We start from the raw sequence: 72,089 nt of genomic DNA, 5'->3' as shown, positions 1-72,089 counted from the left end.
TTGAATGTACTAATTGCGTATAACAAAGCCACATATGGATTTATAAATGTTCTTAGCGGTTGGTCAAGAAGAAGTAAACAAATAGCTTCTTCCACCATACTTGGCGAAGTTCGGACATGCCATATTCATCCTCTACATTTGTATCGATTATCATCTTATTTTAATTTTTGTTATAACATGTTATTTCATTTTCCAGTGTATTCTTTGTTAGTACATGCTCTTCATTCCCTAGTAGTTTGTGTGTATGCAACTCAAAAGTTGCAATTAATTTGTGATAGCATAGCAATTACTGCCTTTACAGCTTACGGAAATGAACTTTTGAAACTGTACTCAAAATCTGAGTACATCATTCGTCGTTATAGGTATTCTCTCGTAAGTATATGTTAACGTACACGCTGGGGATTCGCTCCTAGTGAGCAGACATGTTAGTGAAGGTGATTTTTAGGTGAATAAGCGCATAATTGAAGATTTGTTTCAGCATTTGTTAATACGACTGGTTCTCCGTGTCATTGTCCGTGTCTGTATCATAGGTGTCCAAACTCGTAAGTCCGACACTCGTGAGCTCGGCACTCACGCTCAACCGGGCTCGGACTCAATAATTGAGCGCGAGCCCGAGTGAGCGCGAGCCCACTTGAGATTAGTGAGCGCGAGCCCCAGTGAGCGCGAACCCAATCGAAAAAAAATGAAATGAAATTTTGAGTTTTACGTCCCACGGTTATGCCGGTTAGGCTAAAGGAGACGGTGATAATGAGTAATGAAGAACCCAATCGAGAGAAGTAAGTGCGAGCCCGAGTGAGCGCGAGCCCAGTTGAGGGAAGTGATCGCGAGCGCGAGTGAGCGCGAGCCCAATTAAGAGAAATGAACGCGAGTGCGAATGAGCGCGAGCCCAGTTGGGAGAAGTGATCGCGAGCCCGAGTGAGCGCGAGCCCAGTTGGGAGAAGTGATCGCGAGCGCAAGTGAGCGCGAGCCCTGTTAGGAGAAGTGAGCGCGAGCCCGAGTGAGTGCGAGCCCAGTCCAGAGAGATGAGCGCGAGCCCGAGTGAGTGCGAGCCCAGTTAGGAGAAGTGAGCGCGAGCGCGAGTGAGCGCGAGCCCAGTCCAGAGAGATGAGCGCGAGCCCGAGTGAGTGCGAGCCCAGTTAGGAGAAGTGAGCGCGAGCGCGAGTGAGTGCGAGCTCAGTTGAGAGAAGTGAGCGCGAGCGCGAGCGAGCTCAATGGAAAATGGCCATCTATGGTTTTTATTGACCCAGGCAGCCTGACGTTATTTTGTGAATGTGTGTGAAAGTAAGTACAGGGATATGATCGTTGAGTAAGTAGATAAATTGCGATATCCTTTGTCTGTGCGTTTATCGTTCGTAAGTTTTTTATCTTTGGCAAGTAGCTAAAGATGTTTAATGCTTGCCACTAAGAAAAGACGGATCCACATTATAAAAATTTTGATGTTTCATAAAGTTAGGTTTCACTTTATAAATTTGCAGCAAACATGATCTTGCGATCGTAAAAACACTTTCTGCAATGTTGCTGCAAACCTTTTAATGTTTTCAGCAAATTCATCAGCTCATTTTCGGAAATTTTGTCAAAGAAACTTTGCACAAAATATTATCAGCAAAGTCCTGGCAAACTTTCTTGCTGTGCAGTCGCAAACATTTCGTTTGTATTGGCAGATGTTTTCATTTTCTGAGGCAACTTTGCTGCAAACTCAGCCAGCGTCAACTTCGTTATTTGCATTGAACTTTCGGCAAATTTTCTCATTTGAAAAGGCAAGTTTTTTGCAAACTTTTTAGTTTGCCTTTGCAAATTTTTAAACATTTTTAAAAATTTTTCTGTGCTATCTGGGGTGGTTTTTCTGTGCTATCTGGGATGTATCTGTTGTATCTCACCACAAAATGCTATCTCATCTCGTCTCGTGCACAACGTAGAAAGTAGTTCTGTCTGCAAGACAAGACGAGACGAAAAATTAGATTTTATCGTCTCGCACCGAAAATTTTGTTGAAGATTCGTCTCATCTCGCCTCGTCTCGTCCCCGTCCTACCAACATTGATCCCAATTGACTTCGGATAAATTGGATTTACAGTTTCCCAAATATTTAGCCCGGTCCAGATTTCTAGTGACACCTTGTATAACTCTGAAACTATCCACTTTTGAGCACAGGTCCATATGAACTTTTCTTATTTTGATGAAAGGAATATGTTTCTAAAATATTGTGACACATTTTTGTAACACCCTGTATTTCGTCATTGGAGAATGGTAGTCAAGAACGTGCCCGTATATTTAAAATTGGACACCCACCTCTTTTTAAAAATCAAATATAGTCGCATCTCTAAGTAAGTAATTTTAATATTTGGTCTTCAAATAAAGATCTCTGAATTAGGGAAAGAGCACAAACATTTGGTTGATTTAATTCTTGATTTGTTACTTGGAATTTCGTGTCCATTTTCAGTACGGAATTGCTACAAAACGTGGACCTACAGTTTAAATTAGAATCCGAATCACTGAAGTGATCAAATATCCAATCTCTCGTACAAGGAATCGAACCTGGGATCCCGTGCACCTAAGGCTTGCTAACTAGTCACTAGATCAATGGGGAGAGCTCGATTTACTTTTAGACTGCTTGTTTGGATTAGAGTTTAGCGTTTCTTGCTCCGGTGAGGCTGTATGAGACGTAGACCTACAGCCTAAGTGGGACCTCAACCACATTAGCTCTCATCAGAAATCGAACCCAGGTATATAGTGGCAAGGCACGTGGATAACCATATAGCCGTGCCACAACCCTTTGATTTATGAAACCTTTAAGTTTTACGTCCCACGGTTATGTCGGCTAGGCTAAAGGAAACGGTGATAATGAGAAATGAATGAAATGGTGGAATGAATAAAGTGGGAGAAAACGGGAGAACCCCGAGAAAATCGACGCACACGGTGTTTGCCCACTACAAAGTTCACTTGGCGCGACCTGGGATCGAACCAGTGACATCATGTACTAGAGATGAACGCTCTACCACAGATACACTGCGACCCCAACTTTTTTTTTATTTAGTTCTGCTTATGTGTAAGAATACGGATCTTTTCAAAGGAAGTGTGTGTCCAAGGTTATTTGAAGAAGGCTGTTGTTCTGTTATTGACAAAAAACTTCTCTGCATATACAAACTGCATATTAGTTGATTATTTCTACGAGCGTGGACACGTCCCGCCGAGAATCGAACCCTGGTGTCCCGTGCAGAAGACGAGTAGACTAACCGTACAGGCACGAGTACGCTCTTGATACGCAAACTCTAAATACGTTAGTCAGACTGTAAACATTGGAATCTCTGACGTCGTGCCTATCAGTTAGTTCAGCATCTTGATACAAGAGGACACTACTTGCGGTAAACTGTTTGCGCTACCATGCGACAGAATTATGAAGTTTCTTTATAAGGCACTTCTGATAAGAAAGATAACGTTTGATGGACATTGAAGTTGCACCCGTTGTGTTGTGGTATGACGTCATGAAGTACTACTGGTTAGACTCGGTATACTGAAGAAGTTACAGTAGAGCCACATTCCGAATCAGCCTTCTCTAAACTTGTGAAGTGTAACTCAAAGCAAAACATCAAAAAAAAAAGAAAAGAAAAAAGAAAAGAAAGAAAGAAAGAAAGAAAGAAAGAAAAAATCAGCTGATTATAGCAAACCTAAACGCAGATTTTCCGTTGTGTAGACTCAAACCGTTACGGAATGGCGTCCTGATTTCAAGACCTTAAAGAGGCCGAAAACCTACTACAGTATGTATATGAAGCGAAAGAATCTTTGTATCAAAATTTCATTTCTAGTAACGGTTATAGCTATTAGTCTAAATATCTTTTTCTCTTCCTATGTTGCGATCACGTAACGTAGTTGACTTTTTTTCACTTCGCAATTGTTTTGAAGAATATTCCAAAGAATCTATTCATATTAATTAGTGTTAGCCAATGAAAACGGAAAAGGAGAACAAATCGACTAACACTTTCTAAATTTCACGATTTAAGATAAGTAGAAAATAACTTATTTATGTACATAGGATGTATTTAGTCAGAACATAACATCAATATCCTTCGTATAAATAGTTACTTACAAGGAGTACTCCTGTATTGCTCATGTAGGTATTCTTCGACGTTTGCGTTTTCTGTAGAAGTAGATACTGTACATGGATCCTCCATTTGTTTACAGTCACCATTGACAATAAAACACTTATCAGACTTTTTTATTGAACTGAAGAAGACCTGCTCGCAGGGCTGGACCTAGGGGTGGGTCAATTCGGGGCATTTGCCCTGGGGCGCAGCTGGTTGAGAGTATGTAGGGGGCGTCATTTCGATGCAAAATTGGGAGAAATTAGGGCAGATATACGTCTTTGCCTTGGGCGCAAAATTTCTTAGATCCTGTCCTGCCTGCTCGTAAAATGACGTGTCCTACATATGAAGAAATTGTCGATCATTGGCTTTCACCTTTATGTTGCTTACAGAATATTCTCTACTCGCTATTAGCATGCTTGCCTTTGGGCGGGAGACCTGGGTTCAACTCCCGGTGGAGCTCGTGTGGTTCCGATCCCACATTAAGCTGTAGCCATTCGAATTCCTGCCCAGTGTCCTTCCCGCTGATCTAGTGCTTAGTAGATGTACCTTTGATGCATGTGGCTCCAGATTCGATGGAAGGCATTTGATAGGAAAGCATTACAAAATTTGAATATTATGGTGATTGGGATTCCATCTTAAACTGAAGGTCAATCAAACCACAACAACTTTCCGTTCAGTAACTTTCTCAATGTACGTATAGCGGAAAGTCATTGGGTTCAAGATCCAGGTTGTAAGAGAGAAGTTGAATGCGTTCCTAATCAAGGCTATGCACTGTTCCACAGTTTTTTTTCTTTTTCTGTATGAGATCTGATGTTATCAAGAAAGAGAATTACTTGTGATGTGAGAATGACAGATCGCTTTTGCTGGATTGAAATCTTAAAATGCGTTGTCGGCTTGCGTTCCGCTATGCATTTGTCAATTCGATCTTTTAGGACTTGTAAAAGAGTGAGACACCCATCGCGCTGAAACTTTTCGGTGTTGCAGAACACCTGCATGTCCTTGTTTAATTAATGCTAAACTCCCTGGTAATTCCATCGCAATCATCCTCCTTTCCGCTGGAACAAGTTCATTCGTCCTCAACGTTCTTTGTATTTTAGGATGACGATGGTCGTTCTTCCGACTCCTCTTCAATAACGTTTTTACATTTTCTGAAAACTCCCCACATCACCGTCTTAAAATTTTCAATAACAGACTGAGAAAATGAACATTAACAAGTCATCTGTGGATTTCTGGACATGATGTTCCACGTTGCTATTCATATCACCTCCTTTTATTCCATTATGTTTAGTAAATGCTGGTAATATCGTAATATAAGCAATACCGTGATATATTAGCAGCTACCGCGACATAATCGTACGTGGAGTTGGAAGGTTTACATGTTTCATTTTTTCCAACACGTGCGTGTAAACATTCCAGGTGCATGCCCAGTTATGGTGTAGCATGGTATTACTTGTATCACGATATTACTAACCTTTACCCTATACATACCATTGTTACTGTAAAGCTGAACCTATTATACAGGGTGGAGCAAAAAATGTAATAGAAATCTAGGCTACCTATAGTTTATTTGTGCTTATCTCAATATGGCGTGTTTTACATGCCGCCCGTCATGGATAATTAAAAATTTCATGTGCTACTTGATTGACAGGTTCCGAATTGGAAATTTTGACCTGAGCAATGCCTCACGTTCTGGTTGCGCATGCCACTATGACGAGGGATATTTGGACAACTTAACCTACCGAGATCCATATCAAAGCACTCGGAAGATGGGTAATGAACAGATACATTGTTTTGGGACACCTTCTACATATGAGAAATATTCAAAATCTGGATGCATGGGTAGTACAGACAACAAGACCAGCGTGTTGTCATATGTGGTTCTTTGTTTATCCGTCATTCTGAACCTTGTGGCCAACAAATAGTCTTTTTCTCTCTTAATGTTAGCAAAGACGAGAAATGGTGTCTGTCCAAGAATTTTCAGCAAAGGAAAGAATGGGTTCGCTTAAACAGAAAAGCAACACCACATCCCAAACAGAATTTGCATTCCAAGAAGACAATCCTGTGTGTCTGGTGGGAAGTGGAATAGGCTATCGAAGCGAACTTTTGCTCCGTGATCGTACCATCATAGCTATTGCATACTTTGATCAGCTTCAACATGTGATTAAGAAAAAAATGGCTGAACATTGTAACGTTCCTATTTAGATAGGAGCTCGTTACTCGGTACGGGACTCCCACCGGTGAAGACCCGCAACATTTGAGAAACAATATATATATATATTTTTTTAAATTAAGTATAGTTTCCTGGAATCCTAAGGACCACCATATGCTCAGCTTAATTATAAATACCATATAACCTTCCTAAAAATTAGGCCAATCGCAAAACCACAAATAGGTCAAGGATTTTAATGTTAGTTTCGTTAAGTAAGAAGTCAATGATTTAGGAAGCTCGTCTTTATAACAAAATCAATCGACATTACAAATTTCTCTACAAGTCATTAAACTCGCTGCTACTAATTGGACACATTAAATCAAATGCAAGTGAAATTAATATTAGTCCCAATAAATCTCAACTTAATCGTGTTCCACGACAACCTAAAAAGATTTGGATAATTGTACCGAATTTTCAAATATATATACATATATCGAATACAGGAAGTTATAAGTGAAGGGTAAGGGGAAAAACGAGGAATGTCCATATGTGTCCTTTATCGGGTCCTTTGTCCTATCTGTTGGTGACTCTTGGTACTATTTGACAGTATATGCCAAGCATGCGTAAATGTCGAAATCTCCATGTAAAAAGGGGCAAAAAATTTAAGTACCCTATTCTTTTTAACGCGGTTTAAAATATAAAAACGCCGTTTTCTCGAAAATGCAGTTTTGTGACATTCCTTCTTTTTTTCCTTACCCTTCAAGTATGGTCTAGTATGGTCTAGTATGGTCAGGTATGGTCAAGTATGGTCAACTGTCTATATCCCATTTAATCAAACAGTTAAGTTTCCATTAGAACATATATGGATTCGATTTAAATTTAAGAAGATTATTAAACAACTCACCAGAATATTAAGTTAATAACAGTCCACACTTTAGAATGTCAAATTCAATTCACTTGTAATATACACACAACTCTTCAATAGAATAATTTACCAATTTTCGATAGATAGACCTTACTATTACAAGGTTTTACCGAGTACATTTCCAGCAAACATCTAATGAGGATAATTTAAGTGCTGGGTGAAGTAACAGCAGTCGCCACTAGAGGCGCTGTATTCAAAAGTTTACAAACGAAACTATTTTATCGAAGACTCGAAACAGAATGAATTTATATATCATCTTACAACTTTTTTTTTTTTTGGTAACTAACAGAGTGACATGTTACAACATACATCCACATTCATTCATCTAACATCATTGTCATGGGCAACGCTAGGCCACATGTGATACATATGACAACCGTTGCCATTCAGCAGCTTCAATGGGAGGTTTTCCTCATCCGGCGTATTCTCCAGATTTGGACCCCACAGTCATCCTAATTTTTGCTAGAGAGGCATAATAAAATTATGTTTAACATACGTACATCAATGCATATACGCAAGATAGAATCTTTCAATCTTGTTTCCATCTAGTGTTGCCATTCTATAATAGCAAATATTCAAAAAGAGAGAATTTTAATTGTGAAATTTCAAAAAATTCCTACATTACTGCCTTGTATTAAACATTGTAAATAATAACCTTACACCAATTCAACACCTGTTATATTGTGATTTGAAGAATGTATAACATATTTCAGTTGTAAATGGAGGTGGTGAAAACGATTCTATTTGTGAACGTTCTTGCAAAGTTGTTTAAGCAGTTCAAATAATAATAATAATAATAATAATAATAATAATAATAATAATAAGCACAAGAACTGCAAATTATTATTCCCTTTGCTTTCTTTAGAGTAATATAACTTACATATTAATGTACATTTACAACCTTTTGGGCTAGGTTTCCATGCAGTGTTTCTATATTATAGCCAAGAGAAGTCGAAGAAAGGGACATTTGGGCATTAAATATTAAAGAGTTCCCACCATTACATCTCTTTACTGTACACTGAAATGAAACGAAATATGTGAGTTTTACGTCCCACGATTACGCCTGCTAGGCCAAAAGAGACGAGATGAAGATAAATGAATGAAATGGTGGAATGAAGAAAGTGGGAGAACCCCGAGAAAAGCCACGCACACTGAATTTGTCCACCAGAAAGTTCACTTGATGGGAGCAGGGTTTGAACCAAGGATCCTAAGCACCAGAGATGAACGCTCTACCACTGAGCCACCGCGGCTCCTTACTTTACAGTGCAGACAAGTACTATACATCGTACAAAAGCCTATTTTATTGTAATTTGAAGGAGGCATAATTTCTACCAATCGACTAATTAGTGTCTCTGCTATATCTGTTTAAACACAAACCTGCAGCTTCCTTCAAAACTTTTCGGATGTCAGTCATTTTGCAAGATGGCGACTCGAGCACAATTTTTAGTTTTGAGGAATTTGTGTAATTTGAATTAGAAAGCTCTATAAAATGTTCGAATAATCTTCCTTGCTTGTATTTTTTTTTCTAAACTTTCGTATAATAACTGAACTATAAATTGGAACCTTTACTTACTGTTTTAACACAACTTAAAAACTATGACATAATTTTGTTTAGTGGAAGTGTGATGTTCTTATAGTACCTTGATTAATTCCTAAGAAATTATCATTATGACTAGCTCGTAAGTTTTATTGTCATTTACATTAACCGCGCCAATTTAATACAAGAATTTAAAATACGCACTCTTAAAATGTAACTCGTCTTCAAAATTTCATTTTCTTTTACTGCGACAGATTACATGCGAATGCAAACAAGAAGTGACCAGTATGGAGATTGAGTACCAAATTTCACATAAGTAAATCCCCACGCTAAGCGGGTTTGCATATCCAGGTTCCTAACTATGAAAAATTTACGATCACTCCAACCCCAATCATTTCACAGATTCAACCTGTTGTATATAAGTTATTAGGACATAAAATTGAATGTAATTTATACGAAAAACCCTTTTATGCATTGCAAGACCTGTAACGTCCAAATATTCACCACAAACTTATAGTTGTATCGACATAAACAAAACAAACAAAATAAAAAAAAAAGTGTGGAGCAGGAAACCACTTTACACAAAAGTCAAAAGAGGTTATTGAAGGCATACGAACTGGTCGAGAGGTTTGGGTGACTAGTCTGTCAATCAGAAGTTTATGTGTTCAAACCCTGTAGAAAATATTGGTTTTGTTTTTTTTTCTTAAAAGTGTGTTCCTATTTTCATCAGAGGACTGAGAACATTTCTTTGAATAAATCTTTGGAAACTACTTTTCTCTCAAATTCGATTAGAAGCGAACATTATATGAATTGCAAATCTAACATCCACAGCTGAGAACAAAATATTAAGTATGTTCAATATGTCATTATTATCCTTTGATTTGTAGTGAAAAACTAATTATAAGCATTGACAATTTCAGAAGATTCTCCCCCGGTAATGGTCAAGATATGAATGAGAAAAAACTGATAAAACATTATTAGTCCATTTGAGCATGATCGAAGATAACTTATGGCCACGAAGGGGAAATTTATGTCGACAGGATCTCAAATTCTCCGACAGGTCATGCCCTGAAATCTTCACTGTTTGAAAGGTATCCTTAACAAATAGAATATTATATTTATTTCTCCTTCTACGTTTTGAAATAGAAAAATCATAATTTTAAATAGAATTATAATACGATAAGCATAAAGATTTATACAACTAATGAAGTAAATATCCTTGTGTAAGTTATCGATTTCTATTCGGATTAAAACTCGAATATTCGTTTGCATCACATTTTAAAGTAAATCCTCTCTATATATAGTTCCTACTGGAAAGCATGTTTAACTCCAATTACTTAATCAATATTTTTAATAATATATTTTTATTGTAATACTCTTACTATTCAATGTTGTATGCACTTAATTTCCCAAAGCAAAACCTCACAAATGTATAATTGACTAGTAAATATTATCAAATAAATTATCATTTAGTTTACGTAAACATTGCATCGCCTGATTTGAAACTTCGTATTTTAAATAATAATAATAATAATAATAATAATAATAATAATAATAATAATAATAATAATAATAATAGTAGTAGTAAAAGCATAGCCATATCTTTATCAGAATTTCAGGCTTAGTCAATAAATGAATTCAACAAAGTCTCTATTCGAAGCTCTATTTAATCGAATCAGATAGAAATACGAAGAGGAACTTCGAGAACAGGTAAAAAAAAATGTTACTTTGGTGGGTTTGAAAGTAACTTTTAAGAGTTTTTTTTTTTTTTTTTTTACAATTACAGACAAATGCCTTGGACACTATTTTCTTTTCTTTAAGTTAACTGATTCACCGAACGTATCTGACATATGAGTAACTTGTCTCTATTTTCTACTCGGTTATACACGTTTTACAATCTTTTCCATTAACCTTGAACGACAAGAACACGAACACAAAAACATCCACGTAGGTATGACAGTTAAAATTCCTAACTTCCCCCACGGGGAATCGAACCCAGAACCACATACACCTGAGGCACACGTGCTAGCCACTAGACCAGCGGGAAGAACAAATAAAATGTATTTTGTAGTGTCTGAAGTTTATAGCTATTTCACCCTGTTGTAGTATGTCTATTGATTTTTTAATGTTTACCGTATTCGTTACTTTGAGGAATGATATATATTATTGATATAGGTTTTATTACATATTCGGCCATAAATATTATATAAATTATCAGAATTATTCATGATCTTCCATGGAAATTCACTGGTGCATGCGCAGTAGAAACAGAAGAACACAATTTTCTGATGTTGGTCAGAACGCAAATTTCTAACAGGCTGTCTGAATTCCTTGGTGGAAAGCAGTAGTTCCCAACCTAGGGACCTGCAGCTTCCTCCTGAGTAAGCATGAAGAGCGAGTAAGGTGGCGAAAGCTACTGGCATAAAAGAATTGTGCAATAAGTAAATAAAGCACTACTTATTATGACTTTCAAATTCAGCTTGACAATTTTATAATTGCCGTTTTACAAAAACATCATATTGCACTAGGAGGGTATGCAAAAGTTTTGCTGGAAATAAATATAAATTCCTGGGATGATGATGATGATGATGATTATTATTATTATTATTATTATTATTATTATTATTATTATTATTATTATTATTATTATTATTATTATTATTATTATTATTATTATTATTATTATTATTATTATTATTATTGGTCTCCTACTTCTTGGCCAAGATGTGAAATATTCACTACCTTCTTCATACCGCTAAATCAATTTCTTCACTGTTTTCTCGTCACAGCTCATACCCCTAGCTATCTGAATGGCAATTTGTCTAATTGTTGCTCGACCTATGATTTTCCCTCGCATAGTAACAGATAGTTTTCTACAGCTTTTAGAGCGAGGTATTTTGACAACCTGTAGAAATTTGCATTGTGATTCGTATTAGCAATGACAGTAAAGTGGATATTTCTGTTCCTACTGTGCATCATCACTATCATTATATCAGAAGTATTCCGCCATTACCAGCGGGTCACTTACCGCAGCTGAGAAGCTGCCATGCTCCACGATCTTCTGTTAACCTCTCCATCTTCACATACGATTTTTCTGTTTTGATATCGCCAATAGCCTAATTCTGTTTCTATATAGTCTAATTCGTCCTCTCCCTCTCTTCCCCGCCACCATACCCCTCAAAATACTATTTCCTCCATCCTAAAGGCTCTTTTCGCCATTTCTATCCTTGCTTTTATTTCACGTTCGCATGTCAAATCATCACTAGTAATAGTACTCAGATATCGAAAACTAATCACTTGTTGTTTTTTCCCGCTCCTACTTCTATATTTCACACCGATCGCTTCGTTTCAATCACCATGGATTTTGTCTTTCTAACATTTATTTTCATCCCATATTCTTCACAAGCCTTTCTCAAGTTTTCTACATCTTATTAATTTTCTTTTTAGATTCTACAACAACAACCATATCAACTCCAAACCGTATACACCTCACCATTCTATCTTCTACGGAAATTCCATCTTCATTATGTAGACTCGTTTTCGTTATCTCTTCTAAATAGTTATTAAATAAAATATAATCGGCGGAATATAGCCCTATAATCTCTGTTGAACTCATCTTCCAATTACACTGTCTGTCTACTGCGCATGCACCAGTGAATTTCCATGGAAGATCATGAATAATTCTGATAATTTATATAATATTTATGGCCGAATATGTAATAAAACCTATATCAATAATATATATCATTCCTCAAAGTAACGAATACGGTAAACATTAAAAAATCAATAAACATACTACAACAGGGTGAAATAGCTATAAACTTCAGACACTACAAAATACATTTTATTTGCTCTTCCCGCTGGTCTAGTGGCTAGCACGTGTGCCTCAGGTGTATGTGGTCCCGGGTTCGATTCCCCGTGGGGAAGGTTAGGAGTTTTAACTGTCATACCTATGTGGATGTTTTTGTGTTCGTGTTCTTGTCGTTCAAGGTTAATGGAAAAGATTGTAAAACGTGTATAACCGAGTAGAATATAGAGACAAGTTACTCATATGTCAGATACGTTCGGTGAATCAGTTAACTTAAAGAAAAGAAAAAAGTGTCCAAGGCATTTGTCTGTAATTTGCAAAAAAAAAAAAAAAAAAAAAAAAACTAACTCTTAAAAGTTACATCCAAACCCACCAAAGTAACATTTTTCTTTTATCTGTTCTCGAAGTTCCTCTTCGTATTTCTATCTGATTCGATTAGAACTTTGAATAGAGATTATGTTGAATTCATTTATTGACTAAGCCTGAAATTCTGATAAAGATATGGCTATGATTTTATTACTACTACTACTATTATTATTCTTCTTTTTTATTATTATTATTATTATTATTATTATTATTATTATTACTACTATTATTATTATTATTATTATTATTATTATTATTATTATTATTATTATTATTATTATTATTATTATTATTATTATTATTATTATTATTTAAAATACGAAGTTTCAAATCAGGCGATGCAATGTTTACGTAAACTAAATGATAATTTATTTGATAATATTTACTAGTCAATTATACATTTGTGAGGTTTTGCTTTGGGAAATTAAGTGCATACAACATTGAATAGTAAGAGTATTACAATAAAAATATATTATTAAAAATATTGATTAAGTAATTGGAGTTAAACATGCTTTCCAGTAGGAACTATATATAGAGAGGATTTACTTTAAAGTGTGATGCAAACGAATATTCGAGTTTTAATCCGAATAGAAATCGATAACTTACACAAGGATATTTACTTCATTAGTTGTATAAATCTTCATGCTTATCGTATTATAATTCTATTTAAAATTATGATTTTTCCATTTCAAAACGTAGAAGGAGAAATAAATATAATATTCTATTTGTTAAGGAAACCTTTCAAACAATGATAATTTCAGGTCATGACCCGTCGGAGAATTTGAGACCCTGTCGACATAAATTTCCCCTTCGTGGCCATAAGTTATTTTCGATCATGCTCAAAGTAGACTAATAATGTTTTATCAGTTTTTTCTCATTCATATCTTGACCATTACCGGGGAGAATCTTCTGAAATCGTCAATGCTTATAATTACTTTTTAATTACAAATCAAATGATAATAATGACATATTGAACATACTTAATATTTTGTTCTCAGCTGTGGATTTTAGATTAGCAATTCATATAATGTTCGCTTCTAATCGAATTTGAGAGAAAAGTAATTTCCAAAGATTTATTCAAAGAAATGTTCTCAGTCCTCTGATGAAAATAGGAACACACTTTTAAGAAAAAAACAAAACGAATATTTTCTACAGGGTTTGAACACATAAACTTCTGATTGACAGACTAGTCACCCAAACCGCTCGACCAGTTCGTATGTCTTCAGTGACCTCTTTTGACTTTTGTGTTGTAAAGTGGTTTCCTGCTCCACACTTTTTTGTTTTGTTTATGTCGATACAACTATAAGTTTGTGGTGAATATTTGGACGTTACAGATCTTGCAATGCATAAAAGGGTTTTTCGTATAAATTACATTCAATTTTATGTCCTAATAACTTTTATACAACAGGTTGAATCTGTGAAATGATTGGGGTTGGAGTGATCGTAAATATTTTCATAGTTAGGAGCCTGGATATGCAAACCCGCTCAGCGTGGGGATTTACTTCTGTGATATTTGGTACAACCTACAATAGGTAAACGAAATACACGATAGATTTGGATATTAATAGTAACAGCGTAAGTCAATTCAAGGCAGTTCTTTGTAATAAAATAAAAAATAATTGTAGTCACTAGTACAATTAAAATAATTGAATAATATTTTATAATATACAATACTATAAAAAATAATTGAAATCAGTAGTGTACAATGATATATCTTATTTCCTTTTAAGTATTTTGTTAGACGCGCGGTGAAGATAAATATCTAGAATGTGATCTGCTGTAGTACGGCCTAAAAAAAAAGATCCTGCTCTAACTAACTCTCTATGATAATTCTGTTATATCGGAAAAGAATACAAATCTATTTATTTCCTGTTGAGAACTGATTTTACAACAAAATCACTTGTTATATTCGATAACAGGCATTCAGTGTGTGAAGAATACAAAGACATGTGAATAGGTACAGGGTGGTCCGGAAGTGAGCCCACCCCATTTTATTTTCAACAGCATAGTGTTAGTTATGGTAGAATGTCTGTATATAGTTACCTTGAAGTCTTAAGAGTTTTAAGAGTCATAAACATCGGAATGATCACCATCCATGTCGTAAGACAGCTGAATTCTGTACCAAGTTCTCGCAGAGGTTTTGCGGAGATACTCCAGAGTCACGAGGGTGAAGGCGTGTTCCACAGCTGCTCGTAATTCCTGCGTTGTGTGATATCGAGTGTTTCTTACTTGTAGCTTTGCCAGGAAACATCTGATTCAGCTAATTGCGCACGTGAATCGCGAAGTGCGCTGATGCTCCATCTTGCTGTATCACAACAGTGTCTTTGATACCATTTTCTTCCAGTTGAGGCATCAACCACTCATTAAGCATCTCTCGTGACGGGAACATATAGCCTCATTGCTGACGTCCCCATTAATCCCCCCTACTCATACGTATATACTCATTACGGGAATACCAAGCTCCGAAGGCCTTTCACATGTTGATTTTGAAGGCGACTGCTGCACTTTTGCTTCCCCTTCACTTCACCTTTTTCTTCGTTCTATCGGTCGACTGTCTCGGGGAAGGTCTTTCACACTGCCCGTTGCAAATGCATGCCCCCCCCCCCCAACATTGTTGCTTTTCTTGGTGGATGAATACCAAAGCGGTCTGTAAATTTTGTTTTAATACCTTCCATGGTGTCACCTGTGTAACACCTTTCGTGAAGCCAAACCGCAACATTTAATCTTTGTTCAATGCTATATGGGCTTTGATCACACATTGCTGATTACTCCAACTTCACTGCAAATAACTGTTACCAAACAGAAAACCAATGGATATGGATAGCAATGTTGCCAGACAATGCCAAGCAACGTTACCAAACAAATGTGTGTAAAACCTAAAACCGTCAGAAAACACCATCGTCCGACCACTTCCGGACCACGCTGTAGAAGTTGAGGAGAAACGATTGCATTTGATAAGCAGTTACACATAAGGTTATTAAATAAAGGAATATCCCTGTGGTTTTAAAATTAAACCTTTCAATTTTACCTCGCGCAGATAGAGGATTTCTCCTTAAAGTTATGAGACTGGGTCTGGTAAAAAGATTTTATTGATTCGATCGGTACGGTATTATTAAAATTCTTCAAAATAGTCTCCTTGGGCGTCAATATCCCGCAGCGAACACAATTCCCACCTGCAAAGGCTCCTTGGAAGTCAACTGCCGTAACCTCTGTCAGAGACTTTGTGACAGTACGTTGAATAGTGGGAACATCGTCGAAACGGTTATCTTTCAGGCTTCTCTTGAGCTTTGAGAACAAAAAAAAATGTCTGGTGGGTTCATATCGGGGCTATACGATGGCTGCAGATGGCTACAACGAAGACAGTGTGGGCTGGAGTGTTGTCGTGGTATTGCTTCCAACGATCGGCTATCTATGGTCGTTTCCGTTTGATGGTTCTGTGCAGGAACTTCTTTGTAGAGAATAGCGTTGATGATTCGTCCCGGAGTGATAAAAGCATAAAAACAGTTTTTGCGCCAAACGTCAGAGCTCAGACGCAAATGCCTCCCGGTACGTTGCTTAGCTTAGACCCTACCACAAATTCCCCGCCAGGGAGATAGCTGCTTGTGACTGGAGCGTCGCTCGGAGGCCAGTTTCATTAGTTTCCTGACAAACCATATATGTTGAGTAGACTAAAGGAGACGTTGATTATGAAAATTAATGAAGTGAAGAAAGTGGGAGGAAACAAAATAACTCAGAGGAAACCTACGCACAAATTGTTTGTTCATCAAATAGCCCACTTGACGCGAGCTGTGATCGAACAAGAGACTCCACGCACCAGAGGTTAAACTCTACTACTGAGTCCCCCTTGTAGTTTGCAGCATGTAAGATGTGTGAGGTAGTAATATTGAGGATGCGTGTAGTCCACATGACAGTTTTTGCTGTTGTGTTTATTGATCATCTGTAGCAGGTCAGGAAGAGTTGAACGGGGCCGTATGTTGAAGCGGGTAAAGGGTAGTGAAGCAAAACAAATCACTTCTCTGAGTTTCAAAATCTTCAAATTTGGGTGAGTGGTTGCTTGGGGCAACCGTCTCTAAGATGGTCACTGCATTAGGTGTTTTGTGGTAGTCTTCTCCACAGAACTCTCTGGTGACATATCCACAGTCATTTGAGTGACACCACACTACAGACTGGCAACACTGCTATCCAGTCGACGAGCCTACTAACTAGCTATAATCTACGAGCTGTAGGAGCAACTCGTTCACTTTGAACTCGAGAACGGAAAGAGGAAGTAGTGGGCTTCCAACGTGAGGAAAGAAGAAAGAGAAACATGTCTTTCACTAGTTGATATAAATATTTTAAAAGAAAAGCAATCTTTACATTGTAATATACTTGGAATTGTATAAATATGTATTGGTTCTCAACCAAATAAATATTGTTCCTTTTTAAATGCAATGGTTTTGACTCATCCACTTTATTATAGCATGCCTCAGCTGTTAACTTTCCTTGCAGATGGTTTATCTGTGTTTCTGAGCAAGTCACGAGGAAGTGTATTCCTGCTGTTAGCTACCTTGGCCGACAATGGGTAAAATTTTCACTTGTTATGAGGGCTTGTTAGTCTCCTATCGTTTAATTTCGGATGTTATTTTATGATCCCTTTAATTAAATAAGACGGTGACCCCAGTTTCTCAAGAAATAATATCCAAGGTGATGACAGCCTATAAAGCTACGACAAAAAAAAAAAAAAAAAAAAAGATTGACGAGGAGTAATAAGATGGAAAAGAATCCTCATTGACAGGGATCGTCGAGGATTAAAGAGAATCGTTACCAAAGAACACAAGAGAGAAAGCGGAAAATATGAATGAGAAACTAAGCATCTGGAACATCCTATTATGACAATCGCAATTAGATAGATGTTGCATAACGTGAACAATCTGCAGGTTGCAATTTCCAAACCATTGATTATCGCCAATAATGTTTTAACAAGTTTAAAAATAAAAATTCCTCAAAATTCAACATTAATTTTGGAATAATCAAATACAAAGAGATATATCGTTAGTTGTGAAGTCCATGAGAAAAATCAACCTTGGTAGCTTTCAGGGAAGTGATCATTCCATTTTGTGCTGCACGAGTCATGTTGGATTTAGTCACGAACCGCCACTAGTCTGCTCCTTCACAAAGGATACCCACGCGACTTTGGCCGAACTTCCTCAATCCATCATCTACAACATCTCAAAATATTTTGTGCTTAATTGCTTTGTACTGATCTAAAATTTAGAGGAACTTTACAATAGACACAAGAGCCATTGCTCTTATTTGGTTTTCTTGAAGGTATTGTAGTATTGCAAGTGAAAGTGCTACAGCCTCAGAACACGTTTTGTCCATACAAACCCAGATCTTTAAAAAAAGAAAAGTAGGGAATCTAATGCATTACAAGCTAAAAAAAAACGTGGTGATATTATAATAAGAAACAAATTACATTATTTGCTTCATATATTCCACATACTTTTAAAATTGCATATCAATAACGAGTGGTTAAAATAAATAAAGATATTAATTTTATTTTTTACACGCCGCTTTATATTAAAAATTCAATCAGGTTGACCTCCCATTCGCAGATTGTGTAAGGGATGGAAGAACAATACAATAGTTAGTATCTTAGTTGGTTTCTCAGAGTTCCTTTATCATTACACTCTCTAGGACGCTTGGTCTCTGGGAGCTCCACTATCCTTACGACTCTCTGGAACACCTGGTCTCTGAGAGCTCCTTTATTCTTACCACTATCTAGGACGCCTGGTCTCTGAGAACTCCTATATACTTGCCGCTCTCTAGAATGCCTGGTCTCTGAGAACTCTTATATCCTTACCACTCTCTAGGACGCCTGGTCTCTGACAAGTGAGAGCTCCTTTTGTCTTACTACTCTCTAGGACGCCTCGTCTCTGAAAGCTATCTACCTCACCTTGACCCCAACAGCCTTGGTTTCTGTTGCCCTAAGATGTTTGGTCCTTGGGCTCTTACAAATAGAGCAGCAAACAACCAAGATATCTATAGGGACTTATATTTATCTGTAATATTTATTACTAGTGTATATAAGAACAAACTTTTATAATAAAAGGTGATCAGGAAAAGTTCAGACTCCAGTGTACTATCTTTTAGCTCTACCCTAAAAGAGAGAATTTTACGATATTTTCTTTCATAATACTGGGTTTTAATGCGTAGTAGTGTAGGAATAAAGGTTCCATTGTAGATGTAATGTATCAAAGGTTTGTAGAGGGATAATGGATAATTGATTCGGAGTTAAACTTCGTTTTAGCAACGGGGACGTGAACCTTCAACTTATCGTGGGATCCGTAAAATGTTATTAGATTAAAGGGGAATACGATTACTCAAGCGCCATTTATACATGTAATTGCACTATTTATCTACGTGCAGACTCAAACTAGCTCACTGCCATATTATTTGTCGATGCTTATGAGCCGCATTAACGGCCTTAAAGAAAAAAAAAGGTGACAGCATATTTATTGTACTCAACTGTGCTTGGGGTCCCTGGTTAGATCCCAGCTTGCGCCGAGTGAACTTTGTGGTGGATAAACACCGTGTTCGTGAGTTTTCTCGGAGTTCTCCAGTTTCCTCCCACTTTCTTCATTCCGCAATTGCATTCATTAGGGGAAGGCGTTGTACCTGTGAACACTTTTAGAGTTCTCGAAATTTTGGTGCTAATATTCAGCACTTTTCCCCAAATTTTTGTCGTATATTTGAAGTGCCATCTCTTTGCTATCAGATAGAATGATTTTTAAAGGTGTTACATAATTACAGTAGCTTTTATAGAATATAACAAGAGCATATCCGTTTTGTTCACAGGTATGATCTGTCAGGAAAGTAAATGTACACCTATTTTTCGAGTCTGGCATTCCTGCGCTCCATCCGTGGAGAGTATGAGAATTAAATCAATCAAATGTTTACTGAGGGGCAAAAAGAAAAGCTTAATCTGAATAAGACATTGTAGAGGGGCACAAGCTGTGAATACGAATAGTGCATAATGTAAATAAAGGACGACACCGAAAGAGAAAGCCAGAAACAGCTGTTAAACTTACAAAAGAAGAGTAAAAATTGTCGAAGTGGGAACATAAAACACAAATACAACAAATTACGCCGACAACTAAATGATCACCATGCCATGATCTTGGTGTAGTGGTTAAGGTGCTGGCTTACAAATGCAAAGGTCGCCAGTTCGAATCTTAAGCGAGGACATTTAAAAATTTTTTGTTAATAATACATACAACTCATGAGAGATGGTAAAAGAGGTCGTATTTAGTTTTTCGTAGCAATTATTATTGGTAATGTTTAGTACTGATAATACTTTTTGTCTTTGCGTATTGCTTTTATTCTTTTCTTCATTTCGAAAGAGAAGAATATCCGAACAAATGCCAAAAAAATTCCTCATATTTTGAATGTAAACGCCATTTGCAATTAGTGAAGAATAAAAATTGAACGTTCCGAAGTAGCTGCAAAAAGTAAAAAGAAAAACATGGAAGTGGACCATACTCATGGTTATTAAAAATACAATTTCTACATGCCTTACACCTCCCGACCACGTTTCTACGTTAGCAAGTAAGAGGTTTGTGTTTAGGTTAGGTTGGTCAATACGTTTTGCAAGGGGGTCCGGTTTAGCTCTGACGCAACACAGGTGCGAGAAGGGAGAAAAACACTTTTTCTCTCTCCCTCTGTGTGTCTATTTATCTATCTATTTGTATATATTTATAACGCTATTTGTGAATGCCATAACCACCCTAATTTTCAGCGGATTGAGACGAAACTTGGCACAAACATTAATTGTTGAAATATCTTGATGAGTTCGTTAACCAGAATAATCAAATGAAAATGTTCAAAATGGTGGCCCTTTAAACTCTTAAAAAGTTCCAAGGGAAAAAATTTCGCCCATAAATAGGTATTCAGAAAGTTTGAATAAATTTTCCTCTTTTACTGAAATATTTGTGTGCAGAAACTTATTGAAATATTGGACTCGATTAATCGCCTAAAGAAGGTTCACGCCCTTTCGCTACGGTCTGTTTTTTTTTTTTTTTTTTTTTTTTTTTTTTTGCAGGAGGGGGTTATTTTCCTATCGGAACAAGATGATTGTTAGTGATGATATGAAATTACACATTGAAAGTGAAGTAACTTGTGAAACGTGTTATTTGATTTGCTTTTTAGTAACACATTGCATTGCAAATAAAGGTAGGCAACATTAGTGGTAAGTAAAATAATAATAATAATAATAATAATAATAATAATAATAATAATAATAATAATAATAATAATAATAGGTGTTGTTTGTGGCAAGGTAATATCTTAATCAATTCTTCTTTTCTTCTTCAAACGTAATGATTGTAACGCCATATCTCCCTTACAAACAAAATATTAGCAATTTATATCGAGAGAACGAGAAACTGTAGAGCGATGGGAGCAACGTTGGACAGTATGCACTCATAGTACTCAGAAAAGTAAGCGATTTCAATGCAAAAGGAACGAAGAGTCATTGTCATGGGTACTCATGGAGCCACGGCAGAGCCCTCTATAGGCAAAGTGTCAATAACTTATATCGAGAGGTGATACTGGGATGGGACCAACTTTGGACACCGTGGACCCATAAAGCGCATCGAAAAAAATAGGGGGGGGCGTCAGCCAGCCTTACTTATTTCCACATAATAATATAAAATTATGTTGTCGAAATACATACACGAGTTAGTTACTAATATTTCATATTATTATTATTATTATTATCGACAGCGTCTTTTCATTACGTGTGCGTGTTTGACATGAAGCCAAAGAGAAGATCCATCATTCGTAGAAAGAATAATAGTCAGTTACTTTAACTGTGAACGACAGCGAAAAATACGAAAAGAGTGGACTACCTGTAGCGTAAAGAAGCAATATTTTCTCTCAAATGGATAAAAAATCAAGCCGAGATTGATTCGAACTCGCATGGACGGCGCGAAAAGCCAGTGCTTTGTCCACTTTTTTTTAACTGACTCACTGAACGTGTTTCAGTAACTTACTTATTGCTAATTTTACTTGCTTCACTCGTTTAACTTGCTTTTTCGAATAACTTATAACGACAGGGATACGAACACAGAAACATCGAGAACAGCTAAAAATCATAGATGCTCTCCCGCCGGGAATCGAACCCGGAACTCCATACACCAAAGGCGCACGTGCTAGCGACTAGACCAGCGGGAAAGGCACCACTCTTTCCCTGTGTCGTTAGGGATTACGACCACTGTCTTGCCAGCTATCACTTCTGTGGGTTGTATACTATGATCACATGTTTCTTCTCTGCTGGAAGAGTAAAACCTACATTATATGTAATACATGAGGTATTTAGACCTACATGCTCTTCATATAATGTAATAAAAGGGTCATGCTGGGAATAAGAAAAAGAACATTCCTTGGACAAAACGGAAACTATTAGCATCAGAAATATTTATCTACGAGGCATGCGCAGTAGTATATTTCAGAATAGTTACTGTTTTGTTCAGTAAACGAAGAAAGGGGTATAAAAAAGCAAATATGTCGCGTCAACGAGATCGACCAGATTTGACAGGGGCGGAAGCAGATGTATAGTAATACAACAACTTCGCTCATTTGATACGAGCCGAGCCGGTTGATATCACTACCCGAGTTGGTCTTCTGCTTGGGCTCAAGAATTCGACCGTGCAGGTCTCAGCCTTAATTTTAAGAACTACAGTATATACTTATATTGGTGATTACGACATTTGAGGCTGTCTCGTAATAATAATAAAAAAACTCTTGTCTTCTCGTTATCTAGACGAGACGAGATACACTAAAATTGCCCCACGAAATGCACCAAAATTACGAGAGGAGACGCACCCTTGCCGTGAGCAACACTAAAAGTATCCCACATTACTGCCTACATTTCTCATGGCTTTTGCTTTCCAGTCTGATCAGGCCAATATTTCAAAATGAGCTGAACGAGCGAGAGAGCCATTATAAAACTCGACTCAACTCGAAACTCGACCTCGAAAACAGCGCCTTGGCTTGGAACTCAACTCAAGAAAAATACCTTTGACTCGACTCGGATTGAAGTCGAGTCGAGTCGAATTTTGGCTCGACTCCTGCTTATGCCTATTCGTATTTGTGTTTTGTTTCCACTTCAACAATTTCTACTCTTTTTTTTTCTTCGTTTACCTATTGTTTCTGGATTTCTCTGTCGGTGTCGTCCTTTATTAACACCATGCACTATTGTTATTCCCAGCTTGTGACCCGCTTCAATGTCTTATTCAGTTTAGGCTTTTCTCCTTACATTGACTTCACATGTGATTGATTTAATTCTCACTTTCCGCGCACGACCGATGAAAATGTTTTATTATTATTATTATTATTATTATTATTATTATTATTATTATTATTATTATTATTATTATTATACTATTGAACTTGCACGGCGAAATTACTGTATAGTACGATATCATTTCAGTAATTTTATTCCATTGTATGTTATTTAATTTATTAATGGGCACTAAATTGTCTCCAGATCAACGAATAAATTAACTACGGCATGCACTTTGATGGAAATATCATTACATGAACATGTTTGGAACGAACCAATAATCTTATTGTAATGATATTTCCACCAAAGTGCATGCCGTAGTTAATTTATTCGTTGATCTGGAGACAATTTAGTGCCCATTAATAAACTAAATAACATACAATGGAGTAAAATTACAGAAATGATATCGTATTATACAGTAATTTCGCCGTGCAAGTTCAATAGTATAATAATAATAATAATAATAATAATAATAATAATAATAATAATAATAATAATAATAATAATAATAATAATAATAATAATAATAATAATAATAATAAAACATTTTCATCGGTCGTGCGCGGAAAGTGAGAATTAAATCAATCACATGTGAAGTCAATGTAAGGAGAAAAGCCTAAACTGAATAAGACATTGAAGCGGGTCACAAGCTGGGAATAAGAATAGTGCACGGTGTAAATAAAGGACGACACCGAAAGAGAAATCCAGAAACAGCAGGTAAAAGGAGAAAAAAGAATAGACATTGTTGAAGTGGAAACATAAAAATACAAACACGAATAGGAATGAGCACAAGTCGAGCCAAAATTCAATTCAACTCGAGTACAATTTGAGTCGAGTCAAAGGTAATTTTCTTGAATTGAGTTCCGAGCCAAGTCGCTGTTTTCGAGGTCGAGTTTCGAGTTGAGTTGAGTTTGATAATGGCTCGCTCGCTCTTTCAGCTCGTTTTAACTCGTTTTGAAATATTGGCCTGATCAGACTGGAAAGCAAAAGCCATGAGAAATGTAAGCAGTAATGTGGAATACTTTTAGTGTTGCTCACGACAGAGGTGCGTCTCATTTCGTAATTTTAGTGCATCTCGTGGGGCAATTTTAGTGTATCTCGTCTCGTCTAGATAACGAGAAGACAAGAGTTTATTATTATTAGTATTATTACGAGACAGCCTCAAATGTCGTAATCACCAATATAAGTATATACTGTAGTTCTTAAAATCAAGGCTGAGATCTACACGGTCGAATTCTTGAGCCCAAGCAGAAGACCAACTCGGGTAGTGATATCAACCGGTTCGGCTCGTATCAACTAAGCTAACAGCTCGAGTCGGCTCGGTTGGGATGAGCCGATGACCCGAGCCGGCTTAGTTGGAACAAGCCATCGACTCAGCTTAATTGAGCCGATGGCTCGAGCTTTCTCGGTTGGGATGGGTCACCTACTCGGCCCATGTGAACCGGTTCGAGCCAGCTAAGTTGAAACTAGTTCATCAGCACGTTTCGACTCAGCTCAACTAAGCCAATGGCTCAAATCGGCTCGGTGTGGTGAGCTGTTGGCTCGGCTCACTTCTCGATTCGGTTCGATATTGAATGAGCTGTAATTCTCCGCTCGAGCCGTTGAGAAGCCCAAACCCGGTCCCAGCTGTTTTGAATATGTTTGGATGAAGCCTATAGCTTTTAACAATTTTTTGCTCGAGCCCGAATACTTGCCCCTTCGGAACTCAAACCCAGAACGTGACCGATATCCTTGCCTCCTGAAGACTTCCAGACGACCGAGATCGACAGTCAATTAGCTTTTACTATTCAGATACAAACCGTATATCTTTTAAAGATTAAACATGGAGTTGATATAATAATAATAATAATAATAATAATAATAATAATAATAATAATAATAATAATAATAATAATAATAATAATAATAATAATAATAATAATAGTTTTAAACTTGCCCTGAAATTTGGCAAAACTTACTTAAAAGTAGAGATTTCGGGGAAAGGGTTCCGTACCTTCAAGACACACCTCTGCAACTACCAACATTTTAAACTAGAACCTTTCATTGAAGTTTCATGTAGAAAGTATGTTTTGAGGAAAATAACTGTAATAAATATAACTGAATATCACGCGACAGTAAGGCATATAATAAACTAATTTTTAGAATATGCAGAGGTAAATATAAAAGCTTTGCTACAAAAATACCTACACAGAGCATAATTCAATGAGCTCTGAAATACAATGTAACGAAATAGCCTATGAGATTCAGTCTACAGAGCAATTGTTACTTAAAGAATGGACATACACTATTTCGAGAATCGAGACAAGACGGGAAATGTTTACGATACTTTTCGTCTCGTCTCGATTCTCATCTCCAAAGAGAGACGAAAATTTTGATTTAGCCCTGACCCGTCTCGAATGTAAAATGTTAATTCTCGTGTTATTTTATTTGTTTTAGAAACGAGATGAGAAACTCCTCTTCTCGTGAGCAACATTAAACCAAACCGAAATATTCTTTCCAAATGTCACGTTTCTACTTGTAATGGTATGACCTGAGCGATAATTTAGCTTCTAGCTTTTAATCTTCTACGAGATAATAATAATAATTATTATTACTATTATTATTCCTGAAGATTTGATAGTTCAAGTATTGAAACATCCGAGTATTCAAATATCTGAATATAATAAAACGTATGTTATCGCTGATCAATCGCCATCAAAAATTCTAAAGTAAGAAAAAAAAATTGCAACGTGCATTCGCAGAAGCACCTTGACCACTGAACCGCGATCGCTACGCGGTAAACGATCCGTCTTTAGTCTGGTTACGTTAGGTTTCTTTGTCTCCGCTTGCAAACTTGTATGTTATATTTTTCGATTCAAAATGTCTTTCGTATTTCTTTTATGAAGGTCGGCAAAGTTTACATTAATAACTTGAGTTTTTCTTAAACCACTGGTTCACAAGTTCGTTCTTTCTCCACACGAAACTACAAATATGACAGACTGAATTCTCATACTCCCCATTTCTTTCAAAGCAGTCGCCATTACCTGGTCAAAGACTTATTTCCGCCACGATTCATATTAACCAAAATAAATTCATTTTTCGGAAGCGGAACTTTCACTTTCCGGATTTCGCAAAATTATGGAATTCAGTTATACTCCGGAATTCAGGAGAATTTCGGAACTCGGAAAGAATCCGGAATTTAGAAAATTCCGGAATTGAGAAAAACTCCGACTTTCGAAAAAATCCGGATTTTCCGAATTCCGGAATGTTAACGAAATCAGAAATTTCTAAATTCCGGATTTTTCCGAATTCCGAAATTATTACAAAATTGGAATTTTCCGAATTCCGGAATTTGTCCGGCTTTACTTTCGGGAGTCCGAAAACTAATAATTCCGGAACGGGCTATCCCTAGTTTATACACAACCTTTCAGAACACTAAGCTAGTAGCTGTCTACAAACAAACATGTAATGCAAAGCATGTTGTATCCTGCAATACGTCATGTATTAAAATCCGACACCATGACCCTTTTATTACATTATATGAAGAGCATGTAGGTCTAAATACCTCATGTATTACATATAATGTAGGTTTTACTCTTCCAGTAAAGAAGAAACATGTGATCATAGTATACAACCCACAGAAGTGATAGTTGGCAAGACAGTGGTCGTAATCCCTAACGACACAGGAAGTGAGCGTTGCCATCGCCGCTGGTCTAGACGCTAGCACGTGAGCCTTGGGTGTATGGAGTCTCGGGTTCGATTCTCGGTGGGAGAGCATCTATCATTTTTAACTGTTCTCGATGTTTCTGTGTTCGTGTCCCTGTCGTTATAAGTTATTCGAAAAAGCAAGTTAAACGAGTGAAGCAAGTAAAATTAGCAATAAGTAAGTTACTGAAACGCGTTCGGTGAGTCAGTTAAAAAAATAGTGGACAAAGCACTGGCTTTTCGCGCCGTCCATGCGAGTTCGAATCAATCTCGGCTTGATATTTTATCCATTTGAGAGAAAGTATTGTTTCTTTTCGCTACAGGATGGATTTTCTCTTTGGTTTCATGTCAAACATGCTCACGTAATGAAAAGACGCTGTAGATGATGATGATGATGATGATGATAATAATAATAATAATAATAATAATAATAATAATAATAATAATAATAATAATAATAATAATAATAATAATAATAATAATAATATGAAATATTAGTAGCTAACTCGTGTGTGTATTCCGACAATATAATTTTATATTATTATGTGGAAATGAGTAAGGCTGGCTGGCGCCCGCCTCCCTAATTTTTTCGATGCGCCTTATGGGTCCACGGTGTCCAACGTTGGTCCCATCCCACTATCACCTCCTGTTTTCTCGATATAAGCTATCGACATTTTGCCTAAAGAGGGCTCTGCCGTGGCCCCATGAGTACCCATGACAATGACTCTTCGTTCATTTTGCATTGAAATCGCTTACTTTTCTGAGTACTATGAGTGCATACTGTCCAACATTGGTCCCATCGCTCTACAGTTTCCCGTTCTCTCGATATAAATTGCTAATATTTTGTTTGTAAGGGAGATATGGCGTTACAATCACTACGTTTGAAGAAGAACTGAGGAAGATATTGCCTTGCCACAAACAACACCTATTATTATTTTAACAAAAGATTTATAAAAAAATAAAAGTCTTACTATTATTATTATTATTATTATTATTATTATTATTATTATTATTATTATTATTATTATTATTATTATTATTTTACTTACCACTAATGTTGCCTACCTTTATTTGCAATGCAATGTGTTACTAAAAAGCAAATCAAATAACAAGTTACTTCACTTTCAATGTGTAATTTCATATCATCACTAACAATCATCTTGTTCCGATAGGAAAATAACCCCCTCCTGCAAAAAAAAAAAAAAAAAAAAAAACTGACCGTAGCGAAAGGGCGTGAACCTTCTTTAGGCGATTAATCGGGTCCAATATTTCAATAAGTTTCTGCACACAAATATTTCAGTAAAAGAGAAAAATTTATTCAAACTTTCTGAATACCTATTTATGGGCGAAATTTTTTCCCTTGGAACTTTTTAAGAGTTTAAAGGGCCACCATTTTGAACATTTTCATCTGATTATTCTGGTTAACGAACTCATCAAGATATTTCAACAATTAATGTTTGTGCCAAGTTTCGTCTCAATCCGCTGAAAATTAGGGTGGTTATGGCATTCACAAATAGCGTTATATATATACAAATAGATAGATAAAAGACACACAGAGGGAGAGAGAAAAAGTGTTTTTCTCCCTTCTCGCACCTGTGGTGCGTCAGAGCTAAACCGGGCCCCCTTGCAAAACGTATTGACGAGCCTAACCTAAACACAAGCCTCTTACTTGCTAACGTAGAAACGTGGTCGGGAGGTGTAAGGCATGTAGAAATTGTATTTTTAGTAACCATGAGTATCTTCGACTTCCATGTTTTTCCTTTTACTTTTTGCAGCTACTTCGGAACGTTCAATTTTTATTCTTCACTAATTGCAAATGGCGTTTACATTCAAAATATGAGGAATTTTTTTGGCATTTGTTCGGATATTCTTCTCTTTCGAAATGAAGACAGGAACAAAAGCAATACGCAAAGACAAAAAGTATTATCAGTACTAAACATTACCAATAATAATTGCTACGAAAAACTAAATACGACCTCTTTTACCATCTCTCATGAGTTGTATGTATTATTAATAAAAATTTTTAAAAATGTCCTTGCGGAGGATTCGAACTTTCGTCCTTTGCATTTGCAAGCCAGCACCTTAACCACTACACCAAGATCATGGCATGGTGATCATTTAGTTGTCGGCGTAATTTGTTGTATTTGTGTTTTATGTTCCCACTTCGACAATTTTTACTCTTTTTTTGTAAGTTTAACAGCTGTTTCTGGCTTTCTCTTTCGGTGTCGTCCTTTATTTACATTATGCACTATTCGTATTCACAGCTTGTGCCCCTCTACAATGTCTTATTCAGATTAAGCTTTTCTTTTTGCCCCTCAGTAAACATTTGATTGATTTAATTCTCATACTCTCCACGGATGGAGCGCAGGAATGCCAGACTCGAAAAATAGGTGTACATTTACTTTCCTGACAGATCATACATTATGATCATGTATGATCTGTCAGGAAAGTAAATGTACACCTATTTTTCGAGTCTGGCATTCCTGCGCTCCATCCGTGGAGAGTATGAGAATTAAATCAATCAAATGTTTACTGAGGAGCAAAAAGAAAAGCTTAATCTGAATAAGACATTGCAGAAGGGCACAAGCTGTGAATACGAATAGTGCATTGTGTAAATAAAGGACGACACCGAAAGAGAAAGCCAGAAACAGCTGTTAAACTTACAAAAAAAGAGCAAAAATTGTGGAAGTGGGAACATAAAACACAAATACAACAAATACGCCGACAACTAAACTGTCATCATGCCATGATCTTGGTGTAGTGGTTAAGGTGCTGGCTTACAAATGCAAAGGTCGCCAGTTCGAATCTTAAGCGAGGATATTTAAATAAATTTTTTTTAATAATACATACAACTCATCAGAGATGGTAAAAGAGGTCGTATTTAGTTTTTCGTAGCAATTATTATTGGTAATGTTTAGTACTGATAATACTTTTTGTCTTTGCGTATTGCTTTTATTCTATTCTTCATTTCCAAAGAGAAGAATATCCGAACAAATGCCACCAAAATTCCTCATATTTTGAATGTAAACGCCATTTGCAATTAGTGAAGAATAAAAATTGAATTTTCGATGTAGCAACAAAAAGTAAAAAGAAAAACATGGAAGTGGACCATACTCATGGTTATTAAAATACAATTTCTACATGCCTTACACCTCCCGACCACGTTTCTACGTTAGCAAGTAAGAGGTTTGTGTTAAGGTTAGGTTGGTCAATACGTTTTGCAAAGGGGCCCGGTTTAGCTCTGACGCACCACAGGTGCGAGAAGGCAGAAAAACAATTTTTCTCTCTCCATCTGTGTGTCTACTTATCTATCTATTTGTATATATATAACGCTATTTGTGAATGCCATAACCACCCTAATTTTCAGCGGATTCAGACGAAACTTGGCACAAACATTAATTGTTGAAATATCTTGATGAGTTCGTTAACCAGAATAATCAGATGAAAATGTTCAAAATGGTGGCCCTTCAAACTCTTAAAAAGTTCCAAGGGAACCAAACTTCGCCCATAAATAGGTATTCAGAAAGTTTGAATAAATTTTCCTCTTTTACTGAAATATTTGTGTGCAGAAACTTATTGAAATATTGGACCCGATTAATCGCCTAAAGAAGGTTCACGCCCTTTCGCTGCGGTCAGTTTCTTTCTTTTTTTTTTTTTTTTTTTGCAGGAGGGGGTTATTTTCCTATCGGAACAAGATGATTGTTAGTGATGATATGAAATTACACATTGAAAGTGAAGTAACTTGTGACACGTGTTATTTGAAAGAATAATATAATAAATGTGCATTCCTCTAACACAGGGAACTGTAAATCATGTATTTCGAGTTCGGGAGCCTGAATGGCGAGGAGTGTTATTTGATTTGCTTTTTAGTAACACATTGCATTGCGAATAAAGGTAGGCAACATTAGTGGTAAATAAAATAATAATAATAATAATAATAATAATAATAATAATAATAATAATAATAATAATAATAATGATAATAGGTGTTGTTTGTGGCAAGGCAATATCCTCCTCAGTTCTTCTTCAAACGTAATGATTGTAACGCCATACCTCCCTTACAAACAAAATATTAGCAATTTATATCGAGAGAACGAGAAACTGTAGAGCGATGGGAGCAACGTTGGACAGTATGCACTCATAGTACTCAGAAAAGTAAGCGATTTCAATGCAAAAGGAACGAAGAGTCGATGTCATGGGTACTCATGGGGACACGGCAGAGCCCTCTTTAGGCAAAGTGTCAATAACTTATATCGAGAGGTGATACAGGGATGGGACCAACTTTGGACACCGTGGTCTCATAAAGCGCATCGAAAAAAATAGGGGGGGGGGCGCCAGCCAGCCTTACTTATTTCCACATAATAATATAAAATTATGTTGTCGAAATACACACACGAGTTAGCTACTAATATTTCATATTATTATTATTATTATTATCGACAGCGTCTTTTCATTACGTGTGCGTGTTTGACATGAAGCCAAAGAGAAGATCCATCATTCGTAGAAAGAATAATAGTCAGTTACTTTAACTGTGAACGACAGCGAAAAATACGAAAAGAGTGGACTACCTGTAGCGTAAAGAAGCAATATTTTCTCTCAAATGGATAAAATATCAAGCCGAGATTGATTCGAACTCGCATGGACGGCGCGAAAAGCCAGTGCTTTGTCCACTTTTTTTTTAACTGACTCACTGAACGTGTTTCAGTAACTTACTTATTGCTAATTTTACTTGCTTCACTCGTTTAACTTGCTTTTTCTAATAACTTATAACGACAGGGACACGAACACAGAAACATCGAGAACAGTTAAAAATCATAGATGCTCTCCCGCCGGGAATCGAACCCGGAACTCCATACACCAAAGGCGCACGTGCTAGCGACTAGACCAGCGGGAAGGGCACCACTCTCTCCCTGTGTCGTTAGGGATTACGACCACTGTCTTGCCAGCTATCACTTCTGTGGGTTGTATACTATGATCACATGTTTCTTCTCTGCTGGAAGAGTAAAACCTACATTATATGTAATACATGAGGTATTTAGACCTACATGCTCTTCATATAATGTAATAAAAGGGTCATGCTGGGAATAAGAAAAAGAACATTCCTTGGACAAAACGGAAACTATTGGCATCAGAAATATTTATCTACGAGGCATGCGCAGTAGTATATTTCCGAATAGTTACTGTTTTGTTCACTAAACGAAGAAAGGGGTATAAAAAAACAAATATGTCGCGTCAACGAGATCGACCAGATTTGACAGGGGCGGAAGCAGATGTATAGTAATACAACAACTTCGCTCAGTTGATACGAGCCGAGCCGGTTGATATCACTACCCGAGTTGGTCTTCTGCTTGGGCTCAAGAATTCGACCGTGCAGGTCTCAGCCTTAATTTTAAGAACTACAGTATATACTTATATTGGTGATTACGACATTTGAGGCTGTCTCGTAATAATAATAATAAAACTCTTGTCTTCTCGTATCTAGACGAGACGAGATACACTAAAATTGCCCCACGAGATGCACCAAAATTACGAGAGGAGACGCACCCTTGCCGTGAGCAACACTAAAAGTATCCCACATTACTGCCTACATTTCTCATGGCTTTCGGTTTCCAGTCTAATCAGGCCATTATTTCAAAACGAGATAAAACGAGCTGAACGAGCGAGAGAGCCATTATAAGACTCGACTCAACTCGAAACTCGACCTCGAAAACTCGACCTTGGCTTGGAACTCAACTCAAGAAAAATATCTTTGACTCGATTCGGATTGAACTCGAGTCGAGTCGAATTTTGGCTCGACTCCTGCTCATCCCTATTCGTATTTGTATTTTGTTTCCACTTCAACAATTTCTACTCTTTTTTGTCTTCGTTTACCTATTGTTTCTGGATTTCTCTGTCGGTGTCGTCCTTTATTAACACCATGCACTATTCTTATTCCCAGCTTATGACCCGCTTCAATGTCTTATTCAGTTTAGGCTTTTCTCCTTACATTGACTTGACATGTGATTGATTTAATTCTCACTTTCCGCGCACGACCGATGAAAATATTTTATTATTATTATTATTATTATTATTATTATTATTATTATTATTATTATTATTATTATTATTATTATTATACTATTGAACTTGCACGGCGAAATTACTGTATAATACGATATCATTTCAGTAATTTTATTCCATTGTATGTTATTTAATTTATTAATGGGCACTAAATTGTCTCCAGATCAACGAATAAATTAACTACGGCATGCACTTTGGTGGAAATATCATTACATGAACATGTTTGGAACGAACCAATAATCGTATTGCAATGGAGTAAAATTACAGAAATGATATCGTATTATACAGTAATTTCGCCGTGCAAGTTCAATGGTATAATAATAATAATAATAATAATAATAATAATAATAATAATAATAATAATAATAATAATAATAATAATAATAATAATAATAATAATAAAACATTTTCATCGGTCGTGCGCGGAAAGTGAGAATTAAATCAATCACATGTGAAGTCAATGTAAGAAGAAAAGCCTAAACTGAATAAGACATTGAAGCGGGTCACAAGCTGGGAATAAGAATAGTGCACGGTGTAAATAAAGGACGACACCGAAAGAGAAATCCAGAAACAGCAGGTAAAAGGAGAAAAAAGAGTAGACATTGTTGAAGTGGAAACATAAAATACAAACACGAATAGGGATGAGCACAAGTAGAGCCAAAATTCAATTCGACTCGAGTACAATTTGAGTCGAGTCAAAGGTAATTTTCTTGAATTGAGTTCCGAGCCAAGTCGCTGTTTTCGAGGTCGAGTTTCGAGTTGAGTTGAGTTTGATAATGGCTCTCTCGCTCGTTCAGCTCGTTTTAACTCGTTTTGAAATATTGGCCTGATCAGACTGGAAAGCAAAAGCCATGAGAAATGTAGGCAGTAATGTGGAATACTTTTAGTGTTGCTCACGACAGAGGTGCGTCTCATCTCGTAATTTTAGTGCGTCTCGTGGGGTAATTTTAGTGTATCTCGTCTCGTCTAGATAACGAGAAGTCAAGAGTTTATTATTATTGTTATTATTACGAGACAGCCTTAAATGTCGTAATCACCAATATAAGTATATACTGTAGTTCTTAAAATCAAGGCTGAGATCTGCACGGTCGAATTCTTGAGCCCAAGCAGAAGACCAACTCGGGTAGTGATATCAACCGGCTCGGCTCGTATCAACTGAGCGAACAGCTCGAGTCGGCTCGGTTGGGATGAGCCGATGACCCGAGCCGGCTTAGTTGGAATAAGCCATCGACTCAACTCAATTGAGCCGATGGCTCGAGTTTTCTCGGTTGGGATGGATCACCTACTCAGCTCATGTGAACCGGTTCGAGCCAGCTAAGTTGAAACTAGTTCATCAGCACGTTTCGATTCAGCTCAACTAAGCCGATGGCTCAAATCGGCTCGGTGTGGTGAGCTGTTGGCTCGGCTCACTTCTCGATTCGGTTCGATATTGAATGAGCTGTAAGCCGAGCCGCTCGAGCCGTTGAGAAGCCCAAACCCGGTCCCAGCTGTTTTGAATATGTTTGGATGAAGCCTATAACTTTTAACAATTTTTTGCTCGACCCCGAATACTTGCCTCTTCGGAACTCAAACCCAGAACGTGACCGATGTCCTTGCCTCCTGAAGACTTCCAGACGACCGAGATCGAGAGTCAATTAGCTTTTACTATTCAGATACAAACCGTATATCTTTTAAAAATTATACATGGAGTTGATATAATAATAATAATAATAATAATAATAATAATAATAATAATAATAATAATAATAATAATAATAATAATAATAATAATAGTTTTAAATTTGCCCTGAAATTTGGCAAAACTTACTTAAAGTAGAGATTTCGGGGAAAGGGTTCCGTACCTTCAAGACACACCTCTGCAACTACCAACATTTTAAACTAGAACCTTTTATTGAAGTTTCATGTAGAAAGTATGTTTTGAGGAAAATAACTGTAATAAATATAACTGAATATCACGCGACAGTAAGGCATATAATAAACTAATTTTTAGAATATCCAGAGGTAAATATAAAAGCTTTGCTACAAAAATACCTACACAGAGCATAATTCAATGAGCTCTGAAATACAATGTAACGAAATAGCCTATGAGATTCAGTCTACAGAGCAATTGTTACTTAAAGAATGGACATACACTATTTCGAGAATCGAGACAAGACGGGAAATGTTTACGATACTTTTCGTCTCGTCTCGATTCTCATCTCCAAAGAGACACGAAAATTTTGATTTAGCCCTGACCCGTCTCGAATGTAAAATGTTAATTCTCATGTTATTTTATTTGTTTTAGAAACGAGATGAGAAACTCCTCTTCTCGTGAGCAACATTAAACCAAACCGAAATATTCTTTCCAAATGTCACGTTTCTCCTTGTAATGGTATGACCTGAGCGATAATTTAGCTTCTAGCTTTTAATCTTCTACGAGATAATAATAATTATTATTATTACTATTATTATTCCTGAAGATTTGATAGTTCAAGTATTGAAACATCCGAGTATTCAAATATCTGAATATAATAAAACGTATGTTATCGCTGATCAATCGCCATCAAAAATTCTAAAGTAAGAAAAAAAATTGCAACGTGCATTCGCAGAAGCACCTTGACCACTGAACCGCGATCGCTACGCGGTAAACGATCCGTCTTTAGTCTGGTTACGTTAGGTTTCTTTGTCTCCGCTTGCAAACTTGTATGTTATATTTTTCGATTCAAAATGTCTTTTGTATTTCTTTTATGAAGTCGGCAAAGTTTATATTAATAACTTGAGTTTTTCTTAAACCACTGGTTCAAAAGTTCGTTCTTTCTCCACACGAAACTACAAATATGACAGATTGAATTCTCATACTTCCCATTTCTTTCAAAGCAGTCGCCATTACCTGGTCAAAGACTTATTTCCGCCACGATTCATATTAACCGAAAGAAATTCATTTTTCGGAAGCGGAACTTTCACTTTCCGGATTTCGCAAAATTATGGAATTCAGTTATACTCCGGAATTCAGAAGAATTTCGGAACTCGGAAAGAATCCGGAATTTAGAAAATTCCGGAATTGAGAAAAACCCCGACTTTCGAAAAAATCTGGATTTTCCGAATTCCGGAATGTTAACGAAATCAGAAATTTCTAAATTCCGAAATTATTACAAAATTGGAATTTTCCGAATTCCGGAATTTGTCCGGCTTTACTTTCGGGAGTCCGAAAACTAATAATTCCGGAACGGGCTATCCCTAGTTTATACACAACCTTTCAGAACACTAAGCTAGTGGCTGTCTACAAACAAACAAGTAATGCAAAGCATGTTGTATACTGCAATACGTCATGTATTAAAATCCGACACCATGACCCTTTTATTACATTATATAAAGAGCATGTAGGTCTAAATACCTCATGTATTACATATAATGTAGGTTTTACTATTCCAGCAAAGAAGAAACATGTGATCATAGTATAAAACCCACAGAAGTGATAGCTGGCAATACAGTGGTCGTAATCCCTAACGACACAGGAAGTGAGCGATGCCATCGCCGCTGGTCTAGAGGCTAGCACGTGAGCCTTGGGTGTATGGAGTCTCGGGTTCGATTCTCGGCGGGAGAGCATCTATCATTTTTAACTGTTCTCCATGTTTCTGTGTTCGTGTCCCTGTCGTTATAAGTTATTAGAAAAAGCAAGTTAAACGAGTGAAGCAAGTAAAATTAGCAATAAGTAAGTTACTGAAACGCGTTCGGTGAGTCAGTTAAAAAAATAGTGGACAAAGCACTGGCTTTTCGCGCCGTCCATGCGAGTTCGAATCAATCTCGGCTTGATATTTTATCCATTTGAGAGAAAGTATTGTTTCTTTTCGCTACAGGATGGATTTTCTCTTTGGTTTCATGTCAAACATGCTCACGTAATGAAAAGACGATGTAGATAATAATAATAATAATAATAATAATAATAATAATAATAATAATAATAATAATAATAATAATAATAATAATAATAATATGAAATATTAGTAGGTAACTCGTGTGTGTATTTCGACAATATAATTTTATATTATTATGTGGAAATAAGTAAGGCTGGCTGGCGCCCGCCTCCCTAATTTTTTCGATACGCCTTATGGGTCCAAGGTGTCCAACGTTGGTCCCATCCCAGTATCACCTCCTGTTTTCTCGATATAACCTATCGACATTTTGCCTAAAGAGGGCTCTGCCGTGGCCCCATGAGTACCCATGACATCGACTCTTCGTTCATTTTGCATTGAAATCGCTTACTTTTCTGAGTACTATGAGTGCATACTGTCCAACGTTGGTCCCATCGCTCTATAGTTTCTCGTTCTCTCGATATAAATTGCTAATATTTTGTTTGTAAGGGAGATATGGCGTTACAATCATTATGTTTGAAGAAGAACTGAGGAGGATATTGCCTTGCCACAAACAACACCTATTATTATTATTATTATTATTATTATTATTATTATTATTATTATTATTATTATTATTATTATTATTATTATTATTATTATTGTTTTGCTTACCACTAATGTTGCCTACCTTTATTTGCAATGCAATGTGTTACTAAAAAGCAAATCAAATAACACTCCTCGCCATTCAGGCTCCCGAAATCGAAATACATGATTTACAGTTCCCTGTGTTAGAGGAATGCACATTTATTATATTATTCTTTCAAATAACACGTGTCACAAGTTACTTCACTTTCAATATGTAATTTCATATCATCACTAACAATCATCTTGTTCCGATAGGAAAATAACCCCCTCCAGCAAAAAAAAAAAAAAAAAATTGACCGTAGCGAAAGGGTGTGAACCTTCTTTAAGCGATTAATCGGGTCCAATATTTCAATAAGTTTCTGCACACAAATATTTCAGTAAAAGAGGAAAATTTATTCAAACTTTCTGAATACCTATTTATGGGCGAAATTTGGTTCCCTTTGAACTTTTTAAGAGTTTGAAGGGCCACCATTTTGAACATTTTCATCTGATTATTCTGGTTAACGAACACATCAAGATATTTCAACAATTAATGTTTGTGCCAAGTTTCGTCTGAATCCGCTGAAAATTAGGGTGGTTATGGCATTCACAAATAGCGTTATATATATACAAATAGATAGATAAATAGACACACAGAGGGAGAGAGAAAAATTGTTTTTCTCCCTTCTCGCACCTGTGGTGCGTCAGAGCTAAACCGGGCCCCTTTGCGAAACGTATTGACGAGCCTACCCTAAACACAAGCCTCTTACTTGCTAACGTAGAAACGTGGTCGGGAGGTGTAAGGCATGTAGAAATTGTATTTTTAGTAACCATGAGTATGGTCGACTTCCATGTTTTTCCTTTTACTTTTTGCAGCTACTTCGAAACGTTCAATTTTTATTCTTTACTAATTGCAAATGGCGTTTACATTCAAAATATGAGGAATTTTGGTGGCATTTGTTCGGATACTCTTCTCTTTCGAAATGAAGACAAGAACAAAAGCAATACGCAAAGACAAAAAGTATTATCAGTACTAAACATTACCAATAATAATTGCTACGAAAAACTAAATACGACCTCTTTTACCATCTCTCATGAGTTGTATGTATTATTAACAAAAATTTTTAAAAATGTCCTTGCCGAGGATTCGAACTTGTGTCCTTTGCATTTATAAGCCAGCACCTTAACCACTACACCAAGATCATGGCATGATGACAGTTTAGTTGTCGGCGTATTTGTTGTATTTGTGTTTTATGTTCCCACTTCCACAATTTTTACTCTTTTTTTGTAAGTTTAACAGCTGTTTCTGGCTTTCTCTTTCGGTGTCGTCCTTTATTTACACAATGCACTATTCGTATTCACAGCTTGTGCCCCTCTGCAATGTCTTATTCAGATTAAGCTTTTCTTTTTGCCCCTCAGTAAACATTTGATTGATTTAATTCTCATACTCTCCACGGATGGAGCGCAGGAATGCCAGACTCGAAAAATAGGTGTACATTTACTTTCCTGACAGATCATACCATTGAACAGACCCTTTTGTACCTTTGAACAAAGTGATAATTACAACGTTTCGTGGCAATAATATAAAACGAAGCCACAAATATTAGTTATAAATTGCAATAAAAGGTTTAGCTATAAAAAGTTCCCCAGAATTGAAATTTTATTAATTAAATTAAAAATTGAAGAGAAGTTCTAACATAAACTTGTGAACAATAATGTTGAGCATATACAACATAACCTTATATGTTATACAATAAGCGAATATTTAGAAACTACTTAAATCATGATTAATAACTTTATATCCTAACCTAACCTATATAAAATATATCAATTGTTCTAACTACTTACATTGTGTAGCTTTAAACAGTATTATTTATCGTTCAATGGTACACGGTGCATTAATGTTCATAGGTACAAGAGGGTCACCATTACGAAAAAAAAGTTCTCCACTAGCTTAAATATTGAACAAATGTTAAAACTAAAAATATTACTGTATTCACCAATGATTCTACAACAAGTTTGGACAAATAAATATCACAAGTTGCGAAAACCGAATAGCAAAAAACTCAAAAGGTAACTACAAAAAATCTTCGTTTTGAGGGTGAAAAAATTAAAAAGATCATTACACGGCACAATACTCATTCAACAACAGCCAAACGCAATTGTAGTGGTTTTTTTTTATTATTATTATTTACTCTTTCAAACGAATTTTAATCACTGCACCTAGATAGCTCTGAATTCGAGAAAAGAACAAGTGTTCAAAGGTACATTGTTTCAAAGGTAGAACGCCTTCCCCTACGCATCATCACGATCTCCTTTAGCCTAGCCGGCATAATCGTGGGACGTAAAACTCAAAGATTTCATTTTTTTCACTGTACTCAAAAGGAAAGAAGTACTTTTGTTCTTATTGGAAGGGTTCAATCAACAAACTGTGACCAGACCACAAGATTTCGTCTTCCCCTTAGTTAAGAATACTTATCCGTCCAATAAATAATCCGTAATCCTTAAAAAAGTTCTCTCCTACGAGCCACTACACTTCGCCAACAAGAACACTTTGTTTCCCCATACTTATCGATGCCACGTTCATTTTTCTTATCACTTTTGTTTCTTTCAGACTGAACTATTTTCCGTGTTATCCCCTCCACGTTATAGAAACTTTTCGCTCAAAGTTTTTTTTTTTCGTGGAACCTCTGAGTGAGTGGGGGCATTTTACTATATTTTTGAACTCATCTCTATATTCGACAGTGTTGCCAGAACCCGATTTTCTGTATTTAAATCTGGACTACAACTTTGCGTGCAATCAACCTCTGTTTGCTAGCTGGCGCCGTTACTGTCTTTTAGTTTTCGCTAAAGTGAGAATAAAGAGAACTCGTTTTGCGGAAGAAAGCAAATCTGACTGAACATGTAGTTCCTTTTACAAACACTAGAGTAGCGCTAGCTTCGCATTGAGTTGAAATTCTCCATTCACTGAAACAATTTAAACACTATCACAAATCACCCAGATACAGTAAGGATATTTGCAGAATTTAATGCAGGTTTTGAGCAGTTCTTAAGGGAAATCACAGTAATAATAATAATAATAATAATAATAATAATAATAATAATAATAATAATAATAATAATAATAATAATAATAATAATAAAATTTTACAGCTGCAAGCAAAGAAAGCAGTACTCGCCTACTCTACTAATTTCTGTGTGCAGTTTTCTAAAGCTGTATGAAGCTTTCTTCTCTTGGCTTCTTGCGACCGGTGTGACTTTCCTCAATAACCGCCACTGGTTTGAAGCATTTAATATAAATGCCGTGCATATGGCATTAGTGTCAAAACTTCCACAATTCTCAAATAGAAAAACTGTTATAATTTTGTATTTTGCAAGCATGGTTTTTAAAAATATTGAAACCATTAAATATTGCAGAATAAATTCTACAGTATGTACTATTATTAGAAAAATGTCCAAACATGGGATATACATATACATATATATATATATATATATATATATATATATATATATATATATATATATATATATATATATATATATATATATAATGTGTCCATAAAGTATGGGCATATAGGGAATTCAAATAATTTCTTTTGATGTTTCCAGATTGAATGATGGCTCTGTCTAAAGTAGGACGAATCGAGTTAGTACTCTTAAGTGGATAAGAAGGATGGTCGTATCGCAACATTGCGGAAGAATTTAAATTTCGACACCTTCATCTTCAAGCTATTTGTTTTACTGCCGTCGGGATATTAATCACCAAGTTTAAAGAAACAGACAGTGTGTTGGAAAAACCCTGTTACGGACGACAAAGAACTTCAGTTGGAACGAAAGAGGCTGTCTTGGCTAAGGTTTATGCTAGCTCAAAGAAATTGCTTCGTCGGACATCCACGTAGTTGGGTGTTCCAAGGTCAACCATCCACAAAATCCTGGCAGACGAGAAATTTCACCCGTATAACTTACAGATATTGCATCACTTAAGTGAAGATGACCCCGATAGACGTGTGATAGCATACAGACGTGTGAATGATTTGCAGATAAATTGGATGAAAATATCAATTTTGCTAAAGACTGTGGTTGTTCGGTGATGAAGCTGTGTTTTATGTGGATAGTAAAGTGAACAGACAAAATTTTCGATACTGGTCTCAAGGCAACCCATTGGATGAATTCATCCAAACACCATGGCTGCCAAGAAGTGATGGTGTGCTGTGGTTTGTGGAAATCTCGTGTGCTAGGACCTTTTTCTTCGATGAACATGTAACAGGTGAGACTTACCTGTATCTGAACATGCTGAGAGACGAAATTGATGCCTGAAATTGAGCGTTTGGATAAGGAACTTCCAGACCTGTTTCAGCAGGATGGGGCCCCTGCCCATTTTGCTGCAGCTGTTAGAGATCGGTTAAATGACAATTTTCCTTACGGAATTGTAAGAAGAGGTCATGTGGAGTGGTTCTCTCGTTCACCAGACCATGTTCTCCTTGATATCTTTTCGTGGGATATGCTGAAAAAGAAAGTTTACTCGATGAAGATTAGAAATTTAAACCACCTGAGAAAGCATTAACAGTCAGTGTGCTGAAATCGACGGCAATTTAGACCTATTCCATCGAGTTCACGTTAATCTTGCAAAGCGCATCAAATTATACATTGAACAGAACGGAAATCATGTTGAAAATATTTTTCATTAACATTTAATTGACTAAAATATGCTTTTTCTCATGTTCCCAGACTTTATGGACATCCTATATATATAGGGTGCCCCACATAAAATCGATATCCCTCTCACACTTAGCAATACGAGTTTCTCACAACAACTGATGCACAAACACACTGCCGCACTCAACTTTCCGATAAAATGCAGTGTAGCCAACTTTCGAGACAGTGTTGTTACCTCACAAGCAATTTAACTAGAGATGATTAAGCGGTACATGAGGCGTACCAGTTTTATCTGGGACATCCTATAAATAAATAAATAAATAAATAAATATATATATATATATATATATATATATATATATATATATATATATATATATATATATATTAGGGTGGTCCTTAATTTTCGATTTCCGAATTTCTTTGCTCCCAACATCTAAACTGGTTTCATATCGGACCAAATTAATCTGTGAAAAAAAATGGGCTCAATCGAAGAATATTTAACCGACCCCCAAGCGACCTAAACATCTGAATGCATTTCCAATGTATAGTATATGGCAAAAGTTTGTAATAAACTCTTGTAACTTAAAAATGGCTGAGGGAAAGGCATCATATCTTGGATAGAGGTTGTAGAAGTAGATCCATGCCTGATACTGAGTAGTGACCGAGATGAGGAATATCTTTACGTCTACCATCTTGGATTCGGGCACAAAATTTTAAATAGAAATGACCTCGTATGATATACCATTTTGAGGTAGCTTTTGACGACAAACAGACGTCTGTCTTTATTTTCCACTTATCTCTGAACATGTAATGATTATCAACTATGGAAAATAAAAGCTCCGAAGTAATAATACTTAATATTCTGAGAGTTTATATATATCTGTACGGGCTGCAGATTTATAAGATTGTTGAATAGTTTCTCTTCTTTGAATTCCTTTCTCTGCAGTGCAAGAAAAAGTAAATGATTTTTTTCCTAATCAATAATTTAAACAATATGTTCCAATTTATCACTGAAAAAAATATTCAGAGTGTTATTTATCTCTTAGAAAGGGGACTATTAAAATGCATATCTGACAACACTGAAATGATAACAGCAATTGCAGAAACTGCGGCATTTGCATTCTTTGATGATGAAGTGCCACAACATGGGAAAGAAAAAATGGTTCTTAATATAAAAGGGAGTACAGAAGAATGTGGTGCACAAAACCAAATAAAGCGATACTCTATAAATAGTGTAGAACTCAACAGCTTCAGAGAAAAAGAATTCTCAGACTTCGTTTACGCAGATTCGAAGATATGTTTCTCAAGATTTTCGATAAATACACATTTTCTGCAAACATGCCCATCTACTTGGAAAGAAGGTGTGAACTTTCAACGTGGATTGAATATAATGAAAAACATTGTGGTGGTGAATGATGTTGCAGAGAGAGGTGTGAAACTGATACAAGAATACGGGAACAATTTAACAAAGGACGAAAAAGAGAAACAATACATATTACAGATAGTCAGTGAACACAGAAAAAAGTATCCAGATGCTACACAAATTGGCTTAATGATGCAGTAGAATTTGGCTAGTTATCCACAGCCTTCAGCTTTCTTTTATTATCATTTTAAACATTCATTATATTATTTATGTAATTTCATTTCATATAAATAATTTCAATATAGGCTGGTGTGTATTGCGACGGGATGTAATTATATAACATATATAATTACTTCCTTGTTACATGTATGTAATAGTTTATTAATATTTCAGTAACCTATAAAGAAAAAAACAATATTGAAAGATAATAAACTATTATTTCAAAGCTAAAAAGAATTAAATGACCAGAGATAAGTTGAAAATATAGGAAGATATGTTTTTATAATGAAAGGTTACGCAAAAACGATGTCACAAAACATCATTTCCATTTAAAATTTTGGGTCTGAATACAAAATTGCGGACTTCAAAATGGCCGCCATCATGCTATTTCTCAGGGTCAGGTGTGGATTACTTCCAATCCCTGTATCCAAGATTTGGTCCCTTTCCCTTCAGTCGCTTTAAAGTAAGAAGGGTTTATTCCAAACTTTTCCTATATATTAACATATTGGATATGCATTCAAAATTTAGGTCGCTTGGGGGTCGGTTAAATATTCTTCGATTGAGCCCATTTTTTTCATGGATAAATTGGGTCCGACATGGAACCAATTTAGGGGTTGGGAACAAAGAAATACGGAAAAAAAATCGCCATGTAATTAAGGACCACCCTAATATATATATATATATATATATATATATATATATATATATATATATATATATATACGTGTATATACGTGCTTTTGTGATTTTGCAATTGTGCTCCAAAATGTGAGCCATGGGTGGCATAATAAACTTTAAAGAATATATAGCTTACCCACGGGTATAGCTTTAAAATGATTTGAAACTGTACATCTCCAAAAGATCAGAATGTAGATGAACGCTTTCTTTTCATTTTTTAAGAAGTAATAAAAGAATAGGAAGTTTAGAGTCATATGAATGATGCAAGTGTTTTCTTTAAATATTTATTGTATCTAAAAGTTAGAGTTCAATGCTCCCCTATTGGGGATCTAACCGGAACCTTGTGCACACGCTAAGATACATACACCTCCCTCCCCCCATCTCTCTCTCTCTCTCTCTCTCTCTCTCTATATATATATATATATATATATATATATATATATATATATATATATATATATATATATATATGAAGGATCTTGCCCCCCAGCAAAACCTGAAATGACTCCACTGACGAGGGAACCTATCCAAGTGTAACTCTGACTTCGAGTCCAGACTATGGCCGTTGGATACCTTGTCCCAAAAGAACACAACACGAAAAGGGATACATCCTCCATCGCAACCGTTGCGGAGATATAAGCGTGAAACGTTGGAAATTAAGCTTCATACTATACATTACAACGTTAGATTCCGGGTCAAATTTTTCGGAAACGGTCGGGCAAGGAAACTCAGTGAAAACATATCAAATTAGTGTGGGGAGCACAGCACCTTTTGAATGAAAAATTTGTGTCCCCGGGGTACTCGCAGGGTCCCAGAAGGGGTCCAACTCAAAATTTGCAAATGGAACCGGGGGTCAAGTAGCATATTGTATGAAAGCTATTGTTAAATAAAAGAAGATAGAACAAATCTCAACTCTCTTATGATAACCCTGTGCAAACGGGCAACTGGTCAAAATGTCAATACAATCTACATCAGAAAATCTATGGCCACGCTTCTAAATCCATTAAGTTGCGACAAGAACAAAACAGAGAAACACGTTCGAAGTAAAGCAATTTGCTGGAGAGTTTCTCTCTCAAAAGCACCCTCCTATATATTTTATTTCTGCACCATTATTCCAGTTTTCCCCAACCCCGCTCCTCTCCAAGTTGCCTTACGGTTTCAAGGTTACTCCTTTTCGTCTTTACCATCATGTTTCTCGTTCAGCAAATCCCCCGATAGAAATTTCACAGTGCAATCTGTGAATTTGGGGTCCCGATTCGCGAAGCATACCGTTGCCTTTTTGACCTTCTCACCCTCCACGACGATTGCGGTTGACAATGTATCCTTTCTCTTCTAGTGCACGAAATCCAATGGTCATGGTTATTCCATACTCCATTGGTCATTTGAAGTCACACTTATACTTGGTCCGTTGTGCGACTCTGTGAGAGACCCTGCAGCAATTTGCCTTATTTCAATACCTTACACTTTAAAACGTGTTTTTCTGTTTTATTATTCTCGCAACTTAACGGATTTAGAAGCGTGGCCATAGATTTTCTGATGTAGGTTGTATTGACATTTTGACCAGTTATCCGTTTGCACAGGGTTATCGTAGAGAGTTGAGATTTGTTCTATCTTCTTTTATTTAACAATAGCTTTCATACAATATGCTACTTGACTCCCGGTTCCATTTGCAAATTTTGAGTTGGACCCCTTCTGGGACCCTGCGAGTGCCCCGGGGACACACATTTTTCATTCAAAAGATGCTGTGTTCCCCACACTAATTTGATATGTATTTCCTGAGTTTCCTTACTAGACCGTTTTCGAAAAATCTGATCCGGAATCTGACTTTGTAATGTATAGTATGGAGCTCAATTTTCTAAATTTTCACGCTTATATCTCCGCAACGGTCGCGATCGAGGAAGTATCCCTTTTCGTGTTATGTTCTTTTGGGACAAGGTATTCAGCCGCCATAGTCTGGACTCGAAGTCAGAGTTACACTTGGATAGGTTCCCTCGTGAGACACATACTTCTGATACATAACATGAAAAGTTACAGGATTATCATGTTCTCATTGAAGTACCTACAAGCAGTTCTAGGTTTTACACTTCAAATACATCAACAATCTTTTCAAAATAATACTTAATTATCCATCACCAGACATTACCATTGCGGGAGTAGGCAAACTGCCACTGTTTTCCGACTCATTAATAAATGAAATATCAGTTTCGAAAAGTTAAAAAAAAAAGTTTTCTTGTTCACATCTGATTTAAAGCCCATAACTTCAAATTCATCATCACATAGAACTCTTAATACTGTCACAATATAAAGGTATATGGTACTATTTCGGAGACCTCCTCTAAAATTTGCAAGAACAAAATCTCCTAGTATAATGCGCTTGTTTCAAGGTCCTCTATTTCGACGAAATCGTCAGGTTGTGGGTCATCCAAATAATTTATCATCAGAAGATGCTGTTAGACAAGCAAGCATTCTTCAGTAAGCTTCAACAAGACATTCTTCCTCGCTGTTCGAAGAAACACAAGCCTTCTATTGTCTTTTTTTCTTCTTGGATGCTCAACAATATAGTGGTATTGAAACATCATAGTTAGCATGCAGTCCTTCGTATATTTAAATGTTATCATGTTTCATAATAGCCCCTCATTGTGTTTCATATATACCCATATTGTGTTTCATAATAGCAACTTTACTTTCTACCCATGTTGCCCCTCCACCATGCATTATTTCACACATTATGTTCACGGTGTGGAAAGCACAAAACTTCTTCTACAAGAATATATAGGGTGTCTCAAAAGTCTCCTGACATGGGTAACTTTGCTGTTATCAGAGTTACAACAAAATGTAAGAGGAAAAGCCATATTCGAATACTATGTTTTCAATCTAAAGTGAATGATTTTTTTTTTTTAATCGGACGAGGCGTTTTAAGCTGTACACGCTTTATGCACCCAATGTTAAATGAAAATGCAATGTTGCCATTTACCTGGACCCACAACATAAGTGAATAAAGTTACTGTTTTAAATGGGGGCTGGCCATTGACATGGTAGCGCAAAAGACAATAACTTGGTTTACTTACGTTGTGGGTCCAGGTGAATGGGAACGTTGCACGTACATTTAACATTGGATGCATAAAGAGTGTACAGCCCAAATGGATAGTCCGATTTAAAAAATTCCTTCACTTTATATTGAAAACATCATATTTGGAGACGTCTTCCCCTCTTACATTTTGTTGTAACTCTGATAATAACAAAGTTGCTCTATGTCAAGGGACTTTTGAGACACCCTGTATGTGTAGTTACTTAGTGAGGCATTTGATATACAAGGTATAGCAAAAGTTTTGTAGGAAAAAATAAAAGATTTTTCGTTGTAATTGGGTGCTTTCAAATTATATTTTTTTTCTCTCAAAAACAGTTTTACTTAAGATATTTGAGATAATGCAATAAATACAGTGTTTCACAATTACTTGACTTGACCCTATATATATATATACATACTTTGTTTTTGATTATGGTGGGTCGTTTTTGATTCAGTTTAAGAAAAACGCAATTGCAAAACTTCTTTGGTTGTTTTCATGTTTTCCGTTTGGTTTTGTTGCTTTTATTTGCGATTCAGTATTCAGATAGAGCCAAAGAATTCCCCAACATTAGCTTCGGAATCTTCTCCGAGACTCGTGATTTTCGAGCAATAACCACGAGTAAAAAATCATTCCGGACAAAGGGCATGATGGGGAAACAGGACGACAAGCAAAAGGAGCGCTTTACTCTATAGCGATCAACGTTAAAATCGGAACTGGTTGATTTCTGTCTCTTTCACTTTGAATGGAGAATTAAGAGAAAAATGTGTACCTATTCTTCGAGCACTGAATCGATTCCTAAGGCCCGGCACACACGTTCCGATATACCGGTGAGGTTTACCCATACAGGTAAACCAGATCGTATGTGCCAGCCTCTGCAGGCCAAACAGCACAATCGTAGCGACCTGTGCAGGCGACAGGAGAAGAATCAAAATTCAATTCTTACTACCTGCGCAGGCGTGTAGACCTGAGCGTGTGGGTGAGTCACCCCGGCACACCTGTACAGTGTTTAGGTGAGTTGTGGCTACGCTAGTCCCTTGAATAGGGAGCGTCGGTCGTCGTCTTCTTGTTTGTTCTCCATCTCTCGACTGAGTTAAAATCTTCAGGTTTACCGTCGGGTGTATGTGCTCTAGCCTGCACAAGTATACCTTTCCGGTGTACCGTTGAGGTTTGCCTGACAGATATATGGTAACGTGTGTGCCGGGCCTAAGTAATCCACCTCTCATTGTTTTTGCTGTATCTATATCAATATTTAAACCAAAAGGTGTAGTAGATTTCTGTCACTTTTGTTTTCATAGTAGAGCATTAAATATGTGGATGAAATTATTCGTGAGATGCTTAATCGATTGCACGAAAACTCATCTCGCAGTCTATTGCAGTTTCTGATGTATAGGGTTCAATGTTGAAGGCGGAAAATGGGTGATTTCTGTCACTCTTGATTTGAATATGACCTCCACAATTAACTCTATTCCTCACTTTAGACACTCTGGCCTCTACATCCTGGCCTCAATTGATGCTGATGCATCAACTAATTCATGAGAGTGTGTGTCTTCCGGTCAGATGGACGGACGGACACATGAACAAACAAGTAAATATATAGAGAAGTTTTGATAAACGAAATTCCTTAAAAATTACAAATGAATAAGCATAGAGCTAATATAAATATTCATATATTTATATTTGACTGTTAGTTTTCTTGGCTTGTGGATATGTTTAACTTACATGTATTTTCGTGATAATCTAAACTTTAAATATACGAGTATCAGTCTCCTAGATTTTTGTAAATAACTGTAAAAATAATCTAAAATATTCCAAATAAATACAAATAACGACCACTAAAGTTCATAATTGATTTGTTTGAGAACATGCTGGCCCTAATTGATGTATCACATGACTAACTTTCCATTTCAAAAAATATAACAGATTTCAAAATGGCGGCGGAGGTTCGTGATCTACTCTGCCCATTTTTATTTTACCAATATGTGAAACTACCACCGTTTGCATTTTCTATCTTTCACTACTTTTATGATTCAACAGTTTATTTGATGTATTTCAATAACACAGCATAGACCTTCTCCCACCAACTTTGATACAAATGAACAATAAATTTTGAAAAGATTTCTACCAACTTTGTTCCCCTCCCCCACCGTCTCTTATGGCGCTCAGCCGCTATAATTTTGCCCATATACATATTTTCGATCCTCTATCAGGCACACTATGTGTCATCCCGCAATTCGATTTATCCATTTGGACCCTTTACTTGTCAGTAGCTACACATAAGACCTATTTTATGGCAAAATTGCTTTGAAATAAACACCCTGTATTATGCAACCAAACTATAAAAATACTTTAAAGATTACTAAATAATGATCAGAAAGACATGGTTCAACCATAAAAGCAAACTAAATATTTTAATGGTAATGCTATCAATGCTTGCCCATTAAAGGGTTATACTTTATAGTAAGATTATTAACTGCTATATAAGAGTCAATTATCTATAAATTAAATTCAGTTAAGAAATCAATATATTTAGAAATCGATATAGTTGCTATAAGAACAAGTTTATGAAAATGAAGTGTAATGGTTCTATTTGATACAGAGTTCATGAAATGGTGTAAGTATGAGAAAATGGAACAATTGAATAGTTTTTGATACCTGGGCAGTATTATTAGTGATGATATGAAGAGCGAATGTGAAATAAAAGCGAAGAAAGGAATGGCAAAAGAAGCCTTTAGGATATCTATTTTGTGGGACCTTGAATTAAAAAATTTAGAAAATGACTCATAAAATGCTTCTTTTGGATTATTGTACGGTATGAGGCAGAAACATGGATGTTACGCAAAAATGATGAAAAACTATTGAAACTTTCGAAGTGTGAGTGTGGAGAAGAATGGAGAGGATTAGCTGGGTCGGATGGAAAACGAATAAGAGGATGTTAGAAAGTGATGGGGAAGAAATTAGCAATTTTAAATAATATTAAGAGGAAGAGAGACTGGTTGGGACATTGACTAAGGAGGAACTGAATCATGACATGCGTGCTAGAGGGGATGGTGGAAGGAGAGAGAGGGAGGGGCAAAGGAGGTTGCAATTGATTGACGGCATCAAAACAGAAAAATCATACGTGAAGACGAAGACGTTAGCAAGACGTGGAGCATGGAAGCTTCTGAGTTGCGAGAAATGACCTGCCAATAATGACAGAATACGTATGATGATAATTTTTGTTAAAATGTCAGAATTTCGCAGAATAAGTTGTACATTTTCTTTGAAGCCTTTCAATCATACCCTCTGCAGGGAGTTAAAATGAGTAAAGAGTAAGATAGTGGACTTACCCTCCTAGATCCCTTCTCTCAATTTCGTTTAGAGTTCCTTGATAAATTTTCTAAAATTCATTCGGTTTTTGATTCAACATAACGTATATTTTCTTTGATTCTTTTTCTGTAATCTTCAGTATTTGAAATTGAAATCAGTCAAGAATGAGCGGTGAATTCAACCCGCCCATGTGGGATGGATTTCGTTAAAATTTCCGGAATAATTTCCGTTACAAGTGTTCGATTTTGTCCTGATATGTTTGTATACTTTTTGAGGCTTCACAACCATTTCCACTACTTAAATTTAAAATAAATCAAGAACTAGTGAACCTCCTCTTCCTAGAGAAAAAAAAATTCTTCTATAATAACGTTCATAAATATATTCGATTTAAACACAACATCATATAGTGTTTATCACATAATTTACACTCCTACAGTTGAAAGCAGTCAAATATCAGGGCTCATTTAACAACTTCTTCCGCTCCATCCAAAGATTTAAATAAAAATTGTACGATAAATTCCGTAAAAAAACACAATTTTGTCGAATATAGTCTACATTTAAGAATGCTTCCAATCTTTCAATTGCTTGTAGTTGAATAACGAGGGCGCGTTCTCGACAATTTTATGTAACATATGTTCCTCAGTAGCGGTGTCCACCCAGTGCCATGAGGCAAATTCACGTGAAATCAAGACGTGATGGCCACTAAGCAGTGATGCCAGTTTTAGAGAAATTTCCCGCGGCGGAGGGAGATTTAGCAAATATTTTTTAAGGAGGGAAAAAGGGAGATTTTACGAATATGAGATAAAATGTAGGGAAATTTCCCTTTTCAACAAATGTTATGTTATAACGTAAGCACTGTGGCAGAATGATGAAAGATGGTGACATTCTTTCCAGAATCCCAAACAAAAAGTGACACACTTTTTCTTCCACAAGCCTTCCGCCGTCTGGTTTGAGGATGTCATTATACAAGATAACACTGAAATAATCAAAAGCACAAATGTATGTTGTGAAAATATGAGCATAGTATAATAATCTAGAGACACGAAGCAATGCTCTCTTTAAACAATTATATATATATATATATATATATATATATATATATATATATATATATATATATATATATATATATATATATTAATGGTGAACAAAATTAGGGAAATTTTATCTTAAAACGGAATTTTTAAGCATTTCTGAGAGAAATTTTAACTTGAGGACCTAGCATCACTGCCACTAAGTCTAGAAAGCTCCTGATGCGTTTGTTATAGACAGAGAGTCGCAGCGCGTTCACCACGTGCTCGCCGGTATGATGGACGTAGTTTAGCCAGCCGCTAGGAGATGGCGCTGGAGCAGGCTTAGCCTCACAAATGGGCCCGTACGCCAAGTGGTTAGATTTGGTATGTTCCTGAGTAGTTTTTAAATACACTCAGATTTTTTTATAGAACATTGTGCGCGTCATTTGTCGGAGATTATAGATTTACTCCTATAGTTTGTGGTTGGAATCAGTAACATGGAAAAATACTGCCTTAAACAACGCACAGCATACATTTTACATATGAGGAGCGTTTTTCTTTTCAAAACTCGATAGAGCACAAAACTTTTTTTTTTTTTTTTTTTTTTTTTTAGAATTGCATCTTTATTCTTATTGTACATAACCTCTATCGAGTTCTGGCAAAACGCTCATGATTTCGTATTCTATACACATGGCACATTTGTGATTTCACAGGGGGCGCGGTGGCTCAGTGGTAGAGCCTTCATCTCCGGTGCTTGGGGTCCCTGGTTCGATCCCAGCTCGCGCCGTGTGGACTTTGTGGTGGACAAACACCGTGCTCGTGGCTTTTCTCGAGGTTCTCCCGTTTCCTCCCACTTTCTTGATTCCACCATTTCACTCATCTCTCACCATCACCGTCTCCTTTAGCCTAACCGTCATAACCGTGGGACGTAAAACTTAAAGATTTCATTTCTGATTTCACAGGCCGATTGATAATGTAAAAAGCATACCAGAAAAGGCATACTTCCGTTTCTCAACATTTGTTCTATCCAGTTTTAAAAAGACGATCCTCATATGGTTGAGATGATAAACAGTTTGTAACGGTAGCCATAGTGTAAATGACAATAGAAGAATTAAATATTGAACGTTATGAATATCATCGTCCCTTATTAATTAACTACGTTATAACTTCAACTAAAAGAATTTCTACTTTTTGTTAAAACACTTTTTTCATATTTTCTCAACGGTCAATAGTAAGCAATTTATGGATGCTTTAAGTTTTCAAGTGGCCATCATTTTGAAACAAGATGGCGTATCGGAGAAGATAGAAACATATTTGTAGAGATACTTACGACGGTTAAGAAACACTTTTCATTTTCTAAAAAGAAATGCATAAGGTCGAATTTTAAAACCCCAAATAACCGAAAAATAATATTTTTTACCTTTTCTTATTGTTAGTTTCAAGAACTTAGGATCATACAAAATTTCAATTATTTCAATTTCAATTATCTAAAAATATGAGATTTAATGTATTTAAAATGACCCATTCAAATTGTGTGGGGGAACTTTTTCTTCTTTCACTTAGACGCCATAGAAACAATTTTTTTTCTTAAACTTTTAGTAAGTTTTCTATATGTTGGTCCCAGAGGCTAGAATCATACTAAATTCCATCATAGTAGTTCCACCGAAAGTGCCTAAGTATTACGGGGTGTAGAAGGTGTCCCATTTAAATAACATGGGGAAAATTTTTGAACTCGCCTTTAAACCCCAATAAAATTGAGATATTTTTTATTATTGCTGATTTATTTAGATAAAGTCATTAAAATCCTGTACACATACCGAATTTCAAGTTTTAATTCAAATTCCAAATATCTGAAACATGAGATTTTATGTAACAAAAAAAAACGCGTCTTCAGATAATGCAGGACGTTTTTCATCGCCTTTTTTTATCTCCTGAAAGTGTAAAGACCACACTTTTAATAATTTTGTTGTTGATTTCTCTTCTAAATCTATAAACACGCTAAATTTCAACTTTCGACGTAAACAGGAAGTACCCGTGCTGTTATGTCAGGTGAGTCACTCAGTTTATGTAGCGATGTATGTTTGTCTGGTACACAAAGTCACACCATTGACTTGGCATACTTCAAAGTAATTTTATCAAAGAGACTATAATCAGAATATATTTCATATATCTTAGACTATATAGAACTTTCTGGTTCGTAGCATAAGGGGAGAGAGTAGACCTTGAAAGGGCAAAAGGTTTCTTAAGTTGTGTGTAAAACAACAAGACCTTGTAGTATATATTACAATTAACTTACAATTATAAATAATACATCTAACGGAAGAGCAGCTCAAACAGTTCTGTATGCACGAATGCGCCATTCAGTTTCCTCTGTCTGCCATTGGAAAGCGCTAGTAGCAAAGCTGGCGACTAGTGAACAGAAAGTTTTTTGTGTTTTCCATTTTGCAAAGGCTGAATCTGTAGTTACAATGCAACCATCTATGTCTAGAATTTTAAGTAGACGTTTACAACTACACCCTTATCGTTTGCGGTTGCTAAAGATATATCACATTTATTTGATACCTAGTCTTCCATTCCAAGCGCTGCTCTGCCGTGTCGCGACAAAACGCTGTAACTTGAGTTACATTGTTTTGTCGCTATAAGCATTTTTGAATTTCCCACCACCTATATTTATGTTCACCAGGCCCAGCATTGAGCTGAGTCAAATACTTTTGAAAATATGCCAAAGAGAATTTCGATGTAAGTAGGAAATTAGCCGGTCTGTAGCGACTTTACGGCTCTTTTTCTCAAAACTGTTCCGCCAAAGTTACAGCATTTTGTCGCGACAGGGCAGTGCTATCGGGTGAAGGAATTCCACTCCCTTTCGCTAGGGCTCTCTCGCTTAGCAACAGCTGAACCCTTATTGGCTCAACGTGCAGGTGTGTCGAGGGTGAGAGTTTAGTTCACATTTTTGCCACGGCTCAAGACATTTTGGCAGCACTATAGAAGCTCTACAGACTACGGTTCACGTCACAACTTTGCAAATGCTGCATGACGATGAAGATTTTGTGGATCGCATCGTCTTTAGTGATGAATCGACTTTTCACCTAAGTGGTGATGTGAACACTCATAATGTTTTCATTTAGGGGTCAGCTGATCCCCACAAGATTGTACGCTTGCAATGAGACTCCCCTAAATTGAATGTGTTTTTTGCCATATCCCGGCGGCAGGTTTGTGGGCCTTTCGCGCCTATCGACTCAAAGCGTGTCGTGTAACGAATGGTGCTCACATTGAACATTTGTAGCAAAAACTGTTTGAGTTACTCTTTTATTTAATGTATTACTTATAATTGTGCGTTAAATGTAATAAATACTTTAAAGCTTTGATTTTGAAACACTCTGTACATTAGGATTAGAAATTAGATATCTGAGCTTTCGACATCTATGGTCACGTTAGCCCATCACATATACGAGGGATGACGTTCCTCGGCCTAGGAAATTGGAGAGAAAGAAAGGATCAGCCGGGGATTATTATGTTAAGTACCATCCCGGCATTTGCCTGGTGTGAATGAGAAAAGTCTAGGAAAAACTCACTCAGAATGCCTGGCCTGAAAAACCTTTTTTACACCTTTTCGACCGAGTGTCCCCACCAGAAATTGAACCCAGGATCGCCCAACAAAAGCCGAGGGTGTTAGGAACTACGTGTATACAGGTAGAGTACCTCACGAATTCCTTATGTTAGGAAGATGAAACTTGGTATTATAAACTCATTTCTAGGTAAGAGTTGAGATACACATATGACTTACAATCTCAAAGAGTACTGTAGTGTAGGTCATCCATGGGGGATAGAAAGGGGGTAAAATGTAAAAATAATGAAAAACTAGCAATATTAGTGTCGAATCCATACCTTTCGGGGTCACTGAGATAAATAGTGACACTCTAGATGCCTTCTAAGTCCGAGTTTAGCCTCCATCGGCATGGGGAGAGGGTTCAAAGGGGTGAAAACACCTGCCTGAACTGTCTTTTTCTTTTCAACTTGGTATGTTCTATCGACCGATGTATGTCTTGACAATATTTTAGTTTAACATAAATTAAAATTTAAGTAGTAATTGCTATTTTAGACCATATGTAATTAACCACATTATTTATTGTCATCTTACTAATTTCATTGTGAGGATATATTTCGGCATTAGTTTCACCTCAAGAGGTGGTATAGTTCCGTATAGTATCTGATTTTATGTTTACAAGAAAATTTAGTTTTATCCATGCCTCCACTTTTCTCCATTTTTCTCCCTCGATAACTACACGAGTTGAATTGATTTTGAGTTTAACGTCCCGTTCAGCAGCGAGGCTATATGAGACGTGGACCTACTGATTAACGTGGAATCCGAACCACATGAACTCCCGCCGGGAATCGAACCCGGGTCTCCCAAGGCAAAGGCGCGTACGCTAACCACTTAGCCACGAAGGAGCTCTAACTACACATGAGTTTTACACAGGGCCGGCACTAGGCAATTTGGCGCCCCATTTAAACTGCATCATTTGCCGCTTCCCATTCAACAGAAGGAACAAATTTTAAAAGTTACGATGTTAAGTATGCTATCCCATCATGAACAACGAAGGGGAGGAAAACCGCATGTGCACACAGAAAACTCTAAACAATACAAATACAATTTCGTTGCGTCTGTTTTTTTTTTTTTTTCTTTAAATAATAATCTATTATGTTAGCGAAAGATAAAGCAAACATACCCACAGAGGAAAGATGCCAATTCTTTCTATAGAATTCAATATCGAGCTTCAATCTCAATATATCAGTTTGCAATTCCAGTGCAACTAGCTCTTTTATTTTTATTTCTTGATTTCCCTTCTATATCTGTTAAAAATTAAAAAAAAAAACTTGTTTCCACCTTCAATGATAAAGGAACTTATTTGTGACAAAGACAAGACTAGTTTTCATATCAAAACTGTGATAACTAACTAGATGGAACAGGTGTTCGGTGTTGTTCGAGAATTGAGTTATTGTAGTTGACAACAATCAAGCAATTCATGATGGGATATGTTTGAATATTTGCTTTAGCACTGTCCATGTGATCTTAAACTAATGAGGCCTAAATATGGTTTATGGATGTAGTATTCAAATAGAAGGTTAGCTTAGCAAATTTAAGTACTATCATTAAGAAGTGTGTTTCCAACAAGAAATATTTATTTTAAATAATATTGTTATGACAGATTTTGCCGCTCCGTGTTGCACATATTGTAGAGCTGGCCCTGGTTTTACATTCACGAATTTCATTTTGTTCGCCATAATAACCTATTGATTAGTATATATTTCATCTTTATACATTTCTTTTTTTCATTAAACGGAAATAAGATTGTAAAACTTGAATACTCTTGCAAGATAATTGTGCTATATTGACAATATGGACGTGTAAACAGTGTGGCGTGATTTTGAAGGAATGTGTTGACATCACCGCTTATGGAATGCATTGAACGACGTAACAGCTTGGAATACACCATACAATGAGCGCTCATCATGGCTTTTTTTTTTGTTTGTTTGTTTTGGCAACGTATGAAAAATGAATAACAACAATAGCTTTTTCTCTTATCTGCTAGAGGTAGTGCTGTGATTGGTTGTTTGATAATTATATTCTTAAATGTGTCTTTCTGTATTGCACTTGTTTGGTGGTGGTTCTCCGAGTATCATCATGCTTTTACACAGTTGCAACGAAAATTCAAATGAACACGTGTTGTCATAAAAGTGAAAAACAAGAACGTATTTTGAATAGTTGAAATTGTGTTGTGTACACAGTTAAGGAACTGCAAAATGGATGTCCCGGCCCCTTCTACAAGCAGATCTGTTGAACTCAATGATTCACCTTTTCTTAATTGCCCCGATAGTGTCTTCGAAAAGATTTGCGGCTATCTAAGTCTCCAGGACACGGCTAGACTGGGCCAGGTATGCAAAAAATTTCGTACATCCACAACAGATCTTTTATGTCGTAAATTTTGTGAGTTAGAAAATGAATTTGAACAAGCAGTGCACGGTCTTCCGGCAGTAGTACCCCGGCGGATAAATATTTACAAAATATTTCTTAATATTGTCGCTTATGAACTGAAGATCGTCCGAGCAGTGATTTACAGATATGCATCCAGAAAATTTTGCACCTTTCCGGTGAAATTGTTGCAACAATTTAACCTCACTTTGAAATATTACAAGAGAGTACGACGTCACATGTTGTCAGTTGATCGGGACGTTATCATCAAGCTGGTTACGGTAATTAACAAAACGATTCTTGGTATGGAGGACATTCTTTCACCAATTCAGAATAGTCGCAATTATCCCCTGGAGATTGTTGAGGTAATGCAGTGTTGTTTGAACACCGAGACAAAAATGGAAATGAAGCGAAGAGGTAGAAATTACGAGTTTGTGTGGAATTTTACCGTGAAAGAGGGGGCTTTCCTGTGTGACGGGACCAACTTTGTACGCACTCGAGAGTGCTTGTCAAAATTCAGTGAAATGACAACCATGTTGACGATGCTAGTCCGCAAATGTAATCGGCACAATGCCGTTGTCAAGGCTGACAATTTACTCAAACGTTCTTGGCAGACTATTTTCTCGAACAACCGAGAAGTGGGTCCTTCGAGAGAGTTTATGTACGGTTGTAAAGTTGAAGGAAAGGTTGGCAGCCGCGTTGAGATACAGGTAAATTTCACCGTCTCTTATGTTTTAGCAGGACGGATGGGCGTTAAGCGATCCAAATGTTCTTCGGATATTGAGTTTTTCAATCAACTTGTAAATACTCCGCTACTTGCAGACAAAATCGGGGCTGCGCTTCGTGTATCGTGTTTTCCAGCCTTCAGTACATGCAAGAAATACAAGTGCGGCCTCCTTATGCAGAAGTTACCAAGCAAGAGGAAGCGGTCAAGCAAAACGGAGAGAGTGGTTAGGAGGAAGCTCACCTAAAGAAAATTTTTGGATGTTGTAATATTAGGAAAAAAAGACTGCAGATTTGTGTGTATTCCTTTGTGCGTAAACGCAAGTCGAAAATACTGTGTTTTACTTTAATCGGTGCTGAGATGGAAGTCCCAGTTTATAAAGACAGTTCTGAGTTCTGAATGATACGACCTACATACTTTGGAGTGTGTGACTTTGAACAACTGATGATATAACTGGAATTATTTTAATTTCATGTTATTATGAACTTGTCCGTTTTACACGTACCTGTCTTTAAGAAGAGAAAAAATCTTTTTCTTTTCAGTATGCTTGACCTGTTTTCATCATTGTTGATCGAAAGGACAAACCTACACTTTTCGCTCACCATTATAAGCGAAATGGTTTGAAATTTAATCAGAAGTTTGTTCTTCAATATCAAAACCACCAGCAATTCCAGTTCGTAGTGTGTCGTTAACTTGAACAAAAATGTTTTCCATGTTGACTGTAATGCAAGGCATACGCACTATGTTGATATCTTTACTCACCATGTTAAAGACTTGAGTTATATCTAAACAGTGAAAATGTTTTAACGGAAACAAAAACTAAAAAAAAAGTCAATATTAACTATGTATAAGTGTAGGAAAAGGAGCGATATATTTTCTGAATCGGAATGATAATCACAATTAAAATCCTTTGATCTTCACCCTCCTAAGTGGATGGAAGGACTGTAGTATATACTGTTACTTTGTACAGTGTAGTATAGAACGCTTTTTTTGGAATGATGACCCCATGGAAAGGGTACTTGCGCTAAATGCTTCCATGTGAGTTTTCAAATTGAGGTGTTGTTATGGTGTTTGGCATCTTGTTGTAACTGATGACATGGTATTGCCATGCTATCGTTGGCAGCACAGCTGTTACCTGTCCTGTGCACAGTCCTTTGCAAATTGCAGTTTTTTTAACATTGGATTGTTGCACTTGTTTGTATATACAAACCGTTCCACATCGGTAGCAGACGTACTGTTTGTTAAACTTCTTTCAAGAGTGACCTGTATTTGCAGCTGTTCCAATGAGATGGGAGGCGAGGGTTATTCCTCGACGCCTCTACCCTGTTCTCTTATGGTGATTCAGTCGATTATGCTGTTCCTAGTGCTCGGGTCCTGGGAAAGAGGTATTACCAGCGGGAGAGGATCATCCTTGGAGAAGATAAGTGTAATGCTTGTGAAGTTGACTTTCAGCTGATTGAGTTTACTATGTAAATCTTGAAATACTGCATTTGCTTGTATTCCTAATTGTGACGATACTTTCTTGAAATTACTGGTTCAGGTTATATAAGACAAGTATGACTTTTCTGTACGTGCAGTGCGAAAAGATGAATTGTTCCTCTTTCTATTTGAAACATTTCTCTCAATTAATATATATGTTGATTTATAATCAAGAATATTATTTCGTTTTTTGGTGTCATAGACAATATTTTAGTGTGTATACCATTCCTTAAAAATGATATAAAGAAATCGTATTGCATTGAAGTGGTTGTATCAAATTTTACAGTTGCTTGCAACAGGAATGAAAGACCATGCTTACACATTTTACAGATTGTTTTCTTGATTTGAGGAGGCATATCTCGAGGTTCTTCAACGCTTTAGAATGTAGAACTTTCTGGTTTACTTCGAGTAACATCTCTCTTGCTCTTGTACTTTTAACATCGCTGGTATTGTCAAAATGTTAACAAATACTACTTTTTTTCATTAAGTTTGGAGGGAAACTTTGGAGCAACGAAATGTGGAGTTAGTTCTTTCCGCTAAACAAACCATTATTGTTGATATTATCATGTGTTATCGAGTAGTCCAATTCTAAAGTTTTGTAGTTATGTTGTGTACAAGGAGCATCCAATAAGTTATCTACCTAGACAAGAAGGAATGCACATTAGGGTGGAGCGTTTTGCACTTTTGTTGGAAATCCGATTACGGCTAGTGCGGGAAAGGTGTCATTAGTGGCACCGACCTTGCTGATTTTTTTTTAAAAAAAATATTTTTTTTGAACAATCCCTTACCCTGCCCCAACGGACTTATGTGTTTTATGTGTTTGGTTAGGCAACACGCACAACACCAATGACAGAAAAGCTACTTGTGGTCGATTTTAGAGTTACCTGATGCCTATAATACAATTATTTTATTAAATGAATCTTGTAGCAATGCTAGTAAATAATTTTAAAATGTTTATGAGTCAAAGTAACAGCCATATTAGCTCAATTGTTTGAATTAATGTCCAGATTTTGTTTGGAACGCTACGTTAACGATGATTATAGGCATAGCTCTTGATATAACGTGATTTGTTTCTGGCAACTCTTTGCTTGTTATGTACACCGACAGCAAATGCCATCTAGCGGCAAGCTACACAACTTTGTGGTTGCTTACTTTGGTCACGCTCTTCGAGCGTCGTTGCAACGTCTGGCTCCATCCAGAAGATTCGCTTACCTTCCGCTCGCCTCGTCGGCTCCAGAACCTACGCCGACGTTTCTAGAATATTCTTGCTCGAAGTTCGGTGGTGGTATAAATATTGCGTACTTCAACCAACCAATCCAACAGGCCAGTTTATTGCAGCTTAAGCTTTAACGATTTTAGTTCGCTACTGTTTCTCTTAAGACAGAGAGTTTGTGCATTGTACCTAAAGTTACAGTCTTCTTAGTGCGATACGATTCAGAGACATTGGTTTCCAGCTTCGGAAGCAATGGAAAGCAAGATGAAGAAAAGGCCTCATAGCAGACCAACGTGTGAAGCGAGGCTTATTTGGCACTCCAGGTGAAATGAGTAAAGTGTAGCTACCCACGTACGCTGACGTTATGCGACATTGTCATTGTTTTGAAGTGGTTTAAATGCTGACGAAAGAGTAACTAAATTACCAGTGACTGACATTTGTAAACCAGTTGGACAAAGAGTCGTGTGAAATGGGCGCTATGCATCTGTTTAGCATAGTTAAGCTATCACATCTTTTGCCAGAAAATCTCAACACATAGGTCATTCTGTTCTACAAACAAACGGATACTACGCTCATCATGAAAACTTGCTGATAGCAATTACAGTAGATGAAAATCCGCATATTCGAACGTTAGGCTGGAGAAGGAGAAAAAAAAGTGCCGCAGCCAGAAAACTCCGAGAGCAAGCCATCCACGTGACTTCATTGTTCCAAAATTATACTTTACAGTTGAAAATTATTACGACATGATTAATTGGCCTAAATGTCTAACAGAGCCGACAATAACACGAAACATAACGGAGCAGCAGCTTGAAGGAAACAAGCTGTGGAACGCACAGTGAAGCTGGTATCAGAGGCAGCGTCGAAAAAGTGCGGCCAGAACGCAAGAGATATCTACGTTAGAGCAAAACTGAAGTTTAGAACAAGAATGCCCCGCTTCGAGACCAACAAGAACTACGTGACCTTACGTCAAATGTCAACGTATGCTTAATGGGTGGGCGGAACTCGATGTGCAACCACCTCCCCGTGGTAAGTTCTGGGTTATTTTGCGTACAGAGCAAAATGAGTGAAGAGTTACACAAAGAAAATTGTGTTATATCAAGGGCTATGCCTATAATAATCATTAACGTGGCATTCCAAACAAAATCTGGACATTAATTCCAAGAACGGAGCTAATATGGCTGTACTTTGACTCATAAACATTTTAAAATTATTTACGGTATTGCTACAAGTTTCTTTTAATAAAATATTTGTATTATAGCCATCAGGTAACTCTAAAAACGACCACAAGTAGCTTTTTTGTCATTGGTGTTGTGCGTGTTGCCTAACCAAACACTTAAAAAAACTTTAAGTCCGTTAGGGCAGGGTAAGGGGTTATCCAAAAAATAAAAAATAAAAAAAATCAGTAAGGTCGGTGCCACTACTGGCACCTTTTCCTCACTAGCCGTCATCGAATTTCCAACAAAAGTGCAAAACACTCCACCCTAATACGCATAGGCTGAGCTGGTCATCACCGTTCTTCAGTGTAGTCTCCATGGGAGTCTATGCACCGTCATCACTTTGTGGGAAGCGAAGAAATCCCAGAGAAAAATTATCTTTGTCATGGCCTGTAAACCAGTGGGAAACAGTCTGTTGAACTTCGTTGTGCGACGAAAAACGCCCCCCCTCGCAGGTGTTTCTTCAGGTCTTGAAAGAGGAAATAATTACTAGTGAGAAACTAGTACCAAATTCTAATCTTGATATTGCAATTGTTTTATAGATAAAAATATACATATGTACCGTTATTCTTGAAATGATGTTATTGTTTAAATATGAAATAATATTGTTCTTCTGCTCAAGTGCTTTCCAACCTGGGGGGCGTGAAGAAGAGAAAGAGGAGCGGAAGCTACTGACAGAAATAAATTACATTCGTAATTGCAAATATTACTAATTTGTAACTAAAATGGTGTTATATTACACCGTCCCCTTTATCCTAGCTACCATAACCGTGGGACGTAAAACTGGAAGATTTCATTTCATTTAATATCAAACAAAAAATTTCTATTGTTTAAAAACTGTGGTTCCATTAAGAGCAAAGGAGGTAAAAGATAATTCTGCAGTATAATGGCATGCAGAAGTTTTGTTCAAATAAACATAAATTGGTCATTATTATTATTATTATTATTATTATTATTATTATTATTATTATTATTATTATTATTATTATTATTATTATTATTATTGAAAATTTGACAATTTAATGCTGCATCTCAAGTCCCAAAAAGGGTCAAACTAATGAGCAGCAAGGACGGTGTGCCGTGAAGTATACAGGTTTCGCGAAGGGGCAAAGCCAGGTAAACAAGGTTGGTAGCTGCTGTTTCATTTCGTTGTAATATAACTTTACTGTGCTTACCAAATTTCATGTTGATAAAACGTAGTAATTAAATCTTTAGTTTGTTCATCTTTCTATTATTAATGTTGTTGACTGCTATTACTAACGTAGTAGTGGGTTTGTTAGTATTTTATATACTTATCTTTTTTTTTTTTTTTTTTTTTTTTACAATTTACTCCATATATTTTGTATATATATGTTTGCACTATATACCTACAGACTCGAATTTTTGCAGTAAAACTATTATATTCAATACAAATTAAAAACAAATTGGTTTTAGCTTTCAACATAGAATATTTGAATGTTTGGTTTTCTCGGGTAAAATGCTTATAAGAATTTCAAAAAAAGGTGTCCTAAGGAAGAACCTTGAGGTATGCCATCCTTCACACTGCCTTGAATAAACGTTACTTAACTAACTTTTACTGTGTATTTTCGGTTTGATGCGTAATTCTTGATTCAATGAATATGCAATGAAGGTAAACATATGTTTAATAATTCACTATATATATGAATTTTATTTTGTTTGGATGAAAAAACTTTTTGACATATCTACATATCTGTATAGGATCAGCTTGCAATCAGTTTTTCAGAGCTATGAGTATAAAAATGACTGAAATAGACATTTGTTACAAGTGATTTACTCTTGTAAAATCGGTGTTGTAACTCATTCTGTATACTAATAAATTCTTGCATATTGTAAATAAATACATGAGTGTCACTGATATCATAAAAAATGTACTAACTAGTCTAGATATTTTTAGCCTACATATTTTTAAATACTTGTTTTTATCATATACGTGGTTCTTTCAATATTTAAGTTTCCTTAATCTATACAATACGCATTTTTAAGATATCTTTGTAAACCATACACATATGTGTAGATGGGCCCTTTCTCACCTCTGGACATAATCTTCATTGAGATTCAGGCATTTGACTTACCGTTACTTCAATTGGTCCAAATCTTTTAATGGAAATCAGAGCTCTGGCTATTTAGCAGTATCCTCAGATTCTGCTTCACTTTTCATCTGTTTCAAAACGTTCACCTTGCAACACAGACTTTCAGTTATATGTCTTGATTGCGTGGTGGGTAGGGTGGGAGTTATCGTCAAGAAGAGACCAGTTCGCTTCTGTCGAATTGCGTTTCTCTGAAGAAGAGTTCAGGTTCCACATAAACGATCTGGTCTCCTGTCAACTGGTGATGAGGAAGTAAAGCGGAATATGAGGAGAATACTAAATAGCTGGAGGCCTGTTTTTTTTTTTTTTTTTCAAAAGGTTTGGACAAATTGGTTTAACGGTGAGACAAATGCTTGAATCTCAATGGGGATTATGTGGAGAGGTGAAGAAGGTCTCACCGACATATATATGTAAAATTTACAAATGTATCTTAAAAAATAAAATATTTTACAGCTTAGGAAAACTTATATATTGAACGACCCACGTATTTATGTATATATAGTACAACATTCGTTTGTTTCCAGGATAAAAGCAAGTCACTATTACTTAACGAGTATGTGTTAAATACACAATAGTCATAATTTAAAGAAAAATAAGATTGACAAAAAATACATCAAGATAATATGCCTCATGAAGGCAATGACAGCTAGCCGAAACTGTAACACAGATTAGTATTAAGAAGTGATTACATTGGTGATTGGGGAAGTCCCAAAGGTAGAACATCCAGTCGGCAATTCAGTGCTACATGCTTTTACTATTATTATTAATATTATTATTAAATATTCTGCCTTTTGGCAAATCCTGGGATTAGTGAGGTTTTTTATTTTTTCAGGTTTAGATCTGGAAAAGTTTGTTCCACGTTTTTCGATCTTCAGCTTCCTGTTTTAGCTCCAAATATTTTCTTCTATTTTTCAAATCATTCATCACTTGTGTTTTTCTTCTTCCTATTCCTCGCTTTTCTTCCATCTTCTCTTCTGTGGTGGTATGAAGAAGACAACTTCTTCGCAAGATGTGTCCAATTCAATTGGTCTTCCTAAGAAAGGTGCTGAGTTGAAGTGTCCTCTTTCCTCCTATCCGTTTCGGAACATCTTAATTTGTTACTCTCTCTGTCCATTTTATCTTCTCCATCTTCCTACAACGTCACATTTCGAAGCTCTCTAAATATTTCTTCTCTACCTTTCCTTAATGTTCAAATCTCTGAACCATACAGCCGAATGCTCCATATGCACTTGACCAGCTTATTCCTTAGTTCACTATTAAGCCTGATAGTTAAGAATGATATTTTCTTATTGAATGATTGTTTGGCTAAGGCAATTCTTGGTCTGATCTCTTTCGTGCTTTCATTATGAAAGTAAATTAAATTTCTATTTTAACGTGGCACGTTCGTGCCCTATGAGTAATGAAAGTGAATGATTATAACAGATCCATAATTGGTGGAATGAAAATGTAACAGGAACCCAAAGAACTCCTAGAAAACTCACGGATATGATACTGCCACAAACTCATTTAGCTTGGCTTCAAACCAGGAGCGCCCCTCGCGCCAGAAGTGAGCGCTCTATCACTGAGCCGCCGTGACCACTGTAAGATATATTACACACTGTATTAAATAAATATGTCACAATATTTTGGGAACAGAATCCTCACATCAAAATAAAAAAAAATCATATGGAATTGTGGTTCGAAGTTCATGGTTTCGTAGTAATAGTATGCTGAAAACCTGAAACAAGTGAACTTTAAAGTTTCATTTCTCCACTACTATGGCACCTATCGTAGTCAGGTCAATACAGCACTGAGGAACTAGTATGTGAACTATCCAAATATCCATCTTTGAGAGCCTCAGGTACTTGCACAATCATTTTTAGAGAGGATGTTTGGGAGTACTTAATCACTCTCCACCTACCTCTCTAAAAGTTGGTGAGCAAGCACTGAGCACTCTTAAACATGGATATTTGGGTAGTTTACATACCAGTTCCTCAGTGATGTTTTGACCCGACTATGATGAGTTCCATAGTAGTGGGGATATGAACTTTAAAAATTCACTTATTTTACGTTTTCAGCATCCTACCAAGCCATACACTTCCGACCACAGGCCCATATGACCTTTTCTTTTCTTATTTATGTAAAGAATCTGTTCCAAATATATTGTGAAACATTTATATAACACCCTATATTGTAGTTCTTTTTAGTTATTCACAGTGTTTGAATCACATCAAACTCGGTTCTATTGGGCTATATAATTACTCATAATTACAAGTATTACTAGAAAAAGGAAGAATCGTTATCGTGAAGACTTGTATCTTCATCAAACTTTAAATTAGTATAGGGTACGGTCCACTGCAATAAACTTTTTCATTCTCACTTCTGAATTTGGATCATATCATACAGTAGTTACTGAACCGTTTATTTACAGAAATCTTTATTGCTATGAAATATGAACAAAAGTGTCTAAGTCGTCCTTGAGAAAATTGTCCGTAAAGGACACTAAGAGTAAACTACCACTTACAGATTTTTTTCATGAAGCACTATTTATGTCTATTATAGAACTATAAATTAAGTATTTATTAATGAAATAGGATCAAATCAACTGAAGACTGAGTGAATTGCAGGCTCATCCTTAACCCAAGAGTAAACTAACCCTTATAAAGCTTTAATAAAAAAAAGTTATTTGTACCATATTGTAGGTTTATTAGTGTAACATTTATTTACGATTTACGAACAAAATTTCTTGACTTGTTTTTGAGAAAAGCATTTAAAAAAAAAAAACTCATCCGCAAAAGTAAACTACCTCCTGTGAATTCTGGATGGAAAATGATCGTATATTAGTACAAACAGGCGGACGGACATAAAAAAAACTTATTTTCGGTGTGTAATGGTTATGAAATGTGTAAATCCATTGACGTTGCTAATTCGATTTTTTTTTTTTAAAGATCACCACACTTTCTTTTCTCCTATCGTCATTCAAAGGTAACATGTCAATAACAATATGGCAATATCATCTATCAGTGTAATTATCATCACATTGTAACTGAATAGTAATTAGTTTACAATAAAATTGAGAAAGGGGGATGTTTATTAACAACCGAACTGTGTTGAATAGATTCTTAGTGTGGCTGGGATTTTTTTTTTTTTTTTTTTATCCTGCGTTCGTAACAATGGTGTTTCGCAGTTCCCCTAGCTCTCGCAAAACGGTTTTCTGACAAAACCTGAGGCCGAAGACAGCCGAAGTTTGATGCTGAGTATATTACCTATACAGTGTATATCTCTAATTTCTTTCGGAGGCGTGGAACGGCAAATGCAGAGACAAAAAAAAAAAAAAAAAAAATGAAGGACACAGCTATTTTTTTGAATACCGAAAAGGGTATATTCAATATTACTTGACTTGCATTACATGCAACATGTATCCCGCTAGGCAGGGAGACACGTAGCTCGTTCCTTGCGCTCTTCTGGTGGCATCACTGCATCTGTAAGGTGTAGAATTCGAAATTAATTGAAGTGAAATGAAATCTTTAAGTTACATCCCACGGTTATGCCGGCTATGCTAAAGGAGACGGTGATGATTATAAATGAATGAAATGTAGAATCAAGGGAGTGGGAAAACCTCGAGAAAACCCACGCACACGGTGTTAGTCCACCATAAAGTTCACTTGGCGCGAGGTGGGATCGAACCGAGGATCACATGCACCAGAGATGAACGATCGACCACTGAGCCACCGCGGCCCGTGTAGAATTCGAGACGGTGTGGATGCCTTCTCCTAGTCGATCGTGGACCAACTCGGTATGACAGGAAAACAAAGGCTACAAATCAATACACCTGTATTTTTGGGTACATTATACCATTGATATTTAAAAATGAAATGAAATGAAACGACATCTTTGAGTTTTACGTCCCACGATTATGCCGGTTAGGCTAAAGGAGACGGCGATGATGACTAATGAGTGAAATGGTGGAATGAAGAAAGTCGGAGGAAACGGGAGAACCCCGAGAAAACCCACACACAAGGTGTTCGTCCACCACAAAGTTCACTTGGCGGGGGCGGGGATCGAACCCGGAACCCCAAGCACCAGAGGTGAACGGTCTACCACTGAGTCACCGCGGCCCCATTTTTAAAAATATTTTTCCAGGAATATGTTCTGTTTTCCGCAATGTTGCTTTAAAGACTTAAGTGGGCTCAATCCGCCAGAAGAGGCACGGTGACTCAGTGATAGAGTGCTCACCTCTGGTGAGTGGGTTCCCTGGTTCGATCTCCGGTCAAGTAAGTTTGTGGTGGACACATCATGTCCGTGAGTTTTCTCCCTTTCCTTCCACATGTTCATTCCACCAATTTTCCCATCATTATTCACTTCCCTTAACCTTAAGGATATAATCGGGACACGTTAAACTGAAAGATTTCATTTTATTTTCAGGACTAAAACATTAACATTTTTCTAACAAGCAAGGTCCACAACGAGGCACACTCAGATCCGACTTAAACTTCGCCCAGAGGACACATAATGGAAAAGAAGAAAAAATGCATAACTGGAACTGCCCAATGCCAGAAACACCGGAGTTATGCTCCCCAACATAACGCACCACGCGACAATATGATCTAAGGTAAACGTCGCAAGATACCCGTTTATGTCGAAAACGGAAAGGGCGAGAAGCACCGGGATGATATCAGAAAGATACCTGATATGTTATAACAATGTTTTGACGGCCATCTTGAAAGCCACGATCTTGGATACAGCGTAAGGTATTGAAATGAGAAGTGGGATGTGTGATATATCAATGTAAGGTAAAATGCAAAATGAAAATCAATGATGTAATCGCGAAAAACATATGTGTAATGGTGAGGACGTGATGAATTGTAGAAGAAAAAATGAATTTTTTTTTAGTTTTACATCCCGCGGTTATGCCGACCAGGTTAAAGGAGACGGTGATTATGAGAAATGAATGAAAGGTTGGAATGATGAAAGTGTAGAAGACTCGGGTAAAACAAACGTGTATGCGAAGGACAAGACGCCACGGCATTGGGTAACATGCCACGGCAATGGTACGCGACAAGTAAACGTAACAGTGTCTGTACATGGAAGTGTCTCCTTATTGGCGCATTATGTCTTTCAAGGATATTGGTACCCGGCTTGGTACAGTAAAATCCATAGTTGCACCCACGATACGAGCGTTCGTTTGAAGACTACAGGAACTACAAAGGGCTATCTATTGTGAAACAGCATGAAGGCAGTTCGATCGGGAGAGTGGGTAATATAATATTGGATTGGTTACCAAAAGCAGGACCTACCTGGGATCGAAACTCACTCCTGGGCAACGTTTTGTACGTTTCTTATTCACTTTTCCTGCTGTTTCGTGAGAACAAAGGACATTTCGGCCTACGCTTGTTTAAACAACAGTATTTGAAACAAAGTATGCATGGGTGATAAGGCCCAGCCATGTTCTAGCTGACATTTCTTTACGAATGTTTCTTTTCTTTTGCGCAATGTGCTACACTGTTTTTCGACGGGAGACGCGGTGACTCTGTGGTAGAGCGTCCACCTTTGGTGCTTGGGGTCCCTGGTTCGATCCCAGCTCGCGCAGTGTGGAATTTGTGGTGGACAAACACCGTGCTCGTGGGTTTTCTCGGAGTTCTCCCGTTTCCTCCTACTTTCTTCATTCCACCATTTCACTCATCTCTCATCATCAGTGTCTCCTTTAGCCTAACCGGCATAACTGTGGGACGTAAAGCTCAAAGATTTCATTTCATTTTTTATTTTTCGACGGTCCCAAACAGAATCACAATATCAGTGAAAGGCAGCACTGCGGAGTCGAGTTCCATGAGTTGTTGCAATCTCCCACGAGAGGGCTAATTTACCACACAGTGAGACCACTCGAATTGTGTTTACGGGTTTCACTGGCACAGATGGAACGAAGTGAGCGTGACAGCAGGTGCTAGCCCGTGAGAAGTGATAGTGTGTTTTTGGCATACGCGAGTCAAAACGCTCAATATTCTGTATAGTGAATGTGTCCGCACTATTGTTCATCTAAAAACGCCAGTGTAGACCTGCAATATGAACCCTCTTAATGTGGTGTTAGTTATGCAAAGGGAGCTTTCAAAACAATGGTACGTTCAATCGACAGAACCGACAGTGGCGGAACGAAAAGCAGCTGAATACATGCTGGAGTTTTTGAACAACTACGATGTAACAGAAGTAAATGTGGATGAGACTCTCGACATTGATGAATACGAACCCGGTCCGGCCCAAACAGGTGAAGAGGATGCCGCGGATATTAGTGACAGCACGCTGCCTTGGAGTGATTCTTCGCCCGAACCACAGGCAACACCGTTCTCGTCCGACAGTGACAATGAGCCGAATGGAAACAAAGGTAATACAAAATATTATACGCTAGAGGACAAAGTTAACATGTTACACTACTGGCTTGACGTAAAAGGCAAAGGGCGTCAAACATTCGCACATCGTTCATATTGCTCGATGAAACACAGATTCCGCAACTGTCCCTCGGTGACGAAACCAAGACCATCATGGAGAGGTTTGAGAATGCAAATATATGGAATGCTGATGAATCCGGTTTTGCGAAAGAGTTGACAAGTGGGCGCACATTAGCCAGAAGAGGATCATCGCACATTCAGGGCTGTGTCCAGTCTGTGCATGCAACGACGCATACGTACACTGTGGTGCCGTTGTTGTCGAAAGCAGGGGTGGTGGCGGATAAACTCTTTGTCATTCTCCAGGAACCCGTAGCTTTAAGTACTAGGGTTCAGGACAATATGTTCGCCGCACCAAATTTAGTGGTATTCTGGACGTCTTCTGGTAAAATGACAAGGGAAGCGTATTCGGTTTTCATCAAAGAATGCGTAATACCACAAGTAGCAGCAGATGCTCCCAACACACAAAGCCTTCTGTTGCTAGATTCATATGGACTTTACAAGGACAGAGACACAATTGCAAGGCTACTTCATGAAAGTGGTTTCACCGCCGATCATATTCGCATCCATATTATACCTGAAAAAAACTACTTCGCAGTGCCAACCGTTGGATCTGTATTACTTCCGTATGTATAAACACATGGTACGACGGATTTCGGAGGCATTGCGTGACCATACCAACGTAAACCTTCACCAGCGAGACACCGTCCTTAAGCTGCATTCACTGGTACACAACCAATTTTGTTGTCCACGATTTCATATGGCACACCAATGCGGGCGGAAACTAGCTGGATTAGCAGAGGACGTTGCTTTCCAGTACAACACAACTGACTTTTGTTTCAATCTACGACAGCGTGAATGTTGTAAAGACGAGTGCCCAGAACTTTCTGTGATCAAATGTGCTTGGTGTTTGCGGGAGCTGTGTGTCACCCATTTCTTTACTCACTACCACTACTGCCGAGATGTTTAAAAATAGGTACACTCTTATATATCTGTATCTATGTATATATATCTGTGTGTGTTTGTAGCATTCCAACTCAAATGTATATGTTTCTCTCTATGTGTGTGCGTGTGTGTTTCTTTGTCGCATCATCCATGTGTTCTGGGTTCCTTTGGCCGTTTCTGTTTTATCGCGTTAACAACATAACTTCAGCTGTTTTTCCATACTCTGCTCGCATGAATTCCTCTTCACGTTAATACCATGCTCGATACGTTATTAGAGTTTGGGCATTGGTTTTCTGTTTCTAATTCTACCCGACATCGATC

This window comes from Thermobia domestica, chromosome 17 (assembly GCF_964235325.1).
Source record: "Thermobia domestica chromosome 17, izTheDome1.hap1.1, whole genome shotgun sequence".
NCBI classification, from domain to species: Eukaryota; Metazoa; Arthropoda; class Insecta; order Zygentoma; family Lepismatidae; genus Thermobia; species Thermobia domestica.
The sequence above is the reverse complement of the archived record's forward strand: the minus strand, read 5'-3'. Positions refer to the sequence as shown.